Raw genomic sequence first — 72,089 nt, forward strand, 5'->3', positions numbered from 1 at the left:
TGCTCAGATCTAGTAAAAGGAGCGCCGCCGTCCGCCCGGAGTCGAGCACCAAGCGCAGGTGCTCGATCATGTAGAGCAAAGCGGTCTCGGTGCTGTGTCCCGCCCGGAAGCCATTCTGACTCGGGTCCAGTATATGGTTACGGGAAAGATGATCAGACAGAATGGAATTTACATGAGCCTCAGTGACTTTGGCGGTCCAGGGGAGAAGAGATATGGGCCGGTAGTTCTCAGGCAGGAGCGGGTCTAAATTTGCCTTCTTCAGAACTGGGGTGACTAGCGCCTGCTTCCACAAGGAGGGGACCATTCCGGATGAAAGCGACAGGTTGATCAAGGAAAGTATCAGAACACGACACAGGGGGGAAATGTATGTCTATGTCTACTGTGTGTCTTTTTTAGTGTTTTACTTCACAGGGTCCCTGAACCTTAATTCGGGTTCTTTTTACCCTCATATAACTGGAAACCATTGTTTTTCCTTGTTCCTGGACGTCCGACTGTGATGTTTATTATGTTTTTTACTCCACAGGTTCTTCTAACGCCAATTGGGCGCAACAGAGCTTATCCACAATTAACATTGATAGGTACATTTCACCTAGTTTTTGTTTATGGTAAAATACACTTTGACATTCTACATTCCATGTGAGTAAGGTGAGGATAACGTGGATATCCTCGTCCTGAAGAAGGAGTCGCTGTACTCCGAAACATGTCAACGCTTTTAAAGGTTGATATACCCTAATACGTATATTGCCAACCTCACTTTGCACCTTTTAACAATACCAGCCGAGGACATAATAAATAATTTTTTCCTAGGAGCCAGGTATTTTTTAATTAACCTTCACATTTTTTCACCTCACTTTACTACTCACACTCCTTCCCTAAACACACACCTACACATAGTTCACTATCAAGTGCTCCTACGTATCCATGAGTCGTATCACGCCGCATCCTGTAGAGGGGTGCGAAGGCCCCGATGATGAAGCATGACACCAAGGGGCCTGTTGGTGTGTGAGGGGCATTTAAACAACACTGTGTGCTCCCCATCACTTTAGGGATCACCACCACTTTCTGAGTGGATTCTATTTTGTTTAAACGTATTACTTAGGGAGACCGAATCCACTTGTCTCTCTCCCTCCCTCCTTTTGTTACATTTATGAACATACATGTTGACATATATCTGCACATATAATAGACAAAAAACATATTACAGTTTTGAATTCATTCATGCTGTATAGCCTTTTCACTAATGCCACATGCCACGATTTATTAAAGAATTCTGTTATTAGTGAGCAAATATATCCAGCGCATCCGTTCTCAGTCATCCTTTTCAGGAAGTATGTTTTATATTACCAAGGAAACATAACCGTAAGTTCGAAACAAATTGTTTTTCAATGCAGTGCAAGTTCTCTCTTGTGTGGAAAATCAGCCTGTGCTACTCCCACCCATTTCTTCTCTGTACTCATTTTGTGAACAGATTTGAATATCTCACTCAACCTCCTTCCTACACTTCAAATAAACAAAACAATTTACACAAAGACGCTTATGTATTTTAACAACATATATGGTTTTTTTTTCAGTTTGGATATACAACTGCTGCTTTTTCATCCTACAAATAAATCCTAATAAAATCCAATAAAATCAGATAGTATGCTTCTTTTGTGTAACAATGTCAAGATGCACCATTCCGTATATGAGGATTACTTCTCCATTAACGCCTTTGTATGCCAGTCTAGTACTTTAAGTAGGTGATAAGGCAATTGCAAACGGGAAGAGGTCCCCAGGGGACCCCTTCCCCTTTGTGAGTGTGTGAGAAAATATTTTTAGGAGCAGGCAGTGGTCCCAGGGACCACTGTCTACCCTTACAAAATTTAACTGAAAAGATTCATTTTTCACTTTTAAATGCACCCCATTTTCCTTTAAGGAAAACGGACTGCATTTAAAATAAATAAATAAAAAAAACAGTTTTATTTAAAAATCAGTCCCAGGCATGGTAGTCTGCTGACCCCAGCAGGCCACCATCCCTGGGAATGCTAGCCATTCCCAATGGGGTTGCAAATTGAGCTTGTCTCATGAATATTGATGAGGCATGCATCCTGCGACCGCATTGGGAATCAGTAACAGTCTCTGTGACACTGCTGTACATTGCATTTTGTGAGTCACAAAGCGTCGCAATTTGTGAGTCACAAAGCGTCGCAATTTGTGAGTCGCAAAATGTAAGTGTAGTACATGTGGCCCTCTATTCCTTAATCTGAGTTTTATTTCACTGACTAAATGTTTATAAATGCATGCATTACTTTGTAAATGTAGTCTAATTTATTGTCTCAAACACTATGCTTACTGGGATGAGATGTGCAAGTAGGTTGACATTAATGTGTTCTTTGCATAGTAATGCACACATTGCATACATTTATCTACAACCTTCTGGAATATATGTTTCACAGTTTAGTTTTCAGAAGAATCTCTCGCATAAAAGTGAAAAATGTAATAGGTATTTTATATATTTCTTCCTGTGACGAAACGGACATCACTGCTTGTTGTTTAGGGGGAGGGCGGACGGGGCGCAATCACTGACTTCTGTTATGCGCTGGTAATGTGTTAGTGGTGTGAACACTGCTCAGGGGCCTGTGTGGAACATCCCATAGTCCCAGGACTTCCATGGCTCAGGGTGTCCGAGAGACAGCGATTGCCACCGGCTTTAGTGGAGCTGCTCAGATGGCCTCTGACCTTGGCAAGCCTGTCTCCCTGGTTTGGTCAGTTTAGGCTTGGAATGTAAAAAAACTGGCCTTTTCTTTTCAGAATTTCTCTGTTTCCAGACATGTTTGTGAGGCAGTTAATTCATAATACATGTGGCACAGGCATTTTTGTTTCTGGGAGTTGGGGTTGCTTCTGTCTTCATCGAAGAAAATGTTGAAAACGTGACAAAACAGTGTATTTTCCATGGAGGTAGTTCAAAAATCTTGAGATGTAATTCTCTCAGCCCAGTACTTTTCAAAACTCAAATGGTGTCTCCCTTCACACTTATCTTCCACTCCTCATGAGTTATGATTCTGACATAGATCATATAATTATAGATTGCAGTACTAAGAGCACGATAGATCTTATATGCTGATACAGCAGTGCTGCGCTTAGTATGCCTCTGCACACCTTAATACTGGTGTAACCTGCCTAAGCCTAGTAGGTTTCTCATTCAGGAATAGACATGTTACACGAGTCTTAGTCACAGGCCTCACATTAGCAGTAAAAATGCAATAAAAGGCTAAAGTATAGACAGTAAAATAAATCCACAGGGGTCATGATGCAATAGCCATAACAACAAGTGGCCCTTGACTGCAAGAAATCTTCTGTAGTAAGTCTCAGGCCCTCAGCTGGAACTTTCTTTGAAATATTGTTTTTAATATATACAGGAAATCTAATGTATTTGATCCCAAACATCAACTTGTTTGTTTCTTACGTTTCATGCATTTTTCTCTCAATTGCTGATCATCCCTTAAGCCATGGGTACTCACAAACATTTTCCCAGGGGGCACAAAGTATGGTTTGTAGTATGCCCGAGGTCCGCACTGATGCCAGCATGGTGGGAATGGGGTTATGTTGGGGAGGAGGGGGAAGCAAATCATGTTGTGGTCAGTGAGACATTGTTTTTTTTTTTAGTGTTGCATTCCATACTGTCCTCTAAATGAAGTCCGTAGTCTCTAAGTCATAGATTTGACAATGCTGTGTTATGCTGTCTCTGAGTCGCACCTTGGAGTAATCCTTGAGAGAGTCAAGTATAAAAAATATGTAACTTGATTATTGCATTGGAATGAAATAGAATTGCACAATGTGAAACCACTTGACTACATTCTGTGATCTTAGACAATTGTCTCATTTCATTTTGCCTCCTTTTTCTTCATTATGACATATAAGAGCAGCATGAAATACATGAGTTTAGGATATGAGCTGTACAAAGCCTTCTTTCGTGTTTGATTTAATAAATTATAGTGTTGTAAACGTGTAATAAGAACTCAGGTCGCCCAGAGGGTTCCATGTGACAACTCTCTTGCTTCTAAGTTCACTATTGTCATTGTTGTCCGGTTGGGAAGAGGCATGAATGTTTCTACATTCATTTTCGAAAACTATAGACTTAAAAAAAAAAATATTCTGAATTCACTAATATCATATTGAGGTGAAACAAGTGGTCTGCATGTTAAAAAATACACTTTTTTGATTCTGAAGAAATGTAATCATATTTTTGCACACTTGTTTCAAGATTTCTTTAAAGAAATAATGTGTTAATAAAGTTAAGCAGCACAGGGCACCTTATTTGCTTTTTTATCTTTTACTTCAGCTAATTTTGAGTACCACTGCCTTAAGCCCTACTTTCTAGAAATTCTGGTCACTTCCAGTGGAGTAAGTTTCATTTTCTGCACATTCTTCAGGTATATCTCTGACAGCTTCTATGAAGAATAGGTCAAACACAGTTTGAATCATAAACTAGCATCTTTACTAGTGATAAGTAGAATTTCCTGTAAAGTCATCCTTTGTGCAATTCTGTGCATTTATTAACTTCACCACACATCAGCGGTGGTTCCTCTGCTATGGTGGAGGAGCGTCGCCCCACCTGCCAGCCTCAAAAATTAGAAAAATAAAACGATAATAAAACATGTTTATTATCGGTTTATTTTTCTTCCATTGAATGAGGCTTGGGGCAGGGCCATCGCAGGGCAAAGAAGGAGGAAGAGTGGCGAACACTGTGATTCAGTGTGCATGATGATCTGGCCGGCCGTCTCAGGCCGGATAAAGCATCTTGGGCAGTGAAGCTCTCTCCAACCCCAGCTGCATTGCTTGGTTGGGACAGCAGTCACAGGCTCCCAGTCTACCTGGAAGTGCAAATTGAGGACACTCAGGTCAATCCTGATGCTGCTCTCATTCATGAATGAGAGCAGCGCCAGGATTGGCCACAGGGCAGGCTGGGAGTCTATGCTGCATCGAGGAAGAAACAGAAGGGCGGTGTTTCGGCGGCGTGATGCAGAAGGTAAGTTATTTTTTTTAACTTTTTTTGGTCAGTTGTCATCCTCCTTTTCACCCCACTTGACTCCATTTTTGTTTCTTTTGTGTTTGCAATGCTCCAAGTGTATCAAGTAATGTTCAGTCGAAGAGTTCAAATTCAGCATCTCCTTGAGGATTATCTAGAGATGTTCTGTTGTATTTATGCGTACTAATTTACGCATCTGCTTGACCAGACTGGATTCGAAGTCTGATCTGTGAACGCTATGTTTTGGAAGGACATCTATAATGAGCAAAGTAATGTTCAGAAAGGATTTTGGCAACCATGGACACCATCTGATCTTTGGTAGGGACAGCTTGTGCATATCTGGTGGCGTGCTCTGTGATCATGAGGCTGTCCTGTATCACATTCATGTCCGTTTCCAGGCATAGGAAATTCATACATGGAACATGTACTGTCTTGACCTCCCATGTACAGCTAATCTGGTTGCAGGCTTTGAGGCAATGTGGCAAGTGTATTCTTCAGAGTATACTTCTACTTCTTGTCTCAGGTATTTCCAATTAAACCTGTTTCTCCCTGTGTAGAGTTTTGTCAACTCCTAGATCTCTTTTCTGATCTCCTACTGTATTTTGCAGGTAAAACCATTTTTAGACTTGTACACTCCTTGCTATTAATTCATTCTTTATATAATATTTCTTACTGCACAGCCAACTAATGTCAGTCTGTTAGGTTGATGCTTCTGAGTTGCACCTTCACTAGATCTGTGCAGCGTCCATTCTTTTTGCAAAATAAATATTTGAGTTATTCCTGAGTTGGTCATCTGTGCTTAGTTATATCTTCATTTGTCAAATCCAATATACAATACAATACAATTTGTCAATTTGGGTATTTCTGCTGTTCTGCAGCACCTATGTTAATGGGCTATTGTCAGCTCTGGCTGAATTTGGCTTCATGCAATTAGTGATACAATTTCACTCTTATGTCTCACACTGATAGAAGCTCAAGTTTGAGTTGGATATTTCATGTGAGACAATCCTGTACATGCAAAAGGGCTAGAATTTTGCCTCATTTTCTTCTACATTGATGTACTTCAGCACTTAGCCAATCGCCAATAGCATCAGCATTGAGAGTGAATGGTAACTGTGGTTCAGCAAGTTTCCTCTGCATATTGATTGCTTGCTGGCAGTGTACAGTCCATCTGACACAAAAAGGTTTCAGGTTTTCTTTTTACATTTTTCCTTATTTCCTATAGGCAGATATTGTAAAAAAGAAAACTGTGCCTCTCTCGAATTTACTATCCTATATTTCACCCTATACCTCTCTTAATATATCTTCTACCTCCACTGTCTGACTCACCTCAAACCTCATTCTAATACTATGATCTCCCAAACAACTATTCTAAATTCTTCCCTCGCCTATCCCTCCTTTGACTCTTCCCAAAACACACTGTACTACTATGATCTCCCTAATCCATTTTTAGAGATTCTTTCCTCCTCTATCTCTCCTTATACTCATTCCAAACCTCACCTTACTACTGTGATCTTCCAATAAACACTTTCTAGACTCTTGCCTCTTCTATCCCCCCAGTCTCCATTTCAATCCAACTAACAGACTCACATGTCCACCGCTCAAATTAACTCTAATTTCACTATTCTAATTCACCACTGATCCTTTTTGGGTCCTAGAGTAGCGTGCTACTCATTGAAAAGTGCCTCAACACCTTCTCAGGAGTAGTCTGTGCCATATAGCTACAATTACAATACAATACAATACAATGCTCAATCAATCAATCAATCATATCATTTGTCAATGTCAATGTCAATGTCAAAGGCTTTTGTATAGCGCAACATCACCACAAAGGTCTCAGGGCGCTGGGGTGGGGAATTGTGCTACTGCTTGAAAAGCCAGGTCTTGAGGAGTATTCTGAAGGCCAGCAGGTCTTGGGTCTGCCGTAGGTGGATGGGGAGGGTGTTCCACGTCTTGACGGTGAGGTGGGAGAACGATCTGCCACCGGAGGTCGCTCGTCGGAAGTGGGGGACTGTGGCGAGGATGAGGTCGGCGGAGCCGAGCTGGCGGGTGGGGGTGTAGAAGCTGAGTTGTCTGTTGAGGTACGTTGGTCTGGTGTTGTGGAGTGCCTTGTGTGCGTGGGTGAGGAGCTTGAAGGTTATCCTCTTGTTGACCGGGAGCCAGTGCAGGTCTCTCAGGTGGGGTGTGATGTGGCTGCAGCGAGGGATGTTGAGGATCAGGTGTGCATAGGCGTTCTGGATGCGCTGGAGCCATCTCAGGAGTTTGGCCGAGGTTCCTGCATAGAGGGCGTTTCCGTAGTCCAACCTGTTGTTGACGAGGGCCTGGGTAACCGTTCTTCTTGTTTCAGTGGGGATCCACTTGTAGATCCTGTGGAGCGTGCGGAGGGTGTTGAAGCAGGAGGAGGAGATGGCGTTGACCTGTTTAGTCATGGAGAGGGTGGAGTCAAGGATGACCCCTAGGTTGCGTGCATGGTCAGTGGGTGTTGGAGCGGTTCCCAGTGCGGTCGGCCACCAAGAGTCATCCCAGGCCGAAGGGGGGATCCGAGGATGAGCACCTCTGTCTTGTCAGAGTTCAGCTTCAGTCAGCTGTTCCTCATCCATTCAGCAACAGCCTTCATTCCTTTGTGAAGGTTGGTTTTGGCGGTGTGGGGGTCCTTGGTGAGGGAGAGGATCAGCTGGGTGTCGTCAGCGTAGGAGATGATGTTGAGATTGTGCCGACAGGCGACGTGGGTGAGCGGTGCCATGTAGATGTTAAACAGAGTTGGGCTGAGGGATGAGCTCTGGGGTACGCTGTAGATGATCTGGGAGGCTTCAGAGCGGAAGGGGGGAATTCCGGTATTCTGCCGGTGAGGAAGGAGGTGGTCCAGTCCAGGGCCTTCTCTTGGATCCCGGCGTTGTGGAGGCGTGTTCGTAGTGTGTGGTGGCAGACTGTGTCGAAGGTTGAAAGGTCCAGGAGGATGAGGGCCGCCGTTTCTCCGTTGTCCAGCAGGGACTTGATGTTATCGGTGGCGGCGATGAGGGCAGTCTTGGTGCTGTGATTGCTGCGGAACCCGGACTGGGAAGGGTCCAGGATGTTGTTCTCCTCTAGGTAGCGGGTCGGTTGGGTGTTGATGGTCTTCTCGATGACCTTTGCTGGGAAAGGGAGCAGGGAGATGGGCCGGAAGTTCTTGAGGTCTTTGGGGTCCGCCTTGGGTTTCTTGAGTAAGGCGTTGATCTCGGCGTGCTTCCAGCTCTCCGGGAAAGGTTGCTGTCTCGAAGGAGGTGTTGATGACTTTCCGAAGATGGGGTGTGATCTTGCGGTGGAAGAAGGTTGCTGCGGAACCCAGACGAGGAAGGGTCCAGGATGTTGTTCTCCTCGAGGTAGCGGGTCAGTTGTGTGTTGACGGTCTTCTCGATGACCTTAGCTGGGAACGGGAGCAGGGAGATGGGCCGGAAGTTCTTGAGGTCTTTGGGGTCCGCCTTGGGTTTCTTGAGTAAGGCGTTGATCTCGGCGTGCTTCCAGCTCCCCGGGAAGGTTGCTGTTTTGAAGGAGGTGTTGATGACTTTCCGGAGAGGGGGTGCGATGGATGTGCTGGCTTTGTTGAAGATGTAGTGTGGGCATGGGTCTGATGGAGATCCGAGTGGATGGTGTTCATGATCTTGATGGTGTCATCGTTGTTGATGTTGGTCCAGGAGAGCAGGCGGTTGGTGTGGATGGTGGTCGTGGGGGCGGAGGTCTCAGTGGTTGTCAGGGCAGTCGTGGCGTTGAAGCTGTGGTGGATGTCTGCGATCTTGCAGTGGAAGAAGGTAGCCAGCGAGTCGCACAGGTCTTGCGAGGGTGGGACGTCGTTGGTGTTGGAGCTGGGGTTGGAGAGTTACTTCATGATGTTGAAGAGCTCTTAGCTGTTGTGCATGTTGTTGTCTAGGCGGTCTTAGAAGGAGGCCTTTTTGGCATATCTGATGAGGTGATGGTGTCTGTGGGTGGCGTTCTTGTGGGCTGCGTGGCTGTCTGGTGTTGGTTCACAGAGACAGATCTTCTCCAGCTTTCGGCAGGTTTGCTTGGTGGCCCGGAGGTCTTCAGTGAACCAGCTGGCTTTCTTGTTGGTGGGACTGTTGGAGGGTTTCTTGATCGGGGCAAGGGTGTTGGCGCAGTTGTTGATCCACTGTCTGAGGTTGCGGGCGGCGGTGTCTTAGTCGGTGGGGTCGGTGGATGGGTTCTGGGCGAGGGTGGTGGTTAGCTGGTATTCGGTGACTTTGCTCCAGCAGCGGCGAGGCATCTGTTGGGTGCGGTAGTGCGTGGTGGGTTTCTTGAAGGTGAAGTGGATGCAGCGATGGTCGGTTCAGTGAAGTTCGGTGGTGTGGTTGAAGGAGACGTGGGGGCTTGCGGAGAAGATGGGGTCAAGCATGTAACTGGCGGAGTGGGTGGGTGTTGTGATGAGTTGTCTGAGTCCGAGGTTGGCTAGGTTGTCGATCAGGGTGGTGAAGTTGGTGTCGTTGTTGTTCTCGATATGGAAGTTGAGGTCCCTGAGGAGGATGTAGTCCGTGGAGGCAAGGGCGTGTGTGCTGACGAAGTCAGAGATGAAGTCGCTGAACTGTGGTCGGGTTTCGGGGGGTTTGTAGAGGATGGTTCCTCTGAGGGTGGTGTTGGGGTCGGTGTGGATCTGGAAGTGCAGGTGTTCGGCAGTCCTGAGGGTGTCGTCGGTATTGGTCGATGTGGACGATGGCGATTCCTCCTCCTGCTCCGTTGGTACGGTCCCTGCGGGTGATCTTGTAGCCTTCCGGGATGGCTATGGCTATGTTGGGTGCCGAGGCGGGGTTCAGCCAGGTCTCCTTCAGGAAGGCGATGTCTGGGGAGGTTGAGTCGAGTCGGTTTCAGAGTTCAACTGCGTGTTTGCGGGCAGAGCGGGTGTTGAGAAGGATGCATCTGAGGTGGTTGGGTTCTTTCCTGATCGGCAGCATGGTGGGGAGGATGCTTGTGAAGCTGCAGTTCCAGCAGGTTAAAGCTCTGTGGGTGCACATCGGGGCGGCCAGGAAGCAGGTGTGTGATCGTCCGGTGTTGAATGCGTGGAGGGTTCTGGCATCGTAGCAATGTCGGGCGTTGTGGCGTTCGCGGGGTCCAGGGGTCCTGTCGCTTGGAGAAGCCCAGGCGCGGATGGGCTTGCCTTAGGCACGCCTTCGGCTCGCCAGCGGCACGCCCACTGCGCGCGTCCGCTGTGCAGCCTCCATATGAGGGGATGTGGGAGGGAGGAGCAGCTGGGAGGCAGTAGCAGGGCGGCGAATGGGATTGCAGGGGGGCGGGCCACAGGGACGCAGCGGTGGGAAAAACGGGCGGGAGAACTGGGCACAGGAAGGAAAAACAAGTTTAGACAAGAAAACAAGTACAGGCACAGGGGAATAAAAACAAGTCTAAGCAAGAAAGCAAGTACAGGCACAGGGGAATAAAAACAAGTCTGGGCAAGACAGCAAGTACAGGCACAGGGGAAGAAAAACAAGTCTGGGCAAGAAAGCAAGTACAGGCACAGGGGAGTAAAAACAAGTCTGGGCAAGAAAGCAAGTTAGGCACAGGGGAAAAATACAAGATTAGGCAAAAACAATGCAGGCAGAATGATAGTGATAATTTTTTGACAACACAGGTCCCTCTGTTTTCTTTTTAGCTGGCAACACCTGTCTTTGCTCACTGTCACTGTCGTTCTGGAAGAAGACGCATGGCCTCAGAAGAAGAGCACTCAGACTGGTTAGGCCATGGTAGGGTTGGCCACCAGGAGCTGCTGCATGAATTACTTATATGAACACAAGTACTGAGTATTAGTAGGGGCCCAAATAGGCATTGCACCCGCTTCTGGGTAGCAAGGCATTGCGTAGCAGATGGGCAGGCACATTGTCGAGACCCACAGTGGCATGATGGCAGCTGAGGGATACACTTCTGAAATGCAGTGCCTGCCCAGTAACATTTCTTGGCCATAACAGTGGAGTCTGCCAAAGGCACAGTTCCTGGTCATGACGAAAAAGTCCTCAATCTGCACAATTCATGGTTATGGCAGCGAGGTTAGCAATGCTCACTCTTCTTACATAGTGATGGGCCGGCCATGATTCCACTTTTCTGGAGAGACTGTGCTCGCACACTTTGGGCTCACAGATTGCTCTTTGCAGTCTTCCTTCTCCTGGCATTCCCTCCCAGCTCTAGGTTTTCAATGCTTCTTGCACTCCTTAGACCATCACACCTCCTGCAGGGTTACCAGGCTCTTCCCCTCTTTCAGCAGGTAGGCTGGTGTCTAAGCACTTCGGGTCAGAGGACCAGCTTCTTCCAGCAATGAAAGACTTCGGGTGATTTCACCACATTTCTGGGACGCTGGTTGTCAGGCTGTTAACAGCTCAGGTTTCATAGCAATACTCTGAGCACCCTGTCATCTACCAAATGGCAGTGCTGCTGGAAGACTAATCAGCAGCTTTTCTCTGTAAAAGGCTTAACCAAATTTCTAAAGGAGTCTTATCTTCTCTCTGCCCATCTTAGTTTTTAGGTCTCCTAACTCCAGCTTCAGGAATGTCAGCAATACATTTCCACTGTCTAGGAAACAACTTTAAATCTTGTGCACAAGAACAGGCCAGGAGCTTTCCAATTGGAAGCACACACACACACGTTTCACACATGAGATGTTAGTGCTGGGATCTGGATTAGTGCACAGAAGTAGAACATTACACAAGTGGGCCAGTCGGCCTACACTCTAGTGACGCAGATGAAAAGTTCTGGTCATAACTATGGATTAAAAAAATATGGTGTCGCGTTCTAATCTAGGACCCCGATCAATACTGTGACCTTATGCCCCTATACGGCTATAATCCATTCATACCCCTATAATGGCATAAACGATCAGAGCCATATTTCAGCCATATTCCTGAAACTCGCCTCTGCAGGTCATTACAGTAGATGACACAGCAGAAGCAACTATCTTAGATTCCTAGATTACACTCCGAGTTCTTCAACAAGATAAAACTCAGCAACCTGGGAAAGCCCCGCTTGCTATGTTTTGATTAGTAATAGAACTCTAAGGAGCACTGAAAGGATGATCACTTCCTAGTGACATCTTTATTGACGTCCTATGTCCAAAAACATACGTCAAACAAGGCACCTTTCAGGTATAAATATTACCAACGTTGCCTTAAGCAAGTGTGACGACGATAACGATGGTGTGGTGAATACAGGAGCAGAACAGCTGTCCCTTGCAGAGCCCAGCAGATGCAAGCAGCCCACGGACGCTGCCCCTCCTCCTCCTTGACGCGCTGAGAGAGACGCTGTCTTTTCTCTTGCCGAGAAAATCCAGCTCTGGCGTTTCCAGCCTACTCTTGCGAGTGACTGGGATATCGAGTCCTGAGAGAAGATACAAAACCTCCAACATTCTATTCCAGAGGTATGGTGTTGACTAAACCCTTAGAGAGAATTCTTGAATCAAACCTTGGCAAAACCAACTTAACTAAACTGTTACTTACTTACTCCCTCCCAAGTATTAGGCTTAGGTCAGGTACACTGGGGTAGGCGTAGTTAGAAGCACCAGTTGAGCACGTTAGCTAAATGTATATATGAATGTATATATTTTATTCATTTTAAACCATTGTATGGCTAAGAAACCATATCAATGCTTTTACAGTATTATTTCGCAATCCTCATTTTACTGTACGCACTTTTTATAATAACAAGTCTTGCAATTGTGGCAATTCATTTCTCTTGCATGAGAAGAAAGACTGTTCAATAAATAATACCTTTTATTGAAAACGCCCGTCTCTCTATTCTCTGCATCTTGGTGAAAGTAATCTGCACAACTGACTGAGTAAAATAACTGTCTATTGTTTCACACGACTCTAGAGATTGACTCTTATTCTAAGGAGCAAAGTTGTCATGTTTATGCGGTTGTTGGAAAACTGAATCCCTTCTTGTCTGTGCCAGGGAAGCTGATCACTTCCTATTCAGTCAAGAAAGTTTCCAGTGACCTCTGAGCTAGTTGGTAACAAACCCAATTAAGTTTAGCATAGTCAGTAGAGACCTGGTAGACCGCACTTCTATGTCTAAACTGCTGTTTATGTTATTCCAATGCGCAGGGCCTATAAGGAAAATAGGAACTACACTACATGGCGCCCAACGTTTGGTAAGGCGATAAAACTAACGCAAGACGTTAGAGTAACTCAGTCGTGCATTTTTCACACAGACCCTTTCTCCCGTAAATACTCCAATATTCGTCTGGAGTGGGTGGAAGGTTAAAATCCGCCCGAACTTAGTAGGAAGAGATTCCTATGTAAAGCTCTGGTTTATTCAACATTGAAGGATACAGTGTTCCAAAATATTGTGCACCTAATCTTTGTCTCCTTGGAGACCTGCTCTGCAAAAAATCTGCATTTCATACAATGTCAGACTTAGAGAATGGAACCACTGGAGCCGCAGTAAATACGACTCAGCAGGGTCCCGATGAAATTAATGAACCGGGTGCAATAATCATCCCGGTCAACATAAGAAAAACTATAACGTTAAAACTTATAGAAAATGGACTGACCACACAAGGTGGCACAGTCGTCTTCGTGATAGAGGCACACGAATATCGGCAGACAGAGGTCTTCTATTCATGGATAAAATTTCCAGCAGCAAACGCTGCAACAAACGAGTTCCACTATTACAAAATAGGGGAACCACCGGATGAGTACGCTCCTTTCGAGGAGATTGAAATCCCATTAAAATTCCAAGAGCACTTGCTCTGGTTTAAAGGCGCCCTAAAACATAATGATCATATTACCAGGCTCGGTCCACTAGGTAGACCAGGAGCAACGTGGCCGGTTCTAGCCAGCTACACACCACATCCGGACATTGCAAAAATGTCAAAAGAAGAGCTGTTAGTACAGCTAAAAACATTAATTAAAATACATAGACAATTAGTCCAATATGTAATGCGGATTGCTACAGTCCAAACAGCTGTTAATGTTCCACAGCTGACCCCTCATCAGGGGAACACCAATAAAATTACACCACAGAACATACAATCATGTCTTGGTAAAACACCCATAAAACGGGAACAAATTCCTTTCTGGTTAGCGCAGAAAATTACTCAAATAGAGGCAGTATTTCCGAATACTACCCCTATTGAGAAACACAGAATTCGGACCATCTGCCTTCCAATGGGGCACGCACCACACGTGGAGGACTGTGACACTTGGGGTACAGTCTTTGCTTCCATTTACACAAAAACACATGGTGTTCCGTCAACGGCGGTAATACTAGATGTGCTAAAACAGATTCAGAATGAATACGGTCCAGAACCTGCTTTAACTCTTGGTATGAAATTACTGAAACACTTCAAGCAGGTCTCGGCTATATTACTAGCCAATATAAAAAGAGAAGCAGCATCTGTGGCGATCCGTCGGAAATTGAAGGAAACAGATATAATAGATCAACCAATTGAGCTTGCCAGAATTATAGAAAAATGTTATGAAGAATTAGGTAGAGACAGCTTGGGTGGCAAAAAACCAGTGAAACCCCAACTACTCGAAAATCCTGAAAAATTATTTATTAAAAATAATTCAAACACTCCTAAAAAGAGCTGGGATGGAAATAAACAATCCACTCCCAAGGAAAAAGTTTTCCAGTCCAGAGGAAGGTCTCCTCGACGGAGGGAAAGAACTTCGACTTGAGAACACCAGTCTCCCCAGAGGGAGCCCTCTGAGAAAAGATATAACCTTAGAAATAGGGATAATTTGAAGAAGCCTGATAGATATCAAAGTATTGATACACGTCCCTCTCGATCTTTTTTGCAGAAATCGGAAAGAAGAGGACGGTCAGACCCAGGAGAGCACACCAAGTCCAAAGACAAGGAACCTGCTCAAAGTAAAAAATCACAATTTCCAAGAAAGAAGGTAGCCAGTATTAGAGTAATCGAACATGCCGAGAATACTGAGGACACAGTTGAAAAACCCGGAGTGGGCACAGACAATGCTAGACAGTGCAGCAGAAATCAGCATAGCTCGCTAGATCCTGATGAGTCATCTGGAGACAGTGGACACGAATGAATACATTCAAATAGAAACTGCCGACACCAGAGTTAGCGAATCTCATAAAATATACGAAATAACACTGCGTATAGAGGGAGATAAGACTAGGAAAATAAGGGGTCTATTTTGGGATGAACTCTCAAAAGGCTATGACATCCTGTTAGCTGAAAAAGATTGGCCCCCGGAGTTTGTCAGGGAGTGCCCTCGTGGCGAAGAAATGATTATGCCTGCCTTCTCGAATCACATTCCGATTCATACTAAATATATATATGCAAGGAAATGGGGAGTGGCCCAGGCACCAGCACTATATAAAAATCATGTAGGATGGGATGAGGACTCTCCTCCTCACAAAATCCAGTTAAAAAGTCAACCAACTGCACAAAGGCAGTATCCAATTAAGCAAGAAGCTAAAAAACAAGTCAGGGAGATTTTAGATCAACTTGAATACCAAGGGGTGATTGAAACATGCACCTCTCAAATGAACAATCCTTTGTTTCCTGACTCCAAACCGGACGATTCATATCGTCTAGTCTTGGACTACAGACACCTAAACTCATGTTGCAAAATATTTGCAGTACAAAATTTGCATAGTGCTGCACTAATGAATAACATAGTTCATAAAAAATATAAAACGACATTAGGCATATCAAATGGTTTGTTTTGTCAAAATATTGCACCAGAAAGCAGATACTTGACTGCTTTCTCAGTAATGGGGTCTCAGAAAAATTTCTGTAGGCTCCCACAGGGATTCAAGAACAGCCCAGGACTATTTTCAGCCAGAGAAACAGAGTTACTACAAATGTATGATGATGAGGCATTATCTTATGTAGATAATATCTATCTCACAGACGACGACTTGGAGACTCACTTGAAAAGAGTGAACACCATAATACTTGAGTTCGCAGCAGAGGGTTACAAATTCAACTTTAAAAAGTCTCGAATTGCCCATCTGACAGTATTATTTTTGGGATACGAATTATCAAGTGAAGGAAAAAGCCTAGCGGACAACTTCTTAGAGAAGTGCGCTGTACTCCAAGCACCAAAAACGCTGAAGAACTTACAATCGATTCTAGGTTTCCTGAATTTCGGAAGAACTTACATCCTAAATTATGCGGAGAGGGTTAAACCTCTCTACGAACTAATTAAACCTGATTTTAAACCAATCAACTGGACTCAAAAACACACAGAAATTTTGAGATCACTGCAAACAGACATGTTAGCAACAACAAAATTAGACACACATGACAATACACGCAACCTTGTAATCCGAGTCATCCCAGAAAAATGCGGCTTCACGTACCTGACCTCTAATGAGGGAGAAAAGGTACCAATAGCTTACAAATCTCACTTGTACACACAAGCAGAAAAAACATTCAGTCTCACAGAAAATACTGTGAAAGCAGTACTAACTGCAATAGCTAATGAACGAGAACTAGCACACGGCAAAAGGATCAATGTCCTCACAGCGGAATCCGCCTTCGAGGCGCTATTCAGCCCAGTAAACCTGCCTACAGTGTCACTGGATCCAAAATGGATACAGTGGGAAAATTCTCTTGCTGCGGACGACGTGAAATACTATTTTGCTCCGCAATTCGAAAAACTGAATGATTTAAAATATGAACAAGAATATCCTCTGCCAATCGAAATTCTGCCTCTCCAACAATACTCCTGTATAATCTACACAGACAGATTTGTACAGCACTACAACGTAGAAAACAAATCCTACGATGCAGCCTGTGCAATTGTTAAAGGTCGCTGGCTGTGCGGTAAATTCAGACCGAAAGTAACAAAAACTGAATCAGTGAGAAACTGTTCGGCTCAGCGAGCTGAAATAAGATCTTTAAAGATGGCGCTTGAAAATGCCGAACGTGAATTCCCGACACTAATCGTGTGCGATTCGCATTTTTGCGTCAACTCTTACAACAACAAGTTACAGAGCTGGATTCAAAATGATTTCAAAGATGACACAGGTGCCACAATCAAGCATAAAATGCTTTGGAAACAGGTAGTTCTTTTACAGAAAGAACTACAGAAGACTCACGTGATACACACTCTGAGTCATCAACGTGATAGCGTTCACGTTGCAGGGAATTCATTGGCTAATACAGCCACAGCGGAAGCAACTAAACCGGCTTCCGTAGCCACAAAAAAGCGTTCAGAAAAATGCATAGACGGGGAAACTATGCTGGCAGTAAAAACGTCCTCAAAGGGCAGCTGTGCAGCACTACCCGTGAACTATCCACTCAATTATGCATACGTAATTGATGCAAACTCCGTTCCTTTTGCTCGAATCCCTGGAGTGGGGGATAGGGTAATTCCAAACATGAACAGGAGAGGCTTCCTATTACAGGAAGCACATATGGGGTTGGGTCTGAGACACCAAACAATCAGGGACTCTCTGAAAGAATTACAATCAGAGTACTGGTGGCCGGGAATGAGCGTAGATATTCATTATTTTGCAAAAAATTGTGAAGACTGCAACAGAGATTGCAGTGGAGAACCGGCCAGCGTAGTGTCAGGAACCCTAATAGAAAGCATAAGGTGATCTATACGCATAATCAAACAAGAGAAATGCGTCCCATTGTATATCATTTAAGACTAAAATTCACTTAAAAAATGTGGCCCCAGCGCTCGGCTGACGCCAAAACTGTTATAAAAGATCTGCGAGTCTTTATCGGCACATACACAATTGCCATGTTCCATTCTGACCAGGGTCCTGCTTTCAGCTCTCGAGCTTATAAATTGGCCATGGCCAGTATGGGCGTTGGGTTGCGATACTCTTATCCATCACACCCCGAAGGGAACAGTGTGGTGGAAAGAAAAAAACGGGACATAAAGCAATCTATAACAGCGAATGTATTAGGTTCGGGTGATGGGTGGGTCGAACATTTAATAGGTGTCCAACTTAGTCTAAACAATTTGCCAAGAAATTCTCTAAAAGGTTTCAGCCCATACGAACTATTGTTCGGAACTAGAATGCACATTCAGGACTTAGATAGTCAGGTATCAGTGGTAGAAGATAAGAATAAAGACTTTGACATCAAAGATCGTTTGGCTGTTTTACAGGACTTGAATGAAACAAGAAAATCCTTAAGCAACATAAAGTTAAAGCAACAGCCAACTACCACTGAAGAGGCACCACCAGCCCCAGCAAGGCCTGTCTGGATTTAAAAGATTGGGGATCTAGTCAGAGAAAAAATAGCGGTGAAGAAGGAATTTGGGCCTTCTTACAGAAAAGCAGTACCTGTCTTGGCAATCAACGGACCAAGATCAGTAGTACTACCGCCCCTTGCTGGTAAAAAGGAGAACAGAGTTGTATCAATCGACCTGGTAAAACCACAATCATGTGGCCTATAATCAATAGTAGGCCCAGTGGACTCCCGAGAAACAACAGAATACCCAAATTTGCAACAATCCAAGAGGTTCAAACTGAAAGACTAATTACTTTGGATAAACCTGCAGTGCACAGAGAGGGACTATGCAATAATGCCATGGAACTCGTGCCACTTGGAACACAGATTGAATCAGTTCGTCAAGAAACACCAGTCTACAATGATGTGGCATCAGAATGTGCTACCGAAAGACAAATTAAGAAAACAATTCCAGTAATTGACAGAACTGCCTCTGGCTACTTCATCAATTTCGACAACTTTTCTGAAGATCAAAACGACCCCGAAGTGATGCCAGAAACAAAGACTTTTAAAGAAAAAGCAACAGAACTCTTTCATCAACTCAAGGAAATTTACCTTAACTCTCCATGGTTAGAGTTCTGGTTTGGACTAGGTGTATTTTTCCTCCTGCTTTGGCTCATCATGGTACTTTGTTTTGGAAAATTCATTGAGGGAAAATACAGTTCAATGGACACAGCAAGTCAGAACATCAACTTAGTCCTCAAACCACACAGATCATCCCACGTGAAGAAAAGGGAACTATCAACAGTAAATGTCACAGCCATTCCAATACCCGGCGGGGTAGTATGGGAGAAAACTGACTATGAAATATATGGTCCGGTCGAAATCCTGAAATATCCTCACCAGTTCAAGGTTTCCTTAAGTGACTTTGTAAAACAAAGTACATTTTCTGATGATTGGGATTTTGAAAGTATTAATAATATGATGTCTGATTTAGTGTTGTCAGCGAGATTTACAGAACATGATTATTTACAAGGTTTGTCTAATTATGAACAAATGTATTGCTTCTCACATTACGGAGACCATTACTTACATAAATCTGCACAACCTAGAAATGTTTTTAAATATAACTAATGGGAACATTGTGCTACTCCAACTAAAAGCAGTTCTAAAACATTCTATGAGAAATTCCAGTACTTCTCAGGGTTTAACACAAGTGATGCAGAAACGTTTTATTATAAACTGTTGGATAAAACAGGGTTGAAAACAATGCTGACAAATACTAAATTGATATATTCAGAAGCATTTTATGAAAAAATGATGACATTTGGTTTTGATTTTTGGAAAAATAACATTGAAACAAAAACAATCTGGGGTACAAAAGATTGGCAGGTACAAGGCATAGAAGCATCATTTCGAGCCTGCATGATCCCAGAACAAATAATGTTCTTAAATGACACAATTCACCAAACAGCTTGTCTTGGCCTAGCTAAGATTAAAGAACTTAACAAACCATCTTTTCCAAAGCCAATACCTGATAATGTAACTACAGATATTGAAATAGACGTATCAAAAATTTTACATCTAAACAGAACACATCCTGATTGGAAAAAGTGGTTAATCTGGCCTACTGACACGAATAACTGTCAAGATAGATTCCTGAACAAAACACAGGGGTTAACAATGACCAGACCAGACCCTAGATACTCCCAGAGACAACATCCAGGGATAGTAACAACATACAGTGTAGGGAAGCTGTGCCTTGAATGGCTAGAATCATCCACACTGGCAGAAATTAAGCAACACTTATCTTTACTTAAAGATGGTGCTGATTTGCGCGATTTCATTCTGGGACCACGCAAACAGCGTCAAAAGCGTTTCATAGCGACCAGTATATATGCGGCTTACAACGAGGCTTGGAAAGTAACACAAATTGAAACAGCTGAAAAAATACGAGAAATTGATCATATTAATTTGGAAAAATCACTTTCTGTTGTGGACAATGGGTTAATGACTCTGTCTTCCAGAATATATTCACTGGACAGTATTGTATCATCTGCCATCAATATAATAGATAAATACTTGCTAATGTTACAGCATGGCCAGTCACAATTGCGTTCTATTGTACAGTTAGGCTGGACGCTGCAAAATCTTCGTTCAGGCTATGTGCCATGGCGTTTAATCAACACGTCATTGTTTTCCATCTTTAACCTTACTGATAAACAAATCAGCTTGGCACAGAAAGGAGCAGACTATACAATCCTGAGCATCGAAAAAACTTGAGAGATTACCATTGACAATGTCAGAAAGTCCTGTCATTGAATGGATAATACACGGGATTATCACAATTCCGATAACAACTTTCCAATTTAAAAATTGCCTTGAATACATACCGACTGGCCAGTATGAACGTTTGGGTAAAGGGTACATTAAGTCAGCATGGAAATTACCATATACACACACATGCTATAGTGACAGCAACAAAAATGTATTTCTTAGTGGCGAAAACTGCAAACATTCACTAAGCGGTATACTTTTGTGCCAAGGTATTAATTTACACGGGGCCTGTGAAGGAAATTCAAACAACCTTTCATGCCACCAACATGTCACACCTGCAACGCAGATAGAGCCTTTCTTTAAGCAACTCTCGAACAGGAGTTACATTCTAATAATGGATCACAGCTGTTGTGGCCTTTTGCCAGTGAAAGCATATCTCGTACAAGTAACTTCCATGGTCAAATGCTGTATGCAAGCATTGTTTCCAAACGGCCCTGGAGACTCCGAGACTCCCATATGGCCTCGTTTGAATGTCTCTTCTATACAAATTGATACTTTAAGCAGAATGAAGTCTCTGCTTTTGCAGACAACAGTGCCAATCACGTCATCAAAAGAGACGTATGATCTCCAAGTTGCAAGGACAGTTTCGGAGATTCATGACCTTTTATCAACAAATTGCCCCGTGCATTTCACAGAAATGCTTAGCCAAATTCTAAATATGTCAAGTGCCATAGGCATCCCAGGCGTATTTAAGACCATTTTTTCGGGACTGTTAACACCATTCAAAGCAATTCTAGGAATCATTCCTAATTTTGTCCATTCAGTCTTTGGCGGCATAACCCTGATTTTGGGACTTGTAGCAGAGATTTTATTTTTAACCCTCCTGCTCTGATATGGCAAGCCAAAACACAGACATGACTCCGGCAAGGATGGAAGAAACGATCCTAGCAATACGCTACCGGGACCGCATAACTAGAGTCCTTGGATTGGCCAGGCTGAGAGATCTGAACATGACCTGGTTTGTTTCATTCAGACCTATATGGCAGACCTGCATCTTACCTGTGCTTCGATGTATGCTATGCGGAGATGAATGCGTGTTGGACACCTGTCTTGCACTTCCATCAGCAGTACCAATGGATATCGATACTTTGCTAAGTACTGTAACGGCTCACGCATTGTGTTGTCCCAATCCTGATGACGGCATTCGTTGAGACTCCTGTGCTACGACTAGGTGGTGACAGTGGAGCGAGAAATAAAAGCAACATCACCCAGGTACGACCTTCTGTGAGCATTGCTGATCCAGACACTGATGATAGCAATCATTCTCACACCTGCCAAGTTACAGCATTATCGAACTTGGTCGAACTGTCACCTGATTTTGTAGACCAATTCTTTGAGAGCCTGTCTGATATGATGTTCTCCCCTGAACAGAAACAATAATTTTTGAATAACATTCCGACACACAGTGTTCCCATGAACTCTGAATTCGGCCTTCAGTTTTGATCAACAAAAACTATTGAAAAGCGTTGGAAGTCTATTCCCCCGTTCACCATGAACAATTTTTGGGGGGATTTGAACCATTTTTCAAAATATTTAGCTTTTTTCTGGCACGAAAACCTGATTACATATGCTATAATTTTGAATGATTTCTATGCTTGAAGACGTACAGTACCTATATTTCCATGTATTTCAAATACGCCATTTCAAATGCAAATATGTATTTTGGGGTGGGTAATGTTACACATGCATCTTATTGCTTTAGTTTTTAGTAATTTGATGGACATAAATTCGTGGAGTGGGTGTCGCGTTCGAATCTAGGACCCCGATCAATACTGTGACCTTATGCCCCTATACGGCTATAATCCATTCATACCCCTATAATGGCATAAACGATCAGAGCCATATTTCAGCCATATTTCTGAAACTCGCCTCTGCAGCTCATTACAGTAGATGACACAGCAGAAGCCACTATCTTAGATTCCTAGATTATACTCCGAGTTCTTCAACAAGATAAAACTCAGCAACCTGGGAAAGCCCCGCTTGCTATGTTTTGATTAGTAATAGAACTCTAATGAGCACTGAAAGGACAATCACTTCCTAGTGACATCTTTATTGACGTCTTATGTCCAAAAACGTACGTCAAACAAGGCACCTTTCAGGTATAAATATTACCAACGTTGCCTTAAGCAAGTGCGACGACGATAACGATGGTGTGGTGAATACAGGAGCAGAACAGCTATCCCTTGCAGAGCCCAGCCGATGCAAGCAGCCCACGGACGCTGCCCCTCCTCCTCCTTGATGCGCTGAGAGAGACGCTGTCTTTTCTCTTGCCAAGAAAATCCAGCTCCGGCGTTTCCAGCCTAATCTTGCGAATGACTGGGATATCGAGTCCTGAGAGGAGATACAAGACCTCCAACATTCTATTCCAGAGGTATGGTGTTGACTAAACCCTTAGAGAGAATTCTTGAAGCAAACCTTGGCAAAACCAACTTAACTAAACTGTTACTTACTTACTCCCTCCCAAGTATTAGGCTTAGGTCAGGTACACTGGGGTAGGCGTAGTTAGAAGCACCAGTTTAGCACGTTAGCTAAATGTATATATGAATGTATATATTTTATTCATTTTAAACCATTGTATGGCTAAGAAACCATATCAATGCTTTTACAGTATTATTTCGCAATCCTCATTTTACTGTACGCACTTTTTATAATAACAAGTCTTGCAATTGTGGCAATTCATTTCTCTTGCATGAGAAGAAAGACTGTTCAATAAATAATACCTTTTATTGAAAACGCCCGTCTCTCTATTCTCTGCATCTTGGTGAATGTAATCTGCACAACTGACTGAGTAAAATAACTGTCTATTGTTTCACACAACTCTAGAGATTGACTCTTATTCTAAGGAGCAAAGTTGTCATGTTTATGCGGTTGTTGGAAAACTGAATCCCTTCTTGTCTGTGCCAGGGAAGCTGATCACTTCCTATTCAGTCAGGAAAGTTTCCAGTGACCTCTGAGCTAGTTGGTAACAAACCCAATTAAGTTTAGCATAGTCAGTAGAGACCTGGAACACCGTACTTCTACATCTAAACTGCTGTTTATGTTATTCCAATGCGCAGGGCCTACAGGGAAAATAGGAACTACACTACAATGGTACACTGGGTGGGCGTGGCTTGACGCCCAAGGACATGGCGGTGATTCTGCGAGGCTCTCGGTCCGGCGCAGAGGAAGAGCATTTTTCTCCTTTCCGGTGTGAGTTTTTTCGGATGAGGGGACCCATGAACTGTTGCCCATGCTGCTCGGAATAATTTTGCTGACACATGCAACGCTCCTTCACCGATATCTCAGGTAACGCAACCATACAGGTTTGCGCAGCAACAGCCGCTATTTCACATGCCCGACTTTTGCTGCGAGTACCTCTCGCCACAGCAACTCTCGGCAGAATGGCTTCAACGCTCGTCTTTCAGCGTACTCATGTTTTCATGCCCTGCAAACAATGCATTTAGAGACATGTTAAGTCTTCAGGGAAGGAAAAATTTAAATTGCCGCTTTTCTTCACGTTATGTGGAGCACGTCTCCAGACGCCATTTTTGAGGAGTTGATACATCGGCAATGCGCTGTGGAACGCTACCAAGGCACAACATTGTTTTTTCAATAGAATGTTTGTTTGGGGGGCTTACTTTCAACGACCTCCTTTAGTGGTTCAGAGCACATCTATAACCAGGCACTACGCTTGGCTTATTTTTCATAAAACGTTATTGGTGGTGTTGTGACCAATCATACCTCGACTTTATACAGCAGTTAAGATGACATTCACTCTCTTTTAGTATTAATGAAAGGTGCATCAACTTAATTACTGTTAAGTATCTCTTTCAGTCAGTAGGTGATGTCCTGTTATTTTGCATAATTTCTCAGCTGCATCTTTCACCTCAAAATCCATTTTGCAGTGTGTGTCCACCTTCTGGCCACAAGCTTTCACAGTTTTATGGGAAGAACAAAAGGTACCCTCTCTGCCATTCCAAACCTAAACACACTTACATCAAAAACTCTAGAGTCTTTTCAGAACTTTCTAACTTGAATGATTTGGGTCTTCTTGCAGTAGACCAGTGTGACGCAGACTGGAACTGATGCAGTTACCAACAGGTAAATCAAATGTGAAACGCCTAAAAAAGGATCCTCCTTCGCCATCTAAGCCAGCTTCTCGAGTTTCTATGGAATTATTGTTGCAAGAAATAAGAGCCCTAAGACCTTTCTTGGAGGAAACTAACATCAAACTACAAATTTTCTCCGAGAATTGGTCGCAGCTTGGTTCCAGGCTTACAACTGTGGAACAAAATGTCTCTGCTTTTCAAGATACTGCCAAATGCGTTACTTCCTTGCATTCTCAGGTATTAACCCTGCAAAAGCAAATTGAGGACCCCGAAAATTGCAATAGACAGAACAACCTACGTATTTATAATCTGGCAGAGGGATCTGAAGGTACAGATCCAATTGCTGTATTTAAGTCTTTCCTTCATAAGATACTTCACTTGCCAGAGGACACCACTCTCAATATACAATGAGCTCATAGATTAGGTCGTATTGTCACAGCCATATCATCTTCCCAGGGACCGAGAGGAGTCATATTATACTTTTTGGAGTATACAGATTTATTAAAAATTCTGTCTGCAGCCAAGGCTCTTCAAAAGATCTCTTGGTCTGGGGCTACATTATTTTTCGCACAGGATTTCTCCAGAGCCACTGCGTCAAGACGCAAAGCTTTCCTTGAAATGAGACCAGCTCTTTCCTCCATAAGCGCCAGATATGGCCTGTTTCATCCATGTTTGTATAAGATAACTTACAACAACAAAACTACTTCATATGAGGATCCAATACATCTGCAAAGCTTCATTAACACGCCCAAGACAGATCTCATGGACTCTTCGGGACCATCCTCTTCTCACTCAACTTGAGCATTTTGAGTTTTTTACTTGAGATGCCACTCTATTGTCATTTTTAGAGTTTTTGATGTAATATAGCTTTATTGATCTGATATTTTACTTATATCTTAGTTGTTATTATCAGATGTTCGCACTTCGTATATAAGCTTGAGCTAACCTTATTGCCTTACCTCTTTTTTGCTTCCACAGCTACGTTTGTGTTTTGGCATGTTTCCTCCATGTTCCGGTCCGGTCCTGGTTGGATGTTTCATCTGCTCCATGTGGCTTCACCCTCCGCCACTCTCTTCTTCCCTTAATGTAGGTATGTCTGTTGTTTTGTCTTTTGTTTTCTGTTTTGTCTTACAATTTGTATCTCCTCTTGCTTCTGGTGTCTTTTATAATCTTTTACACTTTGTTTCTCCTCTTTTCATAGTTCTAATTACTAATCTAATACTTGTTACCTCTCGCTTCTCGTCTCTCTATTATTTTACCTTTACACTCATTCTTCATCCTTATATTAACCTTGCTTCCTGGTTATGGTTCATTCCTCTTATACTTTATATTTCACTTTTATCTACACTCTTACCCTTTTTTCAATTCTCTCTATTGTCTTTTATTAATATAAGATGTTGGTATAACGAATTAGATTTATGCCTCAAAGTTTTGATTCATTGTTTTTGATTACTTATGTCCCTGAAAGTCATTTCAGGGAACGTTAGGGGTCTACATTCTCCTATCAAAGGACAAAGAGTCCTCGCCCATTTAGCTAAATTAAATGCTGACTTAGTGTTTTTGCAGGAAAGTCATCTAACAGATCCTGAGTCATTAAAATTGATAAGAGGGTGGGTAGGGGATGTTTTCTCCTCTCCAGGGGATGGAAAACGTAACGGAGTAATGATACTCTGCCGTAAAATGATTCCAATCTCAATTGTGTCGCAAGAATCTGATAACGATGGTAGATGGTTGAATGCTAAACTCTTGTTCAAAGATGTCCCAGTCTCTCTTTTTAACGTTTATGCCCCCACTTGTGGTGAACCCTCCTTTTGGTCTACATTGGCCAAACAAATTACACATTCCATGGACGATAATTTTATACTTGCTGGAGATTGCAACCAGGTTTTTGATCCTTTTGTTGATAAAAATTCTAAAATCCCCTTTGTACCCAATAAAGCACACAAGTCTTTTGTTCACACCATTAGTCAACACAAACGTCTAGATGCTTGGCGCTTATGTAATCCAACAACCAGAGAATATACTTTCTATTCCCCTACTCACCACACCCAATCCAGACTCGATTATATTTTTGTTTCCCACAATATATCTCAAACACTCACATATGCAGACATTGGCCCTATTTTAATTTCTGATCATGCTCCTGTTCTGATTGGCATAGATATCTTACCTAAATCCTCAGCACCTAAAATGTGGTGTTTTAATAACGCTCTCCTTTTAAACCCAGAGTTCACTGCTTCTTTTACTAATTTCTTTCATGAATATTTGCATTAAACCATTTCAGCATATACCTTTTTCAACTATTTGGGATGCTTATAAAGCCTTGGCAAGAGATTTTATCATTGGTTTTGTCGCCAAGCAACGTAGAAATGCCCGTACACGTACTAGGAATCTTCTTCAAGACATCAAAAAATTAGAGCACTCTTATTACACCTCACACTCACAAGATTGTCTTGCAGCTCTTATTAATGCTAAATTGCAATTCAACAAAAAATCGACTCATGATGCTTCAATAAACCTATTAAAATCCAGTTCTAAGTACTATGGAGGCAAAAACAAAGCAGGCAAATGACTAGCTAACTATTTAAAGGTTAAACAAAATAAATTAAACATAGAATCAATCTACGACACTAGTTCAAATTTAATATGTAAAGATGCTGATATTCTGAACTAATTCTCCCTTTTTTTATAAATCCTTATATTCATCCGAAATACAACCTACCTAGCACTCCTTATCACAGTTCTTTTCTAACATACAAAAACCCCACCTTTCTTCCCTAGACCTGTCCTCTTTAGAATCAGATGTTACACAACAGGAACTATTATCTGCGCTTCAAATTCTTAGAAAGGACAAAGCACTGGGTCCGGATGATTTTACCGTTGAATTTTACCTACACTTTTCTAAAATTCTTTTACCTAAATTATATTTTTTAACAACTTTTTTTAACTCCCTAAATAAATCCTCTGGATCCTTTTCAGAGGCACATATTTGTCTTATCTCCAAGGAGGGCAAAGACTCCAGGTTCTGCAAGAACTATAGAACCATATCTTTGGTTAACATTGATCATAAAATCTACTCGAAAGCATTAGCTATTAGATTGGATTCCTATTTACCAAAATTATTAGGAAAAGAACAATCTGGCTTTGTTAAAGGATGTTTTATCACAGATAACAACCAACTTCTTTTCAACATCCTGTCTAAATTGTCCCATTTGAAGTATTTCCTGGCAGCATGCATTAGACGCGAAAAAGCGTTTGACAGAGTTGGATGGGATTATTTGTTTTATACTCCTAAATGGTTTGGTTTTGGCCCTAAATTTATTTATCTGGTATCTCTTCTTTATTCTAATCCTCGTGCTGCAGTTTGTGCTAATAGTTTGGTTTCTCCATTCTTTGATTTAGGCAGAGGTGTGCGTCAAGGTTGCCCCTTATCTCCCTTCTTGTTTAATTTAGCTTTGGAACCTTTCCTTTCCAAATTACGCCAAAATCCAAGCATACATGGTTTCCATTTGACCGATTATCATATTAAACTTGCAGCTTATGCTGATGACATTTTGCTCTTTATCTCTAACCCAGGTGAATCAATCCCTGCTTTTCTAGCTGAAGCCTAAACATATTCCCTAATTTCAGGATATAAGCTAAACAACGACAAGTGCGAAATACTGCCCTTAACCAAATATACTTTCAAACCGGACTTTATGGCTTCCAATTTTACATGGAGTCCTCAACATATTAAATATCTAGGATTATATATCACACCCAGCATCTCAGACACAGTAACATTATGCATGAACAAGTGTACCCAAAAACTCTCAGACTTAACTGCCAGATGGCATCCCCTTTATTTATCCTGGTGGGGACATCTAGACACCATTAAGATGATGCTATCAATCATAGTCTTATATACTATATCTAACATACCACTTCCAATTCCTATCAAATTATTCAATAAGGTTAATTCAATTTTTTCTTCCTTTTTATGGAAAAACAAAAAACCCAGAATGTCTTTGCAGACATTGATTTGCTCTAAGGATGAAGGTGGAGGTAACTTCCCTAATTTTCGGACGTATCAGAAAGCATTCCTTTTGCGTCAGGCGTCCTTTATGTTACCAGAATCCACCGATGAATTCCCTTTGTGGACCTTAATTTAACGTATGTTTATAGCCCCTTTTTCTTTTCAGGAGTATCTTTCTTTTTCACGTAAACCGCAGGCAATTTCCACTCCCATAATTAAACTGACCTCTAAGCTTCTCCACCCACTAATTCCTTTTGATTTGACCTCTACAGACTCCTTCCTCAACTCCATGATTTGGCATAATAAAAGCCTGCTCATTCATAATAAACCCTGTTACTGGAAATCTTGGAGACGGAAAGGATTAATTTGGGTTCATCAGCTATTTTCCCAATCACTCTTTCTATCCTTTCCCTCACTCAGCCAACAGATTAATCAACCCACTTCATTCAATGCCAAATACAATTTAATAAGGGTAGCAGTTCTAACTACTTACTCCCATATATCCAGCATATCCATCACTTCTACCAACCTTGACTCCAACATTCCTTTGCACACTGTATTAAGAACTACACCTAGAGCTTCTACCATCTATGATTTTCTACGAGGTACTGATGCTACTAGAGAGAAATCTAAAGTTGAAAATGCATGGGAAAATGATTTCCAGATCACCTGGCCAATTTATTTATGGAAGAAACTGTGGATCAAATTGCGCAAATCCTCGAGAGCAGCAAACACAACACAAACACTGTTTTTTGTCTATAACAGACTTTTATTATCACCACAAGTTTTAAACAGAAGTTTTTCAACTATCCCGGATAATTGTTGGACATGCTCATCTCCAAACGCTGATATATACCATATGCTGTTCTCTTGTGATTGTGTATGTTAATTTTGGAAAGAATTATAGTCTCAAATTAACTTAATCTTTGACACCAATTTTCCCTTTTCTTTCACCAATGTCTCTTTGGGGAGTCTTTCACCTGTTTGGGAAAACATAACGTTTAATGTTAACATGCTTGATCTGTTATTAGCTGTTGCTTTTCAACAAATTACTACAAATTGGAAAGACTTTACGAAAATGTCTTACAAAGCCTGGTGGTATGCCATTTGTCACAACCATAGGTTAGATACTGCTTTTGTTTACTCTATTAATTTGGCAACAAAGCGTTTGGATTTATGGTCACCTGTTAAGATATTTCTTGATGCAAGTGCTAAGAAGTTCTCCCAACCACAACCATCACAACAAGAAGTTCTTAAACTCCCCCCTGATTCCCTAATTGTTTCTTTCATAATTTACTGATACTCAGATTACGTGTGTATTATTTTTTATCATACACAATATCAATGATGTCTGATTCATTTATTTGCAAATATATTTATTCTGGATGTTTTGATATGAGGCTTTTACTATGTATTCTTTATTGACACCCTTGCATTTATCAATAAAACTTTCTTGAACTTAAAAAAAATATGGTACACTGCCACCACCGTTCTGCAGGCTAAGCGCACGACAGCGACAGTTGTCCACTGGAAGTCAAAGGAGTGCACTCTTGGAGTCCCCCAATAGGGTCACAGGACAGGTCCACAACCTCACTCATGTCAAAGGATAGACATAGGATCCTGTGAACACACTTGTTTAGGTTGAATCTAGGGGCAAAATAAAAAAAAACATTGGCAAATGCATTAGATTTCGCCTATGTGAATAATAATAAGATGTGTTTTCTTGTAAGTGCGGTTTTCTGAGTAATTGTACAATATCAGTTACAGAAAGTCTGTTAAAGTGTTATCACTTATTTATTTACAAAAAGGATATATACTGTGCTTTGATTAGTGGTATAGTGCAGGTAAGTAACAGAAATATCTTGAAAAATGAAAGGAGGAAATAATAGAAGTAATTGATGTAATAGCAATTTTATGTGTTTAGAAGAGTTTTGGCAACTTTCGGGCCCGGTGCCACTGCACCTGCTGCCCATGCAAATCATGCCCCTAGTGCCTGCAAGATAACAGCATTTGTGACCGTCTGTTTAGTAGTAAAATAAAGCAATATTGAGTGTTTAAGGAGTTCTGACAACTTTTGGGCCTGGCGCCACTGCACCTGCTGCACCGTTCAAACCCTGACCTTGTTGTCTGCAAGGCATCTGCACCTGTGACGGCCTGTTTAGTATTACACTTTAGCATTAATCTGGGTTTAGTGGGATCCCTAGAGGTTTTGGCCACAGTGCCATTGCACCTGCTGCACCATTCAAATCAAGTCCCTTTTAACTGCAAGGTAACTGCAATTGTCAATGCCGGTTTCATAGTCAAATACATCAATATTATGTGTTTTGAGGAGTTCTGACAACTTTTGTGCCAGGTGATCCTGTTGTCTGCAATGTAACTGCACTTGTGACTGCCTGTTTAGTTGTAAAATATAGCAATATGAGGTGTTTAGTCGGGTGCCTAGAGCTTTTGGTCTCGGTGTCACTGCACCTGCTGCACCATTTAAATCATGACCCTAGTGCCTGGTAGATAACTGCACTTGTGTATGGACTGTTTAGTAGTAAAATGCAGCTATAGTATATGTTTAGTGGGGTCCTTAGAGCTGTTGGCCCCAGTGCCACTGCACCTGCTGTACCATTCAAAGTATGCCCTTTTTAAATGAAAGGTAACTGCAATTGTGACTGCCCGTATAGTTGTAAAATATAGCAAAATTAGGTGTTTAGAGGACTTCTGACAACTTTTGGGCCCAGTGCCACTGCACCTATTGCACAATTCAAATCATGACCCTGTTGTCTACAAGGTAACCGCACCTGTGACTGCCTGTTTAGTATTAAAATAAAGCAATATTAGGTGTTTAGTGGGGTGCCTAGAGTTGTTGGTCCTGGTGTCACTGCACTTGCTGCACAATTGAAATCCTGACCCTGTTGTCTGCAGGATAACTGCAATTGTGATTGCTTGCTTAGTATTAAATTTCAGCAATATTCTGAGTTTAATGGGGTCCTTAGAGCTTTTTGTCCCGTATCACTGCACCTGCTGCACCATTGAATTCATTACCCTTTTAGCATTAACTACTTTGACCATTTTGGCCTAAGTTGCCGTGCTTAGAAGTTTCAGTAGAATCCTAGAATAACAAGGCTAAAAGAGAAGGGGAGAGATAAGAGCGAGTGAAATAGAGGAGAAGAAAGAAAATTGGACCACGAAAAAGTGAGAGTACAGGGGTAACAGAAGCAGGCAGACAGAGAGATGGGACGGAGTCGGGTGTCAGGGAGGAAGAGAAAGAAATGACCAAATGAGAAGGAGAGAGAAGGCAGAGGGAAAAAGTCAACATAGAGATGAAAAACTCTGAGAAGGGAGTGAGAGGAAGAGACAGGGAGAGTGTGAAGAGTGAAAAAAATAACAGAGAGAATCGTTGACCAACAAATGAGTCTTCAAGATATTAGGAGAGCACTCACTAGAGTAGAAAGGCTGAAATAGAGCTGAGACAACAGTCCCTTTGCTTCAAGTCATGGGAAAAAGGGCACTCCCCGATGAGTCTCTGTTCCACATTTCACATGAGTTATCATCTCATGTGAGGGAAAGGGGGTGTAAGGAAGTATAGGAACCCCCGGTGTGCCCTGTAGTCGGACACTAGCTGAGAGCTAGAGAATAGCGCCCCACCTCCAAGGTGTCCTAAAAACTCACACCAGCTGTGCCTGTAATTTATGAAAAATCACACTGAGGGAACCCGCTAAGTCTTTAGAGTAGGCACCCCATTCCCCTGGGTACTCTGCAATCAGACATCAGCTGACCTCCTGGGGAAACTTCATGCCTGGAGCATGTCATTCAGTCAGACATAAACTGAGTGCCTACAATAGCGACTGCTTTTCCCAGGAGGTCTTACTTTTAAGACATCAACTTGCTACCCTGCAGCTAGGCCTCTGCTGTGTCCATAAGGAGACGCCTCCCACTGTGAACTGCAGTCTGACCACAGCAGAACTCCAAAGCATTTTCCTGCAGTCAGGCACCAGGTTGCCTTCAAGAGATGACCCTTGCCCTGTCTAACCTGAAGACTGTCTCAGCCTGCTGACAGCTCAGGTGAACATGGTGGGGAATGGGTTTGCTATTGCGACGGTGTTCAATGGGCTGGGTCCGAAGTGTGATTGAGTCATGGTAGCTGTTTTCGATGAGATGCAAGCAGTGAAGGGAGCACTCACATGGTTGTGTCTGCCTTCTGTTGCCCTGTGCTCCGAGAAGCGTGTGCAGGGGTTCCGCAGGCTTCACTCCTCCCCATGAGCAACTGCCCCTCACTCAGGCTTCTGCACAGACTGCATATCCACTCTGAGGCAGCCACTGACTTGCTGTGGTTAGGGGATGCACAAGCTTGATTTTTGCAGTGAATCACAGGGGGAGCTATAATCACCATGTAGTGTGAGATTCAAGCTCGTGCAAGCTGAGCCATGCAAAGGCATTCACAGAGATGGGGACCACACAGAACAAATGTTCTGTTAGCTTTTTGCATACATTTGAGAGCGATAGTAGGTCTTGATGTAAGCACTGGTTTGAAGATAACAGGTTGTATAGATGAAATGTAGTAATACAGATAGGTGAGGTTTATAAACATTGTATAAAGATAAATGATTTTGTGTTGAAGGTATATATACTTAAAATGTTTTTTTAATTTTTAGATTAATGTTGAACTGTCAAAGTGTCCTGAAGAAGGTGTAAACTATAGAAACGAACACCGAAACGCAGCGTCAACCTTTGTTCTTTGACCCTTTTTTAACCGTTGAGATTTATTTCACTAATGTGAACATTTTATTTGTATTTTTTTAGATTGTAACCCTTATAGGGAGGCATTTTAATAAATTATGTTTATACCTTTCCAGTTCTATTGTAGTGTGTTTACCTGTTATACTTTGATTATTGATTACAATGTCATGTGGAGATAGATATATAGACAGTGCTTAGTATTTACACTATCTACAATACAGTATGTTGTTATTCTTTTAGGACCGGCTAAATAAGCTTTGCTCCGGTATAACATAGTCCCTGTCAGTATCACTGACTTCATTTGACTCACCACAAACCACAGGTTTTTCCTTTTTCACAGTACTTTACCCCTACCTGTGTCTAATCATCAGGGTAATCTTCCATATATTTTGTTGAACACACAGAACCACAAGCATTTGCAATGCAATAGGTCTCGCATTGCGAGTGTTAGAGTTATTGTCGTTGTTTGGCTAGGTTTGCACTGAAGAGATAGCATATACACACACAGAAAGCAAGAAATACAAGATGAAAACATTAACATACTTGCTGATAGCTCTTCCAGAATTTTACAAAGCATTTAAAACCCTATTTGTGGCCTTGAGCTGTTGAGTGCATAGGTTTGCTAATGAGAAATGTTGGAGTAAATGTCCAAAAGATAACTGTTTATGTGGGTGCGTAAGAAAACCTGTGCTAAGATCAGAAAGCACATATAAATGTAGATTTAAGCATAATAATACAACAAGAGGAGTAGTGAGAAGGGTTAGCTTGCGGCTAGGCATGAGACTGTTTGAATGTTTAGATAGGGAGTGGACGGGAGTTAAAGCTATTAAAAGGTGATGAAAGAGCTTGCAAGATCCAGAATGGGAGAGAAATGCGGGTGCAAAAGGAAAACTGTGCTAATATCATGCAGCACATATTAATGTAGATTTAAGCCCACTAATAAAAAAAAGGGGAGTAGTGAGAAGGGTTAGTTAGTGGCTCGGCATGAGAGTGTGTGAATGTTTAGACTGAGAGTGGATGTGAATCAAGGCACTGGAAAGGTGATGAGGGAGCTTGCCTGAGCCAGAATGGGAGAGAAAAGGGGTTGGGTGGTGATTAAGCAGCATGGTTCAATGGCCTAAGAGTGTGGGCAAGAGAATGGAGTGACTTGGACATTGCTAGAGATGATGAGGGGCATGACTCAGAGAGAGAGAGGGGAGGGATAGAGAAAAAGAGTATGGCCACTGCTTGACGGGTGTCAGGCTGGGCAAATAATAGGAAAGGATTACCTTTTTGAGTGTTTTCTGTTGTTGACACATAATGCGGGTCCACTGTCTTGGCATTGGCGGCAGCGGTGCAACTGAGGGCTAGTGGTGAGCTTATGTGCACAATCTGGGGTAGCGCTGAGGTGGGACTGCCGCCACCCCTGGAGGCGGTGGTGGTGCGACTGTGGTAAGTTTGCAAGTCCCCAGAGCGGGTTTGCACCCACACCTGTTTGGAGGGAACCGAGAACTGTTGCCCGTCCGAGGTTTGTACATACTGTAGGATAGTGGTGACGTCGCCAATATTCTTGTGCAGATCCCCTCCACTGCTTATGCTCAGGGTCTGCAAAATCTGCACTGTGTATGTGACCAAGGAAGCCGCTATAGAGCGCTGTTGGGGGTTGTGGTGTAGTGTCAGCAGTGCCCTTGGGGGCTGTGGAGTGGTGGCACCCGCGCTCTGCAGCCTGTACTGCAAATACTGCAACTACTCCTCATCTCTGCGCTAGCCACTGGAGTACTCCTGCACTGTGTCTGCGGCAGCCACTGTAGAGCGCTGTTGGGGACGGTGGTGTAGTGTCAGCTGCTATGGAGGCAGCAAGGGCAGTGGAGGCACCCTCACTTTCATGCTCGCACTGCAGCTGCTCCTTTTCACACCACTAGCCACTGGAATACTCTTCAGGATTTTAGCATGTAACTTTTGAGCCACTGCCCCTGTTTGAAGCAGGTTACATGAAGCTGCAGTGGAATTGGCTCGCACACACCAGGAAATGAATGCAGAAGCCTAGGAGCAGGTTTCCGTGTCTGTGGAGAGTTAGTAAAGGTTTGCTTGCGCTACAGCCTGATGTTGAAAATGGGCAGTGCAAGAGGCGGGGGACGGAAACCAAATAAAAAACGAAATATTAACTTGAGACCTAGTAGCCAAAGAAAGAATGAGACTTACTGCTATTGGCATTGTAAAGCACAGCACCCGTGCATATAAACGTTATACCTTATGCGCTGGGCCTGTGAAGCGGGAGCCGTGGTGAAAATATCACAAGGAAATAAAAGTAGTTCCTAAAGGAATACGTAGACACATACAGTGTAAATAACTGTAGTTAGCCAGTACTCCTCATCATACAACAGAAATGATGTATGAGGAACACCAGACAATCAGGAGCCAGAAAAAAGAGCTACACAGGAGTGAACCAATGACAAGCAGCAGGCTGGATTCCACTCCATAGAGTGATTACAGCAGGTCTCGCAGACAGCGCATGTGGGCTGTCTAGGTTCGACCTAACAAGATATATACAGAGACAATTTAACACACAATCATACAGAAATAAACAATGCCTCACTGAAAAATGCACAGAGAACAAGAAACTACTGGGTTTCAGAAGCAGAGCTACAGGCAAAAGAAAATGAAATGGACATGAAAACAGAATGTAAAACACAGAATTGTACTGAAATAATGTTACAGGCATGCTATTTATTACCTTCCATACGACCTCCAAGTTTAGCGATCTTTTCTTTGGTACTTAGAAGCATGTGCGGGGGCTGTGCATGCGAGAGACTGCAAACACATGCCCTCTCAGTTCATGTTCGAAAGTAAATAAAAGAGGCAGCTAAACACTATCATTTGTGCTCACGAGCCATTGTCCTTTTTAGATCAAATCTTAGAGCCTGAACCAAAATACAACAGCAGTGTTTAAAAGGCATTTCATGAGCCTTACTGATGGCTCTTCAGATGGGCATGCATTGTTGAAATGCATTAGACGTTGATCACAAGGGGCCATAAGGGCATTGGACAAATGCGACACATGACCGCATTACATTTTTATTAACTTTTAGGTTGCGCGTGAGAATGTTTTTATTCATTAGCAACAACGAATGCAGGGCCAACAGACAAACAGGAAAAGTAAACAAAATGTGCAACAGGTTTCACTGTGTGCAGCCAGGGAAATGTAAACAAAAAATAAGTGCCACATAAATACTCATGAACACTGTACTTTGCAACAGGAACTGATAAGAGCCTCCTTTTACAATATATTAAATACAAGAGATTTCATTCTGTGCAGGCAAGACTTAATTACAAGCACAGTGCACACAAATTCTAAAAACAGGACACCAGATACTTGCAGTTGGGCACTCGGACCAGAGAAACATGGCCGTAGCTCATACAGGGGACAGGCCTGTCATAAAAACCGTGGGAACATTTTCAGTGCTGTGTTGTACAATTGGCAAAAAACATATTAACGTTATATTTGTTGAGCATTGTGTGGTGATTATGTGATTGCCTATGCAGCAAAAAAACAAAGCTGTTTAACATGATGCCAAGTGTAGAGGTATGGTTCAAGTGCAAGGGAGCAGTGTCTAGAGTAAGATTTGCACTTGAGATACAGCCTCCTGTACAAATTTCAGCATCATGAGACCTCTTAATGGGTAACCCATGTAAAATGTACCTTTTCTTGCTAATTACACATTACACTTCGAAATATATCACAATATATCACAATATACAGTTTACCCATTATTTTCCCACCCGGATACATTTGCGGGCACATGCATCATTGTCAATTGCATTCGCAAACGGTGCGAATCGCAATTTTCAGCCGTTTGCAAATGCAATTGACAAAATTGGGATGCATCATGTTTTTCGCAATTTTAGAAATCGCAATCATGTTGTGATTTCTAAAATTGCGATTGCATTTAAGAAATCGCAATTTGAGATTTCTTAAATGCAATGAATGAACATTTTAAATTTGCGAATTCGCAAATAGGGAGAGGTAAATTACCATGAAGTTGACCTTCATGGTAATTTGCGAAAACTTTCAAAAATGCACAAAAGTGCATTTTTGAAAGTTTCATTTGACACACACACATGCCCTTGGGGCATGTGTGTGTGAAAAATGCACTTAAAGTTATATTTCAGGGATGCAGGGGGGGTCCTTTGGAACCCCCCCTGCACCCTTGAAATTGCATTCTCAATTTGCGATTCACAATTTGCTAATCGCAAATTGAGAATGACTTCCCATTGATTCCTATGTGCCTCTTGGCCCTTAGGAATCAATAGGAAGGGATTCCTTAATTGCGATTCGCAAATTGTGAATCTCAATTAAGGAATGTTTAGAAATCGCAAAAAAAATTGCGATTTCTTGATGCATAGCCTTTTGCGATTTCTTAATTGCGATTCCTTAATTTTTGCAATTAAGAAATCGCAAACGGCAACAATGATGCATGTGGCCGTTGGTGTTAGGATATGATGCAAAGATGAGTCATGCTAGCTTAGTGGTCTGACTGTTTGTCAAATTCTATGCTTTTTGTACTGCTGCTGCCCTGTACGCCCCTTTTACCTACATTAGGAAAAGCAAAGCGTTTTTGAGACTGCACTCAAATGATCTTTGAGGGCTGAAACACTTATTATGAGAAAGTTGAACAACTCTCCCTTTGCACCATTTTTCATTACAAAAAGCCACTTTAGCATTGCACAAGGAAATGGGCAAAAATAGTAAGTCTTGGCAAACCAATTGAAAATGTCACCACCTTGCATCCAAAAATAGCTGCCATTAATCATGTCCTCACAAATAAACTCTGTCTAAACACACACCGCAGTGGCTGGATAACAACATATTGATCTTTTTTTTTTGAAGAGCAAATAAATATATACTGCATCATAACACTGAAGAAAATATTTGAATAAAAATGAGGATTTGGACAGTGTCTTCTGTTTCAAGGAGTAATTCTCCAGGTTCTCAGATATGCTGACATTGTTCAGAGTGATAGATGTTTCACGGTGCTCAATTACCTTATGATGCTATTGTTTGTAGTACAGTTGGATATAAAACAAACGCTGTCCATTGTCAGTGTCTTGCATCTTCATGGATATGCTTGGTTCTTTCATGAAGTGGGCACTAAAATGATTGCCTGGTTACTCACTGGTAATCTTCATTACTCCAAGTCCTGGTCCTCCTGTTCCATTACTTACCAAGGAGCAGCTTGTCTGCTCTATAGAAACCTTTTGTGTAGCAAAGCCAAAATATGTCCCCCAATATGGTGCTGCCTACCCGGCCCGGCATTTATAAAGGGGGAAGTATGTCACACACACATCCTGAGAATGCCCAGAAAAAACTCAAGAGAAATGAAAAACACAAATCAATCACTCAAACAGAAGCAGGTTCAGGAATGGAACTGGAAAACCAGGATCGGAGTAATAAAGATTACCAGTGAGTAGCCAGGTGATGGATGTCTTCTCCATCCCATGGACCCAGGGGCTCCTGCTTGCTTTCCCTCCATTTCCCTTGATTCCTCGTATCCTCAGGAAGATTTGGTTGGATCAGGTGGTGGTGATTCTGGTGGTTACAGAGTGGTCCCAGAGGCCCTGGTATCCCGTTCTTCGGGGTTTTGCAGTGTGTCCCCTTTGGTGATGTCCCCTGTGCCCGTCTCCGCCGCTTGATCCCCTTCTCAGCACGTCGTCTCTCCTTTCCCTGTGGCTGGTGGATGGGCACTTGAGAGGTTGAATTTTTTTGGGTCAGGGCTTTTTTGCTTGAGGTGGTTCATAGCAATCAGTTATCTCGCAGAACTCTGACCCTGAAGGCTTATGGTCAACATTGGAAGCACTTTGACTCCTGGTGTCGTGAGCAGGGTTTGTCTGTTTCTTCCTGTGATCCTGTCCAGGCATTGGACTATTTGAGGGATGTTTTGTCATGGGTCTTGCTGTCTCCACTCTCCGTGCCCAATGGGCTGCCATTCTTGTGGAATGTTTTACTTCAGTGTCCTGTTTCCTGCTCTCCAGTTCCTGCTTGGGATCTTCCCTTGGTGTGTCAGGCATTGACTGGTCCCTCATTTGAGCACCTACTTTTAGTTGACCTTATGTTCCTTTCTGCTAAGTTTCTCTCTTTGGTGGCCGTTTCTTCTGATAGGCAGGTTGGTGAAATTGGGGCATTGCTGGCTTCTTTCCCTTTCTTAAGTTTTTGCACAGACAAGGTGATTTTGCAGCCTAGTAAATTTTTTCTGCCCAAGGTCTTGTCTGACTTCTACTGCCAGGAAGATATTGTCCTTCCTGTGTTTTTTTCTGATCTCTCTTCTCATGACGACGGTGTTATCCATTCCCTGGACTTGTTGCTGGCTCTTCACATTTGTCCGGACTATACCCGTGATATTCGAAAGGCGGATTCACTTTTTGTTACCTAAGGTGTCTCTGGGATGGGCCTCACTATCCACTCTAACTAGATGAGTTAAGTGTGCGGTAGTCTTGTCCTACGAGGCTGCTCACTGTCCTCTTCCATCTTCTCTCCAAGGGTGGTCCACTCGGAGGGTTGCCTCAACCTGGGCCATGTTTAAGGGTGTCTCCTTGTAAGATATTTGTAATGCTGTTATTTGGGCCTCATCCCATACTTTTGTTTCCCACTACTATCTTTAGCTGGGGATGGCCACCTCTGCTGCTTTTGGCCTTCATGTTTTGTCTGCTGTACATGATTTGTGATATGTACTGTTTTCTTTTTTGATTGAATTGACCTGTTGTTTTTGATACATCCTTCTGGTCTTTTGTGTTTTCAATCACCTTATGCTTGGGTCTGAGCTCCCTGGTAAGAAATGGGACGCGGAGAAGGACGAGGAGGTAATGCCCGGTTACTCATCGTTAATCTTCATTACCCCAAGTCCTGTTCTTCCCTGTTCCATTCCTGAGCCTGTCCCTTCCTCCCTGTTTCTGTTTAGGTGATTGATTTGTGTTGTGCAACCACCTTGGAGCTAACTACAGTCATAGCTTCTTTAATAGAAAGTTGAGATCCACTGACAAATATTTTAGTTGTGAAGTTAAACAACCACAACCTATTTCTTCATCTGATAGATCACTTTCCCAAGCATCCTTAAATCTATGCATTGCATCGTTTTCGAGGCATTGTGGGATGTTGCAGATATTTCTGACTGGAAGGGACAGTCTAGATAAGAAGACACCTGTCGATAAATTGTACCCTTTGGAAGAGTGTGGCTATATATCACCTGCTACCAGCAATTCAAAATCTACAGATTGATTTGAAGCCGAGCAAAAACAATTATATATACCATTTTGCAGCGTTAGCATGTGTATAAAATATGGGTTAAAAATTACAATGCGGCTTGTGGTCTACAATACAGTTTACAACTTTGTAAAGTGTGCCGCACACTACAAATAATCACAAAGCTGCTCTTATGCTCGATGGTGGCTTTGAGGCAGAGCAAGCCTTTATAAATCTGACGGAGACACTTTTGAGCAACTCATTTTATATTTAAAGACTTCACCCTCAAATGGTAATTCTATGAGTTTTTATGTTTCATGCAACCCTTCAATCCCAGGTGCTGGATCTGATAATGCTTTTAGTGACTTGGACTGAGAGCAAAAATGCGATTAATATGTTCTAGCTACAGTCTCTTCAGTGACTTGGCCAAGTCCCCAATGGGACCTGGGCCAACAGGATCAGCTCATTTCACAGCGAAGCATGCTAGCTGTACTTTCTCTTCTAAGATGGTTTTTAATTGCACCCCACTTGTATTTCTCGCCCATTTCTCTCATCCTCATTGATTCACTTCCTGGTCACACAGTCCTTCATCGTTTCAGGATATTCTAATGTTGTGTTCGCTACAGACCTAATAGCAGGAAGTTAAAGCAATCCACTCAAGTGTAATCACTCAGTATGTTTGTGCAACAGTGTCAAGAGAGCTGTGCAAAGCTACAAAGGTAAGCAGCTCTCAACTGCGCACAATTCTTAAACTTCACCTGCCTTGTTAAATACAAATCAGATGAAGTTAAAAAAAATATAGGGGCCACGTGAGGCAGCAGGAATGTTTGTGGTGCTGCGCAAGGGTCGTATGGATGTTGGCAGCCACTTACCATTCATTGAAGCACACACATTCCATTCCCTGCTGCTCGAAATTCTAGTTCTGAACATTTGGCAACGACAATTGGAATTGTGTGGATGCCCAAGGGTGGCAAACTGTTTACACTGTTGGTCTTCAGCACGAATGACAATTCTTTGTGACAGCATAAGACCTTACTTCCAGGGCACAAGTCGGGGGTACACTCGTGTAGAAGGCATCTGTACACTATTTTCATAGGGTGGACTCCGTCTCCCCTGTCAAGATGTTGGGCCCCACTGAAATATTCTCAATTCGCCCCAGAGTAATTTTCAGACACTAGGACACATTCAGCAGCAGCTCCACCTTGTCGTTCTGAGCAAAAGGTGCAGATGCAAGAGAGGGTAAACAAAGGTGCACAGCTTGGTATTACTTCACAGGTCATTGGAGGCATGCTTTTGACTTTGTTCAGCCCCTATGTATGAACAATACATGCACTGTAAGAATGTCAGATGTGTTGGCCTGTCCCAGTATTTTTACAAATAACAATTTAAATATCACTATTTTGTTTTCTGTCTCTTATAGTTCTACTCATCCCAATGAAAGGTGTCAGAGCGCTTTACATCACATGTACACATTATACATTGACAATAAATCATATAAGTGTGTAAATCAATCTACAGTCTGGTTTTCATAAATCAGACAGGGTTACTAGGTGGAGGGGTCACGTCTTTCAAAGCTCACGGTTCTATTTCAGAAGGATTGCAATTTATGAACTGAAAGTAACAACAGGATCTCTGTGTTAGAAGCAGTAACTCACTTACTTGACTACATAAATAAAAATATGTTATCTGCATGTTACATCATGTGCTATTCAGGAGTCGTATTGAACTTCTATGGTACTGTGGTTAAAAACTGGGATTAGGCAAAACACAAATCTGTGCGGCAAATGTGTTACACCCCAGTTATCCTACCATTATTTTTCCCTGAGATTTACTGTGCACACGAAGACCTCTGCAGTAAGTACCTTAACCCTATAAGATATTTTAGAAGGCAAACTTTGCAACTAGTTAAGCAGAACAGATTTACATTTACGTTTCTCCTTGCTGCCAATTTCCTTGTGGCAGAGTATAATACAATAAATATATATGTCGAGGACCAGATTTTTGTTCTAGGTTGTGTCATTTTATTGAAACAACTCCGATGCAAAATCTAATTTGTTAAATATTGTAATGCACTCAAATATACTCATGATAGACCTGCTCAACATATGTGTGAGGCCTTAAGATCTGATGTCACTTCTTGTTATGTAGCCACTTGTGAGGTCATTGATCATGATTCCACTTCCTGCGATGCCACAGTCATGTCACACGCCATGATGTAGTGCTGTGATGTCAAACACCATGATGTCACTTGTATACTGCCGAACTCGTTAGTTCGCCCACTTTCATTCTTTAGGACTCGTGCCATACTTACATCCTCAAGTTCAATACATGTTGGACAGAAAGACTGCGGTAGGGTGAAGACAAACTTTCTCTTGAATAAAGCCATGAGAAGTCAGGAATCTTCACCTGTCATCTCGAAAGGTGAAGTTTCCTAAGTGCATGGGCAGTATTGTAACGCAAAATGACTGGGAACCTCTGCAGAATGTGCTATGGGGGTCCTATATCTCACCAATATTGATTGGGTTAGGTGACTGGGGTCCCCTTACTGTCAGGGCCCCCTGGAGGGTTGAGGGCTGCGCTTTGAAGCAGGGTCTTCAGGGGCCTGTACCATGCCCCTGTACATGGGTAAACTTTTAAAAACTTGCTTACCCTTCTTTTGTTTCTCCATACAAGCAAGCAAAGTACAAATTACATGTTAAATTGTGCAGTCACGCAGTTTCAGAAGTAGTAGTAATGTCCATCCTCAATTACAAAGATTTTTAATTAACAAGGTGGCCTGTAGAACCATCAAAACAAACACAGGCCTGGCTAAAAGAGAGCCATAAATATTTCTCTTGGGACCTGCTTCTCAAGTGGGGATACCTATCTCTACTCGTTAGCTGGCACGGTATCCAGTATTACTGCAGTCCCAGAGCTCTCAAATCAAAACTTTTTTTTAACAAGCATTTGCAATGCAATGGTCTCGGCATCATTAAAGGTAGAGCTGTTGGCATTGCTCGTGACATTTCTTTTTTTTCTTTAAATCATAAATAAATGGCATTGTCATTTACATTGCCAATACACAGCACTCTGCACTCAACAGCACACACCACTCTGCACCTGCACTCACTGCTCTGCACACTCACTCTGCACTCACTACTCTGCACTCACTACTCTGCACTCACTACTCACTACTCACTACTCTGCACTCACTACTCACTACTCTGCACTCACTACTCACTACTCTGCACTCACTACTCACTACTCTGCACTCACTACTCTGCACTCACTACTCACTACTCTGCACTCACTACTCTGCACTCACTACTCTGCACTCACTACTCTGCACTCACTACTCACTACTCTGCACTCACTACTCTGCACTCTGCCCTCACTACTCTGCACTCTGCCCTCACTACTCTGCACTCTGCCCTCACTACTCTGCACTCACTACTCACTACTCTGCCCTCACTACTCACTACTCTGCACTCACTACTCTGCACTCACTACTCTGCACTCACTACTCTGCACTCACTACTCACTACTCTGCACTCACTACTCTGCACTAACTACTCTGCACTCACTACTCACTACTCTGCACTCACTACTCACTACTCTGCACTCACTACTCACTACTCACTACTCTGCACTCACTACTCTGCACTCACTACTCACTACTCTGCGCTCACTACTCACTACTCTGCACTCACTGCTCACTACTCTGCACTCACTACTCTGCACTCACTACTCACTACTCTGCACTCACTACTCTGCACTCACTACTCACTACTCTGCACTCACTACTCACTACTCTGCACTCACTACTCACTACTCTGCACTCACTACTCACTACTCACTACTCTGCACTCACTACTCACTACTCTGCACTCACTACTCACTACTCTGCACTCACTACTCTGCACTCACTACTCACTACTCTGCACTCACTACTCTGCACTCACTACTCACTACTCTGCACTTACTACTCACTACTCTGCACTCACTACTCTGCACTCACTACTCACTACTCTGCACTCACTACTCACTACTCTGCACTCACTACTCTGCACTCACTACTCTGCACTCACTACTCACTACTCACTACTCACTACTCTGCACTCACTATTCTGCATTCTGCACACTCACTCTGCACTCACTACTCTGCACTCAATACTCTGCACTCACTACTCTGCACTCACTACTCTGCACTCACTACTCTGCACTCACTACTCTGCACTCACTACTCTACACTCACTACTGGCCCGGATGGCTACTTTCAAGAAAGCACAGACGTGGTAGCAGATTTCAGGTGTACTCAAAAATTGTAAGTGGAGCAGATGCATATTTAAAACATTTCTCACAAAAATACTACCGCTGATGGCTGACCACCATTCATTTCACATCTATGGAAACTGAGGGGCAGATAACGTTTAAAAATATTTCATTTAACGTTTTCAGCAATTTTGTTTGTTTTGCATGTTTAGCTAATTCTCTGCTTTGAGTGACGTTTGCCAGACGTGAGAGTGCTTAATTGATTGCATAACACCGACGCAAGCACCAATCTGGCATGGCAATGAGTTGTAGTGTCACTCACAATGAGTGACAGCTGACATGCAGAAAGGCACCTCAGTGAGGTAGCTACAGATAAACCGAGTTAAACCAGGGAAGGACCCCCCTCCCCCTCCCACGAAAGGCGTGCATCTGGACTCTTTTATGCGGCTGAAAGGAGACCATACAGAAAAAAGCGCGCGGCACATAAAGGCAGATTCCTGGAAGGAGCTGAAATGGGAGACGGCGAGGCCTTTTTCAAAGCAATTTTTTTCTGCTGTCTGTGATACAATAGCAGCGCGGATGAGAAAACAGTGAATCATTGTAATTATTGCTTACTCCATATTCAGCGGCTGCTGATCTTTTTTCAAAGCTAAGGGTAAGGTGCGTACAGCACCGACTCAATTAAAGCACTGAATATAAGATCAGTGGCTGGCTGTTTCCACACTTATTAACCTGGTTGTCCAATGGTCATTGAGAAAGATTCTCAAATGGAGGCGGAAGCAAAGGTCCAGGATTAAAGGTGCTACCGTATTGGACGATGCCCAAGGCTTGCTGTGTTCGAGTGTGTGCGCTCGTGGGTGTACAATTTACCTGACGCACGTAAGATTAAAATGCAAAATAAGCCTTGACAAATTCAATAGGTATGATTTTGCATGGCGTGCAGGTCAGGCGTGCACGCACCATACACAGCCGCACCGGAAGTCAGGCAAGGTCGCCTGTGACGGGGGCGGAGCCGCGACCAGACCGGAAGAGGAGGCAGGCGGAGCAAATGCGTCGAGCGGCCTGGGGCTCCTGCGAGCGTGGAGAGCCCCGGGGCCGACAACAGGATGTTGCACACGTGTTGCGGGATCCCTTGACCAAGAGGGAGTCCCGGGAAAGGAGCCGCAGCGTCAACTCACCCTGCCGGTGCGGAGAGCGGTGTCCCCCAGATTGCCACAGTAAGTTAAAGGGGAGAGGGGGGGGGGGGGCGGTGCACGTGTGTGTGTGTGTGTGTGTGTGTGTGTGTGTGTGTGCGCGCGTGTGTGTGTATGAGTGGGGGGGTCTGTATGTATGTGCGTGCGTGAGAGCTTCTGTTTCTATGTATGCGCATGCGTGTGTTGTGTGGGAGCCTCGCGCAGCGCTCGTACTAATGCGCGTGCCAGTTTAGATTCGCCTGCACGCGCCAGGAGTGTCTCCTGGGAAGCACACTCGCTGACAAAAGATCTCGGCGGAGACGCGCTTCCGCGCGGCTAGCCGAGACCTAAAAAGGACAAAAACTGCTATAAGACCGACCGCAACACTGTACATCCTCCCCCACAGCATGTGAGTGAAAGCAACTTAGAAAATACGTGAAAGAGTGAGAGGGCACCTCACGTATAGACTTTGAACAAATTAAGGGGTAACATGTTTAATCTGGGTCCCATATTTCACGAGCTATATTTAAATGAGAATGTCTACATGAGTGGGCGATCTATGAAGGGGCGTATGCCGACAAAAAGAAATCCGAGAGATGTGGCGGAATATCTGAGTCTAGCAACATAATTATTGTATCAATAATGCATATTACCCTAAAACGAGTGCAGTAACATGGTATTTTAAAATGTCCACTAGTTTTGTGATGAAGAACCGCTTGACCCGCATAACATAGGCGGACCACATGGTATTGACGCAACGAGCGCGTTGGACCGTTACGAGTAAATAGACGGCCCGATGCAGGTGAGGGTTGCAGCTGGGATGAGACACCGCTCACTTTTGTTACGGTTGCGGTAAGAGAGTGTGTGAGTGGTTACAGGGGCCCGTGTACCGGCAAGACAAGGTCAGGTGTGGGTTATATTTATGCGCAGGGTAAACCTTGATCGGTTACGATAAGAAAGTGTACGAGACATGTTGTTACATTATAAGAGGACGAGCATGTGATTGGTTGGCATTTTAAAATAATAGCCATATGCAGGTGATGATATAGATTTACCGATCTATTTGCTGTGAACCAGAGATACATCGATGGTCACTAGGTGAAACTGGGTGGCCCGACGTGGGCTATTAATGGATAGTAGCAATATGATGCCTTTGCAATAAAAAGATATGATACCTCAAGTTAATGAATGGCCTATATTTGATGTATGATATTTTAAGTAAATGAATGACCCACATTTGATGAATGATCCTGACTTAATGCTGGAAAATTAATTCCACAGGTGGAACGACTAGGCGACGGTAGTAAATAATTTTTATTGAAGATTGAAAAGAAGATAAAACTACAAAAGTAATACACAATAGAAACATATTAATAACAATTAAAACAATATAATAGGAGGACTACTTCTAATACGAAGAAGATAATACAAATCTAGATATATAATTTAGACATATTTTATTTTTTATTTATACAAAAAGAAAAAGGAAAGAAGTGGAGGAAATGACAGAGAACAGAAAAGAAAAGGAGAGTTAAAAAGGAAGAGAAACAGGAAGAAAAAGAAAAGGAAGCGAAGGATGTAGGGATAATTGAAAAGAAAAAGAAAAAGTGATTTTAAGGTATAGTTGAGTGAGAAGAGAGATATACAGTGAAAGGTAGCCAATACAAGTCTTATATAATTTTCTGCTGTACCGATAGTGATAAAACATTGGCTATTCTATGTTTGTCACAAAGAAAATTCCACCATGTTGAAATAGACAACAAGAAAGTATAACTTTAAAAGCAAGTGCAAAAAAAATAGCATAGGTTTGGGGGAAATGCAATCAAAATCAGGTGACATAGTTCCAAAGAATACAGTTTGCATCAATATTACATTGAAAAATGTTTAAACATTTTAACCAAACTATTCCCGGAAACACATGAGAACAATGGTATAGTAAGAGAGGTCAAGCACCTGTAGATGCAGAGCGAGACCAGCACAATGGAGAAGAAATTGATGTAAATTTAGAAATACATGCAGGTGTAATACCAGCTCTATTATAAACAAAAAATAAAGACAGGGTGATACAAGCATCTTCAGATGTTAACAAAAATAGATAGAAAGGTTGGGTTCCCATAGTAATTCAATAGAAGTTTTGGATCTTGTAGTAGAAGGGATAATACCTTGTTATATAAAGAAGCAGCTTTAGGTATGTAGTTGTGGGGAATATTGTATAATGTTGTTGAGGGTAGGCGTGATATAATATCAGAAGGGAAGTTATTAGTTGTTAAAAAGGACTGAAGAGCAGAAGATATGAGATTATATTCCTGTAAAAAGAGCTCGGTAGGTTAAATTCTGTTTGCAAATGAGGGAAAGGAATAACAGAGTTGTGCTGTACGAGTTGAACAAACATATTACCTTTCTCCTTCCAATGTTCAAAATGAAACAATTTTCTTTGAAACTTAATGTATTTGTTATACCAATGCAATAACAAATTGATAAAAATCAAAACCTGTAGAAAATATTGTATGTAGCTGATGTTGAGAATGTTTTAAAATAGAGTTTGTAGAGATACAAGTACAAGATGAGGAGATCAGGTCCCTCAGATTTCTCAAGCAGACCATAAAAAGAAGATTATAACACCTATTTCTGTTTTATAGGTCTTCATATTTAGCCTAAGTTTTTGGATTTCCTGCTCCAGCAAAGGAATCTGAGCAGCAGCATCTTGGAGATCACTTACACGAAGTCCCATATCAAGCATCTTACTTTCCATCGCAATCCATCGATCTTCAATTTGTTGAAGCTTTTTGTTAGTGGCACTCATGAAAGGTTTCAGACCCCTCACCTCATCACATATTTTATCTAAAACAAGGTTACGGGATGACAGAATGGGTGATGGAGGATCTTCTTTGCTCTTTTGGGTTTTGTGCTAGAGGAGGAGGGTTTTGAAGATGTTAGAAGCCCTTTTGCCATTTGGCATAATGCATAGGACGATGTGAAATCTTTTGTACTATGTGAAGTATTTGTAAATGCAAATCGTACTTACTATCCCTTATGTACCCAGCATGGGGGTCCTATAGTGAGTATTTGTAAATGTAAACTGTACATACATGTTCCTTCCATCCCCCATGTATCCAGCACCCGCCCTCTACTAATCGACTGTATAGTCCTTTGTTTCCAAGCCTTTTGTACATTTCTTTGATTCCTGTAAAGTGGGCTGATACACTAACGGGTCAAGTTTGCTCTCTATAATACACAAAATAAATAAAATAAATATTTTAAAGTGATCTGAGCCTGCCCATACACAGTACTGATAGAATTGCAAAGATTATTTCTGTAGCAAAATAAAGCTCATTACTTCTAAAATGTAAGAATTAATGACAAAATTCAGTTCATAAGCCTAGCCACATAAGCAAATTAGGCACTTGGTAGATATTCATTTCTGGTGTAAAGAGGTGAAGCAGCCACAAGAAGAAAAAGAAAAAAAGAGGAGTGGTGCAGCAGAAATAGTCATTCCATTAATATATACAGTAAGTAAAGCTCCATTGAACATTAGTGATATGCCTAAAAAAAAAAATAAGATAACATATTGAGGAGAGATCTGTGTGGACAGAGTGGCACAAGCAAAAAGGCAGCAGTTAATTGCAAATATTTAGTCACAACAGTAACTGTAGCCCTCCTAATTTTTCTTTTTAAGCTAGCTGACTGGTTGCAAATTCTTACTGGGCAGCATGAGCATTTGTTGAAACAGGAGGCAGTTGGGTGTAGATAATGCAAGCAGCACGCTGACTGGATGGCGACCACTCACGTCTGCGTAGAACCAGAACCAGAACCCCACAGACAGCGGATCAACACTACTCCCATTCGGTACTCCTTATAAAAGGCCATTAAAGAAATATTGACAGTGGATTTAAACACCACCTTTCAGTAGCAGTTCCTCGTGCTTCCATAAATAATAATTGAAGGAAGAGGCACGTGATATTAACGGACAGACTGACGTCATCATTAATAGATACATTTACCAAAAGGATAACGCTGATGACCTGTATGGCTCACTGTATGATATTGTTACTTACTTGTGCTTTTTTATCTGCTCATACACACAATTGACAGTTCGCGGACTACTGCAATCATTGTGTTGTGGATGTGTGCCAAGTTTACATGATACATTGAGGTGTGACAGGTACAGCAGATGAGTATGAGACAGTCATGTTCATTTTACACACATTGGCTGGATGGTACACTACAAGGCGTGCATATGTGAAATGTGGGGTTTATTATATGTGAATTCACATTGACCTATGTCTTGTTTGAGGCACTTGTGTATGGTAAATGGAGAGTTGTGCCCTCTGTGTGGCTCAAACGTCCACCCATGTAACCTAGTGTGTCACACATTTTTCAGGGCAGTGTTTGTTTTTTCGTGACATCCTTAATGGGATGTGCTGTGGCCATCTCATGATGGTTGTCATTGACATGTGTCCATTTTCATCTTAACTAGGAGGAGGCCTAATCTCGTACGTCACTTGACACTGCTGGAGGGCATGGAGGATGTTGCAATCATTCGCAAATTCCGCTTTGACAGACCCACCCTGAAGACCCTTTGTGTTCTGTTGGAGCCCCACCCGCAGCCTCGTCGACACTACCCAACAGCTTTCACATCAACGTACAAAGCGATGGTATCCCTCCATTCTTTTTCAACTGGTTACTTCCAAGAGACCGTGGCCAGCGCTGCAGGGATGTCTCAACCCATGTTTAGCCTGGTGCTAAGGGATGTTCTTGCAGTCATGATGATCTATAAGGACAGATACATACATTTCCCCAGGGGAGCAGAATTGGCCATTGTGAAGGGAGACTTCTATCTGCTTGAGAACATCCCCCATGGTGTTGGTGCCTTTGATTGCACACATGTCGGTCTGGTGCCACCACAGGCGAGTGAGTAAATTTTTCGCAATCATAAACATTATCACTCATTATCACTCAATCAATGTGCAGGTGTGGTGCCTGGTGTGCCTGGCAGACATGACCCTTTTGCACATATGTCTGACCCCCTGAAAAAGGCCTATGGGGTCAGGGTGTTTCTACCCTGCCCCCTTTTCGTGTTTTGAGCATTTTTTTATAGGTTTCATGTGGCACAAAATGGCTGCCAACACTTCCTAATTTGGAGTGTTGACAGCCAATCAGAATACAGCTCATGAACGGCAGGATGCGCTTAGGGTGCGCGGATCCTGCGCTGCTATAGATATATATGTACTTATATGTACTTTTAAATGTCATTTTCTCAGGAACTACTGAACGGATTTACATAATTTAAGCAAAAGGCACGAGTCTGAACTAAGGACTACCTCTCAGCCAAATTTGGTGTAATTCCGTTCAGCAGTTCGGGCTGTAGGTTCCTATGGAAAATTGCATGGGGAACATGTTTTGAGACCCCCTTTTTTCTCATGAATCACCCCAAGACTTTCAGGATAGGAGCGGACCGAAGCTGGCCAGAAGTTTTGAAAAGTTCGCAAAGATTTGTCAATCGGTGCCAAAGTTATTCCAAATAGAATGTTGCGGATTTCCTATGGAAAATGGGTTCTAACTATAACTACCTACTGGCGACCGCCAGTGGGGGGTAATATATATATATAAATATATATATATATATATATATATATATATATATATATATATATATATATATATATATATATATATATATATATATATATATATATATATATATATATATATATAGACAGCTTCAGAACACCAACCAATTGCACACACGAGTGGGTGCACACAAAAACGGGTGTGTGCCCGAGTCTTTAAATACGCTCCAAATATCCCAGGAAGATCAATCCTTTAGGAAAGTAGAACACACAGGGGAGGTTCCACAAAGATTTTAATGAAAGAACCAACAGCAACGACGCGCTTCGCCTTGGGGCTTCGTCAAGTTGTGCAGAGAGCCGAGGCGTACGTCGGATTAAAAAGACGTCATGCAACTCAATGAAAGCAAAGTAGGACTGTGCGGTACTTACATGGCCGCCATTACGGAACGGTGTTCAAAACATGTCATTTACAGGCAGTTGAATTACATTTCAACATAAATGAGTGCACATGTAAACGATTATGTGAGATACATAAATCAAGCAATGCATTTGACGATATCCATTATCCTCCGTGAATAGAGAATGCACAGTCACATACATATTAATGCGAAATGAGAATAATAGTGCCCTGGATGGGCATGCGGTTAGAACTAAATATAACTTCATAATGTTAAATAGCAGCTTGCAAGGAAGGGGCTATCGCGGCAAAATGCCGCCCGATGTGCATGCCCCACACCTGTCTGTAAAGTGCATATAGCCAAAATTACTGCACTAGTCGATATAGTTCCACACCACAATGCTATCTCGCCCTGGATGGGCATATGTATAAGGTTCATTGAGTTGAACAAGGGTTACAAAGTTCATCCAAATACCGTTAGTACAAAAAGCAATAAAAGAATATGTAAAATACACAATATCATCAGAATTCATACTAACATATCCTGGTAAAACATGGATATAGAAAAAGGCGATGAAGAAAGGTACAGTCAAGGGAAAACAAGGGTAGAATGCGATATACAGAATGTACTGAAAGTCAATAACCCAGCCAGTCAGCCTAAATGAACTGACAATTCCTCATGCATGTTAAGGCCATTAGGGTGCTTGCTCTGTAGATCTATTATATATCTTGATTCCAGTCGTCTGAGTTTGAGCAGACGATCTCCCCCTCTGATACTCAATGGTACACTATCAATGCATATATATGCTAACAGGTCCCTGTTACTTTTGTGCATTTTAGCAAAATGCCTAGCCACTGGATAGGCAACATCCTTTTTAGCGATCGCACGCATGTGCTCCAATACCCTAAGTTTCACTGCATTGGTAGTGCTGCCAATATAATGCAGGTCGCACGGGCATGTCAGGCAGTAAATGGCATATGGCGTGAAGCAGGTCAAAAATTTACTGATTCTTTTGGGAATAGTAACGCCCGGTATCTTGTAAGTAAGCGTCCGCTTACTATATTTACAGGCCTTGCAGCGGCCGCAAGGATAAAAACCATTAAGTACAGGCAAATTGGGGGTCTTTTCGGGCGCAGAGTAGTGACTGGAGACTAAGTGATCCCTTAACGATCTAGCTTTTCTAAACGTTATAAGGGGATTCGCTGGTAAGTCTGCTTTGATAGTATTATCAGACAGTAAGATGTTCCAGTTTTTTCTTAGTATTTGCTTAATTTGGCCTGCATTATGCGAAAAAGTGGTAATGAGACGAAAGCTACCATTTTTAGATTTAACCTTCTTTTTGGACTTGAGTAGCTCTTTGCGTCTCGTTTTCTTCACTCTCTCATAGGCCTTGGATAATACACTGTCACTATAGCCCCTTATTCTGAACCTCAGCATGCTGGCATGGGCTGCTTTCTCAAAATCACCATCATTGGAATTATTTCTGCGTATTCTTAATAACTCCCCGTAAGGGATGCTATCAATTAATTGACGGGGTGACTGCTGGTAGCAAAGAGCGTGGAATTGCCCGCCGTCTCTTTCCTAAACAATTTCGTCTGCATAAAACCACAACTATCGATGTAGACAGTAAGGTCAAGATAATTGACAGAAGTTTGGCTGATTTGTCCTGAGAACTTTAAATTGATGTCATTGTCATTTAAGGCATCTACAAAACTGTTGGCTGTATCCACAGGACATTCTAAAATGATGAAAAGATCGTCTATATAACAATACCACCTTATTATTCGGCTGTCCCACTCTTGATATTTCTCGCTCCAGGCTACCTGCTCCTCCCACCACCCCACGAAAAGATTCGCAAAACTGGGGGCGGAGCAGGCACCCATCGCAACTCCGGACATTTGTTTATACAATTGCTTGCCAAATAGAAATATGTTGTTATTCAGGCTGAACATCATAAATTCCATCAACATTTTGTTATGCTCATAAAATCTTATGGGACGTTTGTCCAGAAAACTGGCCATAGCTTTTAGTCCATCGTCATGAGCTATACACGTGTATAGACTGGTGATGTCAAGCACCAGCATACAATACGTGTTTTTCCAGACCACTTCATCAATGCAGTTCAGAAAATGTTTGGTATCTCTTAGATAGGATTTTAGGGACATCACCAAAGGGGATAAAAACGAGTCCACATAAATAGAAAGATTTTCTGTCAAACTCCCGTTGGAAGCAACAATGGGCCTGCCTGGAGGATTTAACAAGTCTTTGTGAACCTTGGGTAGGTAGTAGAAAGGGGGGATCACAGGACTCAAACAAGGTAAGAACAGATATTCATCTGTGTTTAACATATTGATGTTGTACCATTTTGATATCATGTCGTGATAATCAACCACACTTTGATTGTATGTTCTTTCGTTCACAGTTACATAATTGTTTGTATCTCCCAATAGGCGGCAAGCCTCCGTTTCATATTGGGTGGCTGTGAGTAGAACAATGTTCCCCCCTTTATCAGAGGGCTTACATACCAGTCCCGAATCCTCACAAAGAGTGGTCAGAGCGAGCTGTTGGGTTTTGGTGAAGTTGTCTTTTTTGGGCACATGTTTACTAGTGGTCCGCAATCTGATGAGATCCCTTATCACGGCATCAGAAAAAGTGTCAATTGCATCAGTACCCATTATTGGCATAAATGTAGAGGCCGGTTTAAAATCACTGGCCCCACCTTTTTGTTGCACCTCCCCATTCTCAAGCATTTGGGTATTGGTTACCTCACCATCACCTTCAGTGTTCATTTCCAAGCGGAGACCTTCTATTGCTCTCAGGCCTCCCAGCTCGCTGCATCTAAGTTCAGTGCAATCCGCATCTTTGCTGGCCACAATGTGCTCACCAGGTGGTTTAAGTTTGAAAAATTTGTGCAGTTTCAACTTTCTCACAAATTTGAAAATGTCAATACGCGTTTGCGCAAATTCAAAATTCCTACGCGGACAAAAGGATAAGCCCAGTTTACATGTGCACTCATTTATGTTGAAATGTAATTCAACTGCCTGTAAATGACATGTTTTGAACACCGTTCCGTAATGGCGGCCATGTAAGTACCGCACAGTCCTACTTTGCTTTCATTGAGTTCCATGACGTCTTTTTAATCCGACGTACGCCTCGGCTCTCTGCACAACTTGACGAAGCCCCAAGGCGAAACGCGTCGTTGCTGTTGGTTCTTTCATTAAAATCTTTGTGGAACCTCCCCTGTGTGTGCTACTTTCCTAAAGGATTGATCTTCCTGGGATATTTGGAGCATATGAATATATATGTATATATCCGTTCCAACTCCTACTCTCGGCAAAAGTGCAGAGTCCTCGACGTAGGTACAGACCACAAACACTGCGATAAGTTTAGTTCAAGGGTGGTTTATTGCTCTTCTGTCCCCAGCATGACGCGTTTCGGCTGCAACACGGCAGCCTTGATCACATGACTAGAAAGAACCAATAAGTGTGCTTATATACTGTGAATGCTCCCAATCAGACTTAAATGCAACATAAACATGGAAAAAATACTTTGTAAACGGAGCAGTTATTTACAATCCCATCGACAATGTACAATGGTCCAAGTGCAAAAGGCAAGTTCATTACATGATAAAATATCTATCAATGTAAACACATAACAAGGCAAATTAATATATTTACAAACTATTTACAAATAAATATATCATTTTATACTGATGCCTATGGAAATAAAGTGCATTGCCCATCATGTTCATGATTCACTCCAATTCATGTATTTAAGTATTACAGAGTTGCAAAAAGTCACACATATAGGGAACGTGCAATATATGATATTATAAAGTGCATTTTTAGTGATAATGTGCAAAATTGTGCTTGTTAAAACCGAGTGCTATACTCAAGTATTTTGAGGGAGTGCATTGGTGGTGGCACGCTAATTTAATCTCTATTAATGAAGAGTTGCATGCCACCCACTAACAGAAGTAAATGTGTGTAATAGTTACAGTGACATCAAAAAACCTTTTATAGACAACGTATGTAATAAGGCACAACGGAAACATCATGGCATAGTGCACAAATATCTGACAAGAAAAGCTACACCATGGGGTACAGGGCACAGCAGGTATCTCAAGTTAATATTATGGCATAGTGCCCTTTTCACTTGTTCAACAGGCAGCTTGGTCCCAACGGGTACTAGTTCATGATTGAAGTAACAGGGTGGCTGATGTACCTTACTATACTGCTACCTCTAGAGGAAACAATAAAGATCCTCCCCTGTGTTCAAACCGTTAGGGATTCTGGTATCGAGTAATACGATGTATTTACTCTCAAGTTGCCTTAACGCTTTCTCCCTGTTCCCCCCTCTGATATTTTTCGGCACCGCGTCAATGATGAAATATCTCAATTCATTTAAGTTCTTATTGTGGACCAATTCGAAATGCCGGGCTACCGGATAGTTGCCATCTGAATTGACCACAGCCCGTAGGTGTTGTAGAATGCGGTTAAAAGCCTGCAGTTTGGTGCTCCCAACGTACCTGAGTCCACAGGTACACTGGAGCACATATACTGCAAAGTCCGTGCGGCAGGTGAAATGATCCCTGATCTTAATGGGAGTAGGGTCAAAAGCAGAGCAATACTCACTGGTGTTTACACCAAATTTGCAGGCCCTGCAAGATATACATTTAAAAAAACCGCATTTGTTGGAGATACGATAAGGTTTAATTACTACCTCCGGACTGGATCTAACCAACATATCCCTCATGGAGGGAGCTCTTCTAAACACCACCCCTGGTTCAGCTGGTATGAGGGGGGCCAGAGTAATATCAGTCTTCAAAAGGGGCCAATGCTTCTTCAGTATTCCTCTCACTTTTTTGTGATCATCATTAAAGGTAGTTATGAGGCTGATGTTGTTAGTTTGGGTCTCAACCTCACTCTCAACTGGACTAGGGGTAACAATCCCAGTAATGGATGCTAGATAGTTATCCCTGTCCAGTTGGTTGGCTTTATCTTTTGCTTCTAATAAGAGAGCCACATCATAACCTCGGGCACAGAATCTTTCCAGTGCTTCGTTTTGGCATCTTTCCAAATCTGATGGGGTGCTGCAGATTCTCCTCATCCTAAGAAACTCCCCATATGGGATGCTTCTGATCAAATGGTTAGGATGGGAGCTACTCGCGTGCAGTATGGCGTTGCCCGCTGTAGCTTTTCTATGCAGGCGAGTGTTAACTCTCCCATTCTCAATATAAATCTCTACATCAAGAAATTGGATGACTTGTGTACTAATCTGTGAAGTGAAACCTAGATTAAGGTTGTTAACATTAATCAAATTGACGAATTCATTAGCTGACTCCAACGACCCTCTCCAAATTACACAAATGTCGTCAATGAAACGCCAGAAATGTACCAAGCAGTTGGGGAAATGATCGGCTAGTACTTTAGTGAGGACATGCTCCTCCCACCACCCCACATGTAAGCATGCGTAGGTGGGAGAGAAGCATGCCCCCATAGCCACCCCTCTCAACTGCTGGTATACCTCACGATTGTACAAGAAGTAATTATTGTTCAGACATAATTCTAGCATGCTCATTAACATATTGCTATGTTGACTGTAAGATATGCTCCGTTTGTTTAAATAATATCTTACTGCATTTAAACCATCATTGTGAGAGATGCTAGTGTATAATGAATTAATGTCCAAAGCAATCAAAATAAAGTCATTTTCCCACTTGATGCTGTTGATTTTGGAAAGGAAATGGCCAGTGTCTTTTATGTAGGATGGTAGATTTTCCACATACTCGTGCAGGAATTGATCAACATATTTTGAAATAGACTCCAGTAAACTCCCTTGGGCGGAGATGATAGGTCGCCCAGGGACCGGTGATGTTTGCTTATGAATTTTGGGAATTAAATAAAAGAAAGGAGTGACAGGGAAATCATTTTTCAAAAAGGCGTGCTCTTGTTTGCTCAGTAACCCAAGGCGCTTCCACTGATTCAATTCTTTGTGGACTTTCTCTTTCAAGCTCTTGATGTCACCAAAGCTGCCTTTTCTGTAGCAGGTGGAATCATTTAGATGTTTCTCCGCTTCTGCCATGTACAAATTCCTTGGCCAGATGACAGTGTTGCCACCCTTATCGGATTTGTTGATTATGAGGTTCGAATCACTCCTTAACTTCTTCATTAGTCGTTGGTATTGTCTCTCCATGTATTTGATTCTTTTCTTTCTGCGTGCAGTGCTCATTCCCAAATTTTTCAAATCCTCCACAACTATGTCACAAAATGCATCAATATTATCTTTCGTATATATATATATGTATATATATATATATATATATATATATATATATATTAACCCTGGGCGGAGTTGGCGGAGTGGGGCTTCGCGGAGCTACGCGAAGTGGGCGAGAAACTACGCCCACCTCCGCACTCCGCGTAGCCCCACTCCGCAAACACCACTGGCCGCCAGCCCCGCCACCCGCCTCCCTCCCGCCCTCCCTAAATACTTTAAATTAAAGGAGTCAAATAATTTAAAACGCACTTACCTTTCCCGCCGCTGCCCGCTGCGTCCCCGGGGCTCGCTATCTTCCGTCTTCCGTCTTCTTTACTAATGCGCATGTGCGGGCGGCCGCGCATGCGCATTAGTAAAGAAGACGGAAGCCGGAAGATAGCGAGCCCCGGGGACGCGGCGGGCAGCGGCGGGCAAGGTAAGTGCGTGTTAAATTATTTGATTCCTTTAATTTAAAGTATTTAGGGAGGGCGGGAGGGAGGCGGGTGGCGGCCAGCTACGCTCCGTCTGCGGAGCGTGCGTAGTGCCGCCTGGCTCCGCCCGCTCCGCAAAATGCGGAGTAGGCGGCACTACGCACACTCCGTGCACGGAGCGTAGCTGGCCGCCCACCCCTAATATATATATCGAAAACACGTGGTGCCCCAAGATGAACTGCACAGGAACGGCATGTAGGTTAGGTTTGACAAGGCCCGACTTGGTCCCCAGTCATTGTGTCCATCATAAATCCTGGCATGGCGCTCCACATGTGGAAACAGTGAATCCATTACCGTGGCCCCCTGGGTAACATGGGGTGGTGCAGACTCTGCGGCTGGGTTGCCGCATATAAATCAATAACACGTGGTGTCCCAAGATGAGCTGCTCACGAACAGCATGTCGGTTACCAGCCTAAATTACAGGTACTGATGGGCACATAGAGTGGTACTGTAAGCAGCTTCTCGTATGCCTGCGCTTTTCTGGGTGATCCCTTCATCAGAGGCAGTTGGAAAAAGATTGCGCTACTGGTAGGCAACAACTTCTTAATTAATGTCACGCCCTAAATTCACGTTAATGGAAGTCTGGAAGTTGTAGTGCCTGCAATACCTTCCTTTAATTCGGCGTGCTTATTTTCTGCGGTCGATAAGGCCCGACTTGGGCCCCAGTCATTGTGTCCATCATAAATCCTGGCATGGCGCTCCACATGTGGAAATAGTGAATCCATACCGTGACCCCTTGGGTGTCATGGGGTGGTGCAGACTCTGCGGCTGGGCTGCCGCATATAAATCAATAACACGTGGTGTCCCAAGATGAGCCGCACACGAACGGCATGTAGGTTACCAGCCTAAATTACAGGTACTGATGGGCACATAGACTGGTACTGTAAACAGCTTCTCGTATGCCTGACGCGTTTCTGGGTGATCCCTTCATCAGAGGCAGTTGGAAAAAGATCACGCTACCGGTAGGCAACAACTCCTTAATTAATATCACGCCCTTAATTGTTATTGTGGAGAAGTGTGGCTCACTGATTAGAGGAGGCATACCCTGAAGCTGAGATCAGACCCGGGACCAGGGTTCGATTCCCGATGCGGCAGGGTCCTGAACCCAATTGTCCACGGACTCGATAATTCTAAGCACGAGTTCACACTATGCAGCTCTGGGCAACAAGCTTGCTTGATCTCCACAACGGCCCCCCCGTGGCGGGATGCCTGGCTTTCACCTTGGGGATGCCCAGTACGAGTGATCTCACAGGGAAAAACCAGGACGGGTTCCCAAGGCAAGCGCCGAGATGCCCAAGGGTAAAATCGAGTGCTATATAAGAACACACATACATACATACATAATTCAAATTAATGGAAGTCTGGGACCCCCTTTTTTCTCGGCCCCCGCTTCACGAATCACCCCAAGACTTTCAGTATAGGAGCAGACCGGAGCTGGTCAAAAGCTTTGAAAAGTTTGCAAAGACTTGTGAACCGGCGCCAAAGTTATTCCAAATAGAATGATGCGGATTTCCTATGGAAAATAGGTCCTAACTATTACTACCTACTGGCGACCACACAGTGAACTCTGCATTTAAAAAAATTCTAATCGAAGAGTAGACCTTGCTCATGGATACCGGCTAGACCCTGCCGGAAAGAAACGCACAACGCTAAATTCAGAGTGCCGGCGTCGACAAGGGCCACAAAGTGGGATATATATATATCAATCAATCTCTGCTCCAAAGTTTGTGACCACAGAAAAATACAGACCACCACACGGCTCTTCGAGTGTTTACAGCATAGGTTTATTATCCATCACAGGTTAGGATAGGCATGACGCGTTTCGGGCAGGAACTGCCCTTGATCACATAGCCGACATGCAGTAGTGTTCACTTTAAATAAGGCACACACTCTTTTTTTCTCTTGATAGCACCACGTGCTCTAGTGATGAACAGTGAAGATATACTACACATATAAAGTCTTTGATGTTCGCTGGATTGGTAGCATTTCTGTTCAAGTTTATGCACAATAAAGTGAAAGCACCTTTTGAATCACATTATTAATGGTTTCTCAAAATAACATTCATATCTTATTTCCGCTTAAATGCGTAAAGCTGTGCAAATTAGGCTAGCAGCATAGAATTAAGTTATATAGCATGTCAAACACACATAATAAATAACATATAAATATGCTAAACATATTATATAAAAGACCATTTATAAAAGCCATCCAATAATTTTATCTTGCATAAAAAATTTTTTTTGATTATGCTAAAACAAATGTGCAATTAAAGCTATACACTAATGCAATGGATGTTCTCCTTGCATGAATGCATATTACTTAATGCATAATCGAGCTGCCTCGCTAAGATCTATGCTTGTTCTTGCACTTCATGTTGTGTGTGCAGTTGCAATCATGAACAAATAAAGTGCTAAAGCTGGGATGATTGATCTAGATTAATGATCAGTCCCGCTCCCGGGAAAGACCCACTATTTAATCAAGTATCCATATGTTGCAGATTTCCAATCCAAGTTTAAAGTGCTGAGTGATAAAAGTGCAAATAGGAATTAAAAAGTGATGTAGAAAGAGATAAAATCAAGTGTATGACAGGTGAAGACAATAGTAAATTTCATAATGAAACAATTTTACAAGTCAGCTATAATAATTACTGTCAGGGTTTACAGGTTATCTTTATGACATTGGACAGAGACTTAGATATGATAACGAGACAAGATGCGCGTGTTATAGAAAGGTATGCATGTCCTCTCTGTCATTAAGACCATTAGGGTGTTTACTGTTGAGATTAAGAATATATCTTGTCTCAAGTTGTCTTAATGCCTTGTCTCTGTCTCCGCCTATTTTAGGTGCCGGTGCCATATCAATCACAAAGTAAGAAAGGCATTAACATCTTTGTTGTGACTTAGTTTAAAATGTCTGGCTACCGGGTAGGCTGGTCACAATTGATAATTGCACGAATGTGCTGTAGGATTCGCATATATACCGGATTTTTGGTGCTGCCTACATATCTCAAACCACATGTACAGGTGAGAACGTATACAGCATACTCTGTACGGCAGGCATATTTGCCCCTAATGGATTGTTCTTTTATTTTAAAAGGGGTCCTGTATGTAGTAGTATTGGCTCCAAAGTTACATGCCCGACATGTCGCGCATTTTTGAAAACCATTTATCGTGGGTAACCAGGTTTGGATGTTTTGGGTCTCAGTGGGGGTCTCTTTAGATAAAAGATTCCCCATGTTTTTAGCTTTTCTAAATGTCACACTGGGACGTTCAGGTAATGTAGTTTTTAGAATTGGGTCAGTTAGTACTATGGGCCAATTTTTATTCAAAATGCTCCGTATCTTGCGATCCTGTCTGCTATACATGGTAATTAGTCTCGGTGAACTATTCTCCTCTGTTGTGTGTATATTTTGTTCCGTGGTGTTAGGTAACAAGGCAGATCTAGGTCTCTCATTAGTTTTTAATATGGCTCTGTTAAGGATGTCTTCAGTGTATCCTCTATGTCTCATGCGATCTAAGCACAACTTACTACATGTATCAAATTGTTCTGAGGTGCTGCAAATGCGCTTAATTCGTAACAATTCCCCATAGGGGATGCTGGCTATCAAATGACATGGATGCGCACTTGACGCATGTAGTATAGCATTGCCAGCAGTGGGTTTTCTGTATGCTGTTGTGGTTAATTTGTCGTCAACTATTTGTATTTGGACATCAAGGAATTCTATCTTGGTGGTGCTCATGTGTGATGTAAAATGTAGGTTGAATTCATTGATGTTTAACAAGTCAACAAAATCTTGGGCACTCTGCATGTCACCCTTCCATATAACAAAAACATCATCTATATAACGAAGCCAAGAGATGACATTTTGCTCAAATATTGCTCTGTGGTCTGTCATGAGGACCTGCTTTTCCCAGTAGCCCACATGTAACCCAGCGTAGCTCGGGGAAAAGCAGGCCCCCATGGCCACACCTTGTTTCTGCCTGTACACATTCTTTTCAAAAGAAAAGTAATTATTATGTAAACACCAAGAGATGAGAGCCATAAGCATCTTATTATGCATGGCATATTCAGCAGGTCGATTTTTCAAAAAATGTTCAACTCCACGTAAGCCACATTCGTGCCGGATGCTGGTATAGAGTGATTCTATATCCAAAGTCAATAAAATCAATTCATTGGACCAGGTCATGTTCACAATGTGTCTCAAAAAGTTGCCTGTGTCCTTCAAATATATATATTGCGCTGTTCCGGAGACTGGGCACCGCTAAAGCATATGGAGATGCAGTGAGGTGGTTAAGGCTCCACATCTTTTTGTTAGAGGGTCGCCCTCAACCCCTTGCTTTAATTCATTAGAAATTACGTCCATGCTGCCTGGGATCTGCCTTTGCCTCAGTGCCACTCCTTCATTTGAAAGTCCGATCCGGCACAAACAATAACTGTTGACTCATGCCTTTTCCTAAACTATGTTCGTTTGTGGGGCATTATGGGACTGGTAGTCTCGATGGGTATTTTGCACTGTCAAGACATTGATAATTCAAATAGCTAATATATTTGATATTATTCAATGGGACCCCGAGAAATGACTCTGCATGTTCCGTTCCCAACAACAACTATTTTGGCAGGATGTCAGGCAAGCAGTTTAACTTGTTTCAATACGAGCAACTGAGAGCTAAGGAAGCAACGTACTTGAACTATATTGGCCCGAGGATACTTTCCAGCACCTAGGTGCCTGACCTTGTGGAACAATTATTATGATTGGCGGCATGGATTTTAAAAGCACATTTTATTTAAAACTGATATTACAGAACTATTAGTTTGGCTGCTAGTTTATATCAGCCCATTAATCCCCTTGTGACGTAATTCATGGCATGTGTGAGATTTTCTCTATCAGTGTTTATGGTATCGTTTATAGGCCAATTTTACATAAATTATGAAATTCATTTCATGTTATGTTTAAACTGTTTCATCTAGAGACTTTAAGATGTACTTTACAGACGCACATATGCACCATTGGGGCCATAGAAAGAAATGTTACACATCAATGTGTTTTCTATGTCCATGAAGAGGTCCGGGGGGAAGGGCTATTTAATGTGTGCATTATTTGGCGCCAAACTAGATCGAAAAAGGCCTCTGTGCAGGCCGAAACGCGTCTCTCTTACCTGGGATTGAGGGCGACATGAGTGATTAAAGTGATGCCTGATCCTGTTACCACCTTGTGCCTGTGCCTTCTTCCGTGGAGTTTATCTTTTTGGGAGCTGGATGTTTTGTGCATATATATATATATATATATATATATATCACTGAAAAAACCATAGGTTTGACACAAGTTATAGTTAGCTGGAAATTTTGTCATGAGTGATGCCACTGACCATGTCATGAGTGATGTAATATGTGACGTCATCAGCAGTGCATTGCAGGCGCGCAAGTTATAGTGAGTCCAACTAACTATAACGTGGGAATTTCAATGGTTTTATGTCAGTAAAATTTCCAGCTAACTATAACTGGTGTCAAACCTATGGTTTTTTCATTGAATTTAATAGGTTTTTTAAATACTAATTCCTAACTATAACTGGTGTGAAACCTATGGTTTTTTCAGTGAATTTCATAGGTTTTTTAAATGCTAATTCCTAACTATATAAGGCCTGAAAAGTATGTTTTTTTCAGTGAATTTCAAAGGTTTTTTTAATGCTAATTCCTAACTATATAACACCTGAAAGCCCACCAGGAATCTCCAGTATGCGCCAGGGGACTGTATTGCAGTGAGGTGTAATGAAGCCACGCCTCTTTTTACACCTCTCTGCAACGCAGCCCCCGTGCATGTTTGAAGAGGGGGAACTAATTCCCCTTGCATACAGGGGGCCCCTGGGGGCCAACTAGCCCACCTGGAACCTCCAGTATGCGCCAGGGGGATGCATTGCAGAAGTGTAATGAGGCTATGCCCCTTGTTACACCTCTCTGCAACACAGCCCCCTGCCGCGTTTGCAGAGGGGGAACTAATTCCCCTTGCATACTGGGGGTACCTGGGGGCCAACTAGCCCACCAGGAGCCTCCAGTATGCGCCAGGGGCTGCATTGCAGAGAGGTGTAATGAGGCCACACCCTTTTTTACACCTCTCTGCAACGCAGCCCCGTGCATGTTTGAAGAGGGGGAACTAATTCCCCTGGCGTACTAGGGGTCCCTGGGGGCCAACTAGCCCACCTGGAACCTCCAGTATGCACCAGGAGGCTGCATTGCAAAGAGGTGTAATGAGGCTATGCCCCTTTTTACACCTCTCTGCAACGCAGGCCACTGGCGCGTTTGCAAGGAGGGACTAATTCCCCTTGCATACTGGGGGTCCCTGGGTCATATCTGCCCAAACACCGATATTCCGAACAATTGAAAATGACTTTTCTTGAGAAACATTTGGATTTGGATTATCATGTCCTATACTTTGGAATTTTTGAAAGACTGACTTTGAGGATGCTATAAAGTACTCAAGTCTGCCCGAATTGTGTGGGTAAAATTGATACCTAGTCACTTTGAATAAGAATGTACTTACGTCTCGTCTAACATTTGGAAGAAATAGCTAGTTATATGACAACAGGATACCGACATAACTTGAAGGAAATAAGAACGCCCTGAAGAATTTCTGTTGTACAGAACGAAACGTTTCGGCTGGCTGTGGTACATAAACTTAAGGAAAATAAAAGCATTTGAATATACACCAAGATTCAGCGCTTCAATAAGGACTCTAAGTAATATGATTTGATTGGACTTATTGTGCAAGTGGTGCTGTGCCAAACTTTGGAATATTCTCCACTACTCTCTACTACTTACTCTCTCCTACTCCACTACTCTAAAATACTCACTCTCTACTACTCATTCTCTACTACTCTACTACTCTCTACTACTCCCTCTCTACTACTCACTATCTACTACTCTCTACTACTCACTCTCTACTACTCTCTCTCTACTACTCACTCTTTACTACTCACTCTCTACTACTCTCTACTATTCACTCTCTACTTCTCACTCTCTACTACTCACTCTCTACTACTCTCTCTCTACTACTCACTCTCTACTACTCACTCTACTACTCACTCTCTACTACTCTCTACTACTCACTCTCTACTACTCTCTCTCTACTAGTATCTACTACTCACTCTACTACTTACTCTCTACTACTCTCTACTATTCTCTCCCTCTGCTACTCACTCTCTACTACTCTCTACTACTCACTCTCTACTACTCTCTACTACTCACTCTTTATTACTCTCTACTACTCACTCTCTACTGCTCTCTACTACTCACTCTACTACTTACTCTCTACTACTCTCTACTACTCACTTTCTACTACTCACTCTACTATTCACTCTACTACTCTCTACTACTCACTCTCTGCTACTCTCTCTACTGCTCTCTACTACTCTCTACTACTCACTCTCTACTCTCTATTACTCACTCTCTACTCTCTACCTCTCTCTACTTCTCTCTCTACTAGTCTCTGCCTCTCTACCGCTACCTCTCTACCTCTACACCTCTACCTCTCGACCTCTCTCTACACGCACACATATACACATATATATATATGCATATATATGCATATGCATTTATATATATATATGTGTATGTATATATATATATATATATTCTGGGTCCTTTTCTGCCTAAATCACCGGCTATCACTTTCAGGAGGGCTCCTTCAATGAAGGATTCTTTAGATAGAACCCAGCCTAAACTTTTGCCTAAAACCACTTGGCTTAATAAACCCGGTTTCTACAGATGTACTTCGTGCCGTGCCTGCACTTTTGCGGTCAATGCCACGCATTACACATCTGCTTTCAATGAGAGAGCTATTCCGATAAAGGAACATCCGACATGTCGCAGTGATTATGTAGTTTACCAGCTTACCTGCACATGTTCTCTCTCTTACATAGGCAGTACCAAGTTGCAAGCGAACCAACGAATTCCGCAACACATCCGAGCCATAGTCAAGTCAGACATGAATTACCCTGTGGCTCGCCACTTTAAAGCTGTCCACGACAAAAAACTGAAAGATCTCAAATGTACATTGTTGTGTTCTGTGGCTAACCCAGGCAGGGGTGGTGATCGTGAGAAACTCTTACGACAAAAAGAAGCATTTTTTATTTTATTGCTAGATACCAGATCTCCCAATGGACTGAATGCTTTTGATGAATTACACCATTTTTTGTGACCTATGTTTCTTTCTTTAACCATCAGCAATGAAGTTCTGTTCCCTTTTTGATTACGATATATGTAGGTATATATACTAGTGCCATTTGTGATATGAATTTTTCTTAGATGATCATCAATTACTGTTTTATGGTACAAATAGTAGTATTTTTACACCTATTTCTTTGCAGGTCTCCATTTGAGCTTCTTTACCGCTAGTTATTTTCCATGTATTTTACATTCAAATATATGGTTTGTTATAGCATTTGCACTTTAGCTTTCAAGCAGTTTTAAGACAGTGATTTTTGAATCAGGCCTATGAATTCGAACCTTTAGAACTTCCTCTTCTTGCACTTGCAATGGATTTTTACTTTTGTAATATGTTCTCTCTTATGAAACTTTGAGAGATTATATAGATTTAATAGTCATCTTGGGGTTTTTCTATTATGAATAATGTGGTGGTTTTGATATTCTTTCCACTGTGTCAAATATCTTTTGAATCTGTTTATCTACATAATTTTGACATTTGGCCTTTTTTTAACTGTATTTGAGCACTATGCTTTGATTTCTGTCTCTGTGAAGAAACAGAACACAAATTATTTACAACCAAGTAATTATTGTCGATTGATTGCTCATTTAATGCTTGTCTGCTTTATTGTAAACCCTTGCGTTCTGTTTCTTTAGGCGCTTGGGCTTTTAATGACCATTTAATGCACCGCCTACTCCTGACGCGTCATGTGACCAAGCTCCGTTCGCGGAGCGAAACGCATCAGGGAGGGCACTTGCTCTTGCACTTTTGCTTTAATAAATTTGCACTGCTGGCACCTTACTTGGAGTGATGGCTTGTTGATCTAACAACAGTTATTTTTGTGGAGTGGAGGTCTGTGCCCATTGCTGCCGCTTCGTTAAGTGGTTGGGATCTTGCTTCTTCATATATATATATATATATATATATATATATATGAGGTATGTGGCGCTCCCGCAGATATACCAACACAGCAAATCAGCCGATCAGCAACACAGGAACCAGCAAGACCCATATATTGGTGCAAATATTTTTATTTAACTTTTAGCCCAGCACCAGTCCGCCATGACGCGTTTCGGCTAGAGATAGCCTTGATCACATGACAACGTCACGAGGGCTGATCACCCATTTAAAGTGCAAGAGTGCCATCATGTGTGATAGAAACAGACAAAATACTTTCAATGTTTCTAATCTTGCAGGTATAACATTACGGCACAAATGCCCGTATTGCAAAAAATGTCACACATTAATCATACATGTTGGTTAATACCATACATTATGAAAACGTAAACAATATTACACTCAGGAAGATTTCATGTTAATACATAGAAAATTACATGGCAACGGCTACAAAAACTTTTAAAACTGTTATAAAAGTTGAAAGCCAAATAAATAGTTATATAAATATTAAAATATAACCATTAAAAGTATAGTATATTCTTTTACAAAATTGATTGGATTGTGTTGTTCTATTGACAAGGAATCAACACAATATGCAATAAAGCCCTAGTGGGCGAGTGCCATAACCTGAGATGTAAACAACGTATTGTGCAAATATTCTGTTAGTGCAACATTAACCGATGGCAAAAAAGTGCTACCAAATACGTGAAAATGAATCAAAATTTTGAAAATTTATATTGGTCATGGAGGGTAAAAGGGATCAAGTTGTTTATACAGATTTTAAGATCCACAATTCAACATTTAAAAGTGCAACTTTGGAAGAACATACTGGGTCAATGGGTTCATGAGTGGCTAGCAATATATAATTCGCAGAGAAATTCAGAGATAGGTGTGGCAGTCCTCCCCAATGTTAAGACCTTGCGGTGCCTTGGTATCTAAGAGTATTATATAGCGGGTCTCAAGTTTCCGTAATAGAGACTCTCTATCACCGCCTCTCCTTTGGGGAGGAACACAATCTATCGCAAAATATCTTAGCAGGGACGCATCCTTTCCATGATCGCTCTCAAAGTGCCTGGCTACTGGGTAAGCTCCATCTGCATGTGTGATTGCTCGCAGATGCTGTAATATTCGCTTATGCACTTGTGGACGGGTGCTGCCTACATATCTCAGGCCGCACGGGCACTCCAAGACGTAAACTACAAACTCTGATTTGCAGTTTAACTTTTGTTTGATTTTAATTGGAAAGGGCGAAAGAGGAGTGGTAACCTCCGTTTTGCTAATGCCATGTCTACAGGCTTTACAGGTAGAGCATCTTAAAAAGCCTTTGCTCTCATTGAGCCATGACCCAGAAACCACCTCAGGGCTACTAGACACTAGACTGTCTTTCATGGAGCGGGCTTTACGGTAGGTAATGTTAGGATTTTTGTTGATGATAGATCCGATAACCGGATCACAAGAGACCAGGAACCAGTTATCTTTGACTATTTTATGGATACTCCTGTGCTGGTTATTGTATGCCATAATTAGTCTTGTCTCTTCACCAGTATTCACAGGAGCAGATCTAGTTTGAACACTACCTGAGCCCAGGAGTGTAAGTCTATCGATCTTGTTGGCTCTCTTAGTAGCATTATCTATAGTATCTGCTTTATAGCCTCGCTCTACAAATCGGGCCCTACATGCAGATTGTGCCAGCCGGCATTCATCATCACTGCTACATATCCTTCGAATACGAAGCATCTCCCCGTAGGGGATGCTGCGTATCAGATGTGCTGGGTGGTGACTCTCAGCGTGTAGCAGTGTGTTCCCTGCTGTGGGCTTACGATATAATCTAGTGTATAAGCTACTCTCATGGACATATATTTCCACATCCAAAAATACAATGGACTGTTTGCTCAGGGTACTCGTGAATTGTATATTCAAGTTGTTGTTATTCAGTTCTTCAATGAATTGAGTCACCCCTGCCTCAGACCCATCCCATACAAAAACCAGGTCGTCTATATACCTTAACCAAAGTTTTACTTTGGTATTCATAACGGCAGCAAATTGATTCATCAGGACCTGCTCCTCCCAGTACCCCATATGTAGACAGGCGTAACTGGGAGAGAAGCAGGCCCCCATTGCCACCCCCTGGTCTGTATGAATAGCTGATTGGCAAATAGAAAGATATTGTTCTCAAGACAGATATTAATCATATCCAACAACATTTTAGAATGGTCCCGAAAACATGAATCTCTTTTCCCCAAAAAATGTTGTACGGCCCTCAAACCATCAATGTGGAATATGCTGGTATAGAGCGAGTTTACATCCATGGATACCAGAACATAGTTGGGGCACCATATGAAATCTTGAATCTTTCTCAGTAAGTCACTGGTGTCCAGAATGAAAAATGGCAGGCCTTTCACATAGTCCTGTAAAAAAAAGTCAATATATCTGCTCATATTCTCCAATAAACTATTACAAGCAGATATTATAGGCCTGCCAGGGGGTTGTTGTAAATTCTTATGTACTTTAGGGATGAAATAGATCACCGGCATAACCGGATAATCTTTTTTAAGAAACTTGTATTCATCCATCGTGATTAAGCCCTTGCTTCTCCACGCAGATAATTTGAGGTATATTTCATTCCTGGATTTCAACGCTTCTTGCATGGAAATGCGACAATAGCATTCTCTATCATTTAGTTGTTTGTGGGCTTCCTCTAAGTACATTTTGCGTGGCCAAAGGACCACGTTGCCCCCTTTATCAGATTGTCTGATCACCAAGTTCTTATTTGCTCTCAGCTTCTTAATCAAGGTGTAATATTCTCTGTCTCTATGGTCGTAGCGTTTGGTTTGATTGACAGTCTTGATCTGTAGCTCCTTGAGTTGTGAGGCAACACGATCGTGAAATATGTCTATATTGTCTTTTGGCATTAGGGGGCAGAATTTCGATTTTACCTTAAAATTGGTTACACAAGATGTAGGTAAGGGTTCACCCCCCAGCGCTGTTTGACTCTCAGTGTTGGGACCAAATTCCTCTTGTTGAAGTTCCAAAAATTCTTGTGTCAAAGCTGCTCCTAAAACAGTAGTATCGCCTTCACTACAAGATGAGTTCATGGTGGGAGCTATAACTTCACTTATATCCACAGAATTGTCATTGGAACCAATACGAGATGCAAAATATTTCCGTAATTTAAGTTTACGAACAAACTTAAATACATCAATCTTTGTAGTCGCATGATCGAAATTTTCTTTGGACTATACGATAACCCTAACGAGAGTATTGAAGTTTCCTTGGGTGTTAGAGTCATGTCCGATAGATTGATAACAGCTTGAGAGTTAGGATAAGGGACCTCTAAGGTAGCTACTGTTGATGAGCTACTTGCGGTTTGTTCCACTATTTTCTGGTGCGCTGTTTTTTCGGTTTGCCACTTGTGTTTGCGGCGTTTGTTGCTGGCCCGCCTTTCTGCGCATTTCCTGTTTTTGCGCTGGCGGCAGCAGCTTGTGCTCTAGAACGAAGAGTAAGCTTTTCGGTCCTGTTGGACCATTTCCATTTCTTGTCCCGGAGTGAACTTGCAAAACCCCAGCATTTGTTGGCGCCTAATCTCCGAGTCTGACTCACTCTCATATTGTGAACTGTCCCCTGAAACTGAGGATATTTCAGTCTGTTGTGTTGATGAGGTTGCACCTTTGTCAGAGTTTGTGGTGGGAGCAGTGTTTGAAAGTTCTTTTCCATGTCGCTGTTTGATTTTGTCGTAGCGCTTGGCAAACGTGAAGATTTGGCCATTCTCATAATCCAGTCGGTCACGCTGGAACTTATATGCCTTCCTCTTTTTAATTATGTCTTCCTCACGTTTGAGTCTAACCGCCATTTCATCTCTGTATTTTGTTATCTCAGCAGAGGGAGGAAATTTGTCTATTTCTGCATTGATAGTGTCTATTTCCTCAAGCAGTTTGACCCTATCGCTCTCGGCATATTGGATTAAAATGCCCATCAGGCGTTTGGAATTCTCCAAGTTGCATTGCGCCCAGTCCGCTAGCATTTGGGGGTCAGGTTTTTCGTATGAGGGGGCTAGTAGAATGCGCAGACCCCCTCGGCACGCGCCCCACCTCTAGGTAGCCTGACAGCGATGTATGCTCCCACCACTTAGATTGTTCGCTCTTGCTGCACTTTTCCAATCTTTTGAAAAGTTCTTTAATTCCAGAGCTCTGCTCGGGTGCAGCGTTAGAACTGGGATGAACGACGGACTCCCCAGCCGGGGGGTCCGTAAACATGCCCTTAGACGCCTCCATGCGCCCCCTTAACGTGTCTGCGGACATGGTACTGCAGTGGGCAAAGTTAATACACAAGCA

The sequence above is a fragment of the Lissotriton vulgaris genome, chromosome 8 (genome assembly GCF_964263255.1).
Source record: "Lissotriton vulgaris chromosome 8, aLisVul1.2, whole genome shotgun sequence".
In the NCBI taxonomy this organism is placed as follows: domain Eukaryota; kingdom Metazoa; phylum Chordata; class Amphibia; order Caudata; family Salamandridae; genus Lissotriton; species Lissotriton vulgaris.